This window comes from Pseudopipra pipra, chromosome 17 (assembly GCF_036250125.1).
Source record: "Pseudopipra pipra isolate bDixPip1 chromosome 17, bDixPip1.hap1, whole genome shotgun sequence".
Classification (NCBI taxonomy): domain Eukaryota; kingdom Metazoa; phylum Chordata; class Aves; order Passeriformes; family Pipridae; genus Pseudopipra; species Pseudopipra pipra.
Genome location: NC_087565.1, coordinates 1,036,433 through 1,107,832, shown reverse-complemented (window position 1 = coordinate 1,107,832; position 71,400 = coordinate 1,036,433). Strand labels below are relative to the sequence as shown.

At 47.2% G+C, this 71,400-nt stretch overlaps 1 protein-coding gene and 1 long non-coding RNA gene across 2 annotated transcripts; one reads left to right on the top strand and one right to left on the bottom strand.

Moving 5' to 3' along the window:
* Nucleotides 1-18,191: 18,191 nt before the first annotated feature.
* Nucleotides 18,192-49,521, bottom strand: LOC135423411 (uncharacterized). The gene is made up of 3 exons (XR_010434814.1): nt 47,950-49,521; nt 45,751-45,843; nt 18,192-24,456 (listed from the first exon to the last, which is right to left on the bottom strand). It is a non-coding gene; the product is annotated as an uncharacterized LOC135423411 (long non-coding RNA).
* Nucleotides 49,522-53,831: 4,310 nt separating this feature from the next.
* MAFB (MAF bZIP transcription factor B) lies at nt 53,832-57,473 on the top strand. Its single transcript, XM_064673601.1, has one exon. It carries the CDS (start codon nt 54,535-54,537, stop codon nt 55,468-55,470), a length of 936 nt encoding a protein of 311 aa, XP_064529671.1. The 5' UTR covers nt 53,832-54,534; the 3' UTR covers nt 55,471-57,473.
* Nucleotides 57,474-71,400: the final 13,927 nt, after the last annotated feature.

Here is a 71,400-nt window from a genome sequence, read left to right as displayed (position 1 = left end):
TGACATCCAGCAGGAATCCAGCCTGGGAATTTCTCATCTTGGAAGTGGGATATCAGGTCATCTTATTAGTGCTCCACCAGCTAGCTGGGAAGTGGCAGGTGTGACTCAGGGTAGGAGAGAATTACTTGAAATGTACGTCTCCAGCCCAGATAAAATTGCTAATATTTAAACTGAAAAGGGATCTGTGTTTTTTCTCGGAAGTAAAACATGTCAGGTCGTTTGTAAACATCGGTTATTTTCATCCAACAAGTAGCAACATGGATATATATAACATTGTATATGTATACAGCAATATATATATAAACTCGAAGTGGTTAATTACCATACAGAGAAATCATAGTGTACTTCAGGTTAAAAATCTGCTGTTTCAGAGGCGGACGAGTTCAGGCATCGTATTTCAAAGGCACATATTATAAAAGTTGACAAGTGTTTATAATGCAATAATCAAACTAATTGACTGAGATCCCTGATTAAAATGAGACTTTTCATGCAAAGCTCAGACTAAGATTCCCTCTGAACTGAGCTCATTTTCCAGAGCCTGGTCCTGTGAGGCTCTGGGGTCTCGGGATGTCAGGCAGCCCCGGCAGGACGAGGGACCTCACTGAACCAAAAGCTTGGGGCAATTTGTCCTTCAGATCCCTGTACATGTAGGTGGATTCATCAGACTTCTGCAACAATCCCAACTCTCAGGAAAAAAAAGAAAAAGGAAGCATTTCAAAGGTAAACAGAAGGCATTTGTGTGCTGGGGTCTGATTTATTATACACACTATATATAGCTGTCATTAAATGAGCAGGCTAACGTGCAACTATTCATCATGGGGGAAATGAACAGGCTATTCTCTGCTTGCCTGGAATTGTTCATATTTCTGGAAACTAAAAGCAATGTCTAGGAAAGGAAAGAATGCCTAAAATGCCGTAAGATATTTGATTTATTCTCTTCAGGCATCATCTCTCTCTGTTCTCTGTGTCCCAGAGTATTATTCAAGTCAATCGATCTTAGAAACTGTTTCTAGCAATCCTGGTTTCCCCCCAAACTCCCCGCTAAAGACCTTAATCTGCCTCCCTTTGTTGTTATTGTCATTAAAATAGGCTCAAGTCAGCCCGTAATTTTTGTTTCACTTTGAAGGTGAATTTTGATCCGAAGAAAGCTATTTATCTCCTCATTTGTGTTACCAGCAATTCAGTTATGAGTCTGCATACGGTAAACTGCAATATCCCTTCGAGTTCCAGCTAAAGCAATTCTCAGCTCGCTGTTTAGTTACACGAGAAACAGAAGAGGTGCTGCCTGACCGAAACAGCTCCCTGGGTGCTGATTCAGGGAGACGACTAAAAGTGTTCAGATTCTTCTGAGCAAAAAATTAATTGCTGAAGAAAATCAGGGATAATTTTAATTAATGAGTAAATAGAATTATGATGTATCTGTGGATACAAAGTAACTCACGATTTAATGACCTGGAAGAAATTACTAGCACAACCTAAAAATTGAAATCAAAATGGTTGTTTCAACAGAAAATTGGATTTCAGTTAGGTGATGCTTTTCATAACAGGACTCCCTTGCCACAGATATAGGCAACATGGATTTGGTCTTTATTTACACAGGGGAACATTAGGATTTACTCATTCTTGGTCTGGATCTGTTGTAGATCTATTTAACTGACTTAGCCAGACCAGGTTTCACAGAATCAGGGAGTATATGTGGTTTTCCTCATCAAAATATGGAATGTTCTTGTCTTAAAATCTTTTAGCTTTCAGTCAAAAAACCAGTGTTCATTACTTTAGGCTGAAAACTCAGAATTTTCCAGGACTTTTCTTAGGTGCAAGTTCCCAGCTCTGACTGTCAATTCACCTACCAGTTGTGCAATTTAAAAATCATTCTCTCTGGAAGGACCTGGGACCTGTGCAAGCACAGCCACCCACGGCAGCAGGGCAGGACCATGTGCCCACAGGAACCTCCATGGACCTCACTCTGCTCCAGCTTCTCCAGCAGATCCATGGAGCACAGCCCAGCCCAGCCCAGCTCGAGGAGTCACTCTAAGGAGAGAAATCTGCCTTTTCTGGACAGTTTCTCCCCCCAAAAGGAGACATTTCGGTGCCACCCAGCCAGTGAGGGATGGGAGACTCCCAGCACTGGCAACCCCATGAATGATGAACTGATTTTCCCTGCTGGCTCTGCTCTACACCCACCTCAGCTTTCAGGCTTTGGGCTTGTTTTTGTCTTTTCCAGCTGGGGGAAGCTGAGGGAGAGGGAGGGGGGGACAAGGAGACCTTCTGCAAAGGACAAAGCGGCCGCAGGGCCGTCCATCCCCGGGCAGGGAGATGAAAGGGCTGTTGTGTGAAGGGAGGGTGTGTGGGTGTCTCCTCAGCCCCCTGACAGCCCGTGCTGAGCAGCACAAATCCCGGGGGGTCGGCAAACATGAAAGCAGCTGTGGCCCTGAGGGCCCCCCTTGCTGCCCTGTGCCGTGTCCTGGGAATTAAAGGAAGGTGCAGCTCAGGCAGGAACACCTTCCCACACTGGGAATTAAAGGAAGGTGCAGCTCAGGCAGGAACACCTTCCCACACGGCTCCCCCGAGTCCTGCTCCTCTTCTCTTTGCCCTGTGCTCACCAGGTGAGGAAAGAAGGGTCTTGGGCACCGCTTGGCTTTGGCTCCAGATGCTCCACCCAAACCTTTCCAGCCCCCCCAGATGTGCCCTTCATAGACAAATCTCTGCTGTGCTTTCTTTAAAGCAGAGACATTTGAAATTGCTGCTCTTTGATAGCACAGACTCCTCCGTTTCACTGCGGTTTCACTGCCTGACTCAGAGCACACACCTGAACACCTCAGCCTGCACCGGCAGGGGCACAGGGATGTGGAAGAAGGCAGATTTAATTACAATTAAGGCCTTTCCTGCAGCTTCACAGACATTTCCTGGCTGTACATGCACACACACACACACACACAAACACATCCCAGGAACAGCACCAGAGGATCAGACCACAATGGAATTGCTTATCTGCAACAAAAATCCCAACCGAAAAATCAAGGTGTTTGTTCAGGGTTTGTGTGGGGAAAGAAAAGGTCAGGATGCTGACTAACAGCTATTTTAGGACAAAACTGATGCCATTAGGAGTGTGTTCCACCCTCCCCTATTCTCTTCTCTCTCCCACCCCCACCTAAATAACAAAATAACCCGCAATCCAATTAGTGCTGAGTGCGGACGAAGCAATCCCATTTAATAAACAGAGCTGGTAGGTTTTAAAAAAATGCAGCCTTGCCCATGACCTTTTCTTAATTTTGTTGGATGTAATGTGAAATTTGGCTCTATTTATTTACACTTGCAGTTTAATTAGGCCCTGTTGTTTCCCCCCCCTCCCTGCCCGTCGGGGAGCACACCCAGACACGGGGCCTGTACTCAGCTCCTCTGTTATCCCCAGGAGCTGCTGAACTTCTCTCACACACCCCCTCAGCAGATTAATGATGACAGAGTCAGTGTGTGTGTGTGTGAATAACATGCCCTGGTAACAAGGCAGGAACACAGGGAGGGATTTGTGTCTTTTAAATGGCTTTGGGACAGTAACATGTAGCTTTCTCGTTTTGGTTTTTTTTTCACTTCCAGTTCAGGTTTGCTCTTCTTCCACAGCCATCACTTCATTCCATGGAGAGGTGCCACAGAAAGCTCTTTACTCACTGTACAAAGAGGAGTGATCCCCTCTGAGCCCTCTTTTTAATTCTTTGAGGATAGACAAAGCAGAAAAGAACTGACAGAAGCAGCACGAACAATAAGCTCTGCTTTCCAGAATCAGTGGTGGAAACCTGGAAATTTTTGGTTGGGATGAGGGGTAGAGGAAGAGAGAAGTGGCTTTGGAGAGGGGCCAGAGAGAGAATTTTGCCTGGAGTCTTTAAGAGATGGAAGACAGAATTAAATATCAGCTTGTGACACTCTGGTTCCAGTGGTTAAATCCATCATGTTCCATCACAGAATCAGAGAGTCATAGAATGGTTTGAGTCAGGAGGAACCTTAAAGATCATCTCCTTCCACCCTCTGCCACGGGCAGGGACACCTTCCACCAGCCCAGGTTGCTCCAAGCCCCATCCAACCTGGCCTTGGACACTCTCAGGGATGGGGCAGCCACAGCTTCACTGGGCACCCTGCTGCTGCCTGACTGCAGGGCTGGGTTTACAGGCGAGGGGAGCACGTGGAAACAAGTTCAAAAGTTGGCAGTTTCATTTGCATACGAGAGGCCAAAATAAGCAAATAAAAACTGTCACACAAAACGAACCAGAATTGGAATTGGCTAAATACTTCCCCATGAAATGGATTTTCGAAGTGACTCTTGAACTCCTCAGTGGAAAGACAGATTCATTTTCAATGGAGTTTGATCTTGCTCTTCAGCTTCATTTGTAAGACCAATTACAGAGCATTTTGTACAACAATTACGGGCATTAAAACCACTCTGTTCCATTTGATGAATTTTAATAGTAATTGAACAGAAGAACCCATCAGCTGAAAGATTGTCCAATCAAGGATGCCCACACACTGAACTGTAATTTCCACTCCACAAACGTGTAATGCCATCCCAAACTCCCAAAATGTCCTCTCCCCAGCAACATCCAGGCAGATTCTGGAGGGTTTGTTCCAAAACAACTTTATTCCCTGAGGCTCTAAGCACACAGCAAACACATTGATGGGGTCTTGTGGTAGTTCCTGGGTACAACTTTGTCCTGCAAAGCTCCTGCAGCTCATTCTTGGATGGGGCATTCACAGAGTCCTGGTGACCACAAATGCTTGTGGGAAGCACCCTGCAAATTTCCTCCTTTGTGAAGAAAGGCATTTTTGGAGAATGCCCTCTGAGGAACTCTGTAAGAGATTGCAAGGGCTGGGTGGTGCTTTGTGTCAGTGCAGGGAATGGAGTCCATCCTCTGGACTCTGGACCCGGTATTTACACCTGAATTCTGTGCAGATTCTTCCCTTGCAAAGAAAGAATGTGCAGAATGGTGGGCATAAGAAATACAGGCCTGAAACAGATAATTTGGTTACGAAGAAAGACTCCTCAGAGCCACTAAAGAATAGATATTTGGTCTAGAAAAGTCCTGATTGTTGCCACAAGATCCAAATAGACTCTAACTTATGTTACAAGTCCAAAAGCCACAAAAGCAATGCAATGTGGCAGAGCAAAGGAGATCAAAGGCATCATCAGTGTCCTGGGTCTCTGAATGAGTGCTAATGCATTTCTTATTCTTTGTTGTGAACATTTTGTTGTTATTTTTCTCCTACTAAACCTGCCCTTTCTGTCTGGGGTTGGCCTGTGACGTACTGACAATTCCTTCAGGGAATTGTGTTCTTCGTTGGATTCGCTGTAAATCAGAAGAACAAAAGAAGTATTTTGATGAACTTGCTCTCAATGGGATTTCCAAGTTTTCTTGGGAAACAAAAAGAGATTGAGATAGTTTAGATCGGTGGGAGATAAGTGTCCAACTGTCAGAGCCTCCTTTTGAAGTGAGTTTCCCGTTGCCAGTGGTCACTACAACTGTAAGTTCAATTTAGAGACAAAAGATGAAGTCTTGGCCTTTCTGAAGTCAATAAGAGTTTTATTGCTGACAACTCAGAGGCCAGGATTTCACCCAAGATGTTTGTACAGGCACTGACTTTAGCATCTGTTGAGAGCCATATGAAATATTTATGTGGAAGAGTAAAACTGTATTGTTTTCTTACATCTCATTCTGCACACAAAAACACCCCCATCTCCCTGGGAAATCACCATCTTCTATGAAAACAGTGTAATTTCAGTTGAGAGATGCCTTATCCTGGCATGATCAAATAGCAATGTGTGGTTTTAAAGCAATTACTGTCCATCCTCTCCATGTGATATACCTGATTTTTTCCTGTTAGCTTTCATTTTGGTTTAGAACAGGTTAATAACAAGCAGTGGAGGTTTCCACCTAAACGGGAAGATCTGTTGCCTCCACAACTGAAACTTCAGTCAGAGGCTTCCTTGTATTTAAAAAATGTTTGACAAATCCTGCCTTTGAAAGCCCAGAAATGCAGCTTCTCCTGCAAGTCCTGAAGGTTCTGTATTTCTGTACTTTGGGCAAGTTGATCACTCAGTGCAAGGTTCTACAGAAGCCACTCAGCTCTCAGGATCTGCAGAGAACCTTGTCTAGTAACAAACCTTTCCAAGCTTGTGAAATGTGGGAAAACACAAACCTGGCATGAATTAAATTTTTTCAAGGCTTCTTCTCCTCTTTCCTCCCAGGTGGAGACAATACCCCAAAAAGTGAGATCTGGGGAGAGGAGAGAGGGGGTAGGGAAGGGGGGCAGATAAATGGGGAGATACTCACAGGGATTTGTTTGAAAATGAACCGTGCAAATAAAAGGCCAGAGAATTTTTCTCTGCTCATCTCTTGGTCCCCTCCCCCTTTCAAACATTGTCTCTTATCTGTTTCATTTTATGCATTTTAGTGTTTCAGTCCCCAGTTGCTGTGTTGGGTTTTTTCACCCTTCACACACCACCACATACTGACTGCCTTCCTTTGACCACACTCTGTGTTGTAATAATAATAATAAAAAACTGGGCCTGATTTTAATTTGTGTAATGTTTTTGTTAAAAAAAATAAAAACTCAACAGCCTAATTAGGAAACCCGTTAAATGGCTGCAATTCAAATATAATTCTATTAAATTCTCCCTGTAAAGTTAATGTTACAGACTTTTTAACAGATGTTTTAATTAGACATTGTTATTAAAGGGAATACTGTAGAAATTAAAAGCAGGCCCTAAATGTGTTAACAAAGACACTTTTCTTGCGTGGTGTCGATGGCGGCGGAAACATTAACAGAGAGATTTTGGCAGCAGGTCATGAAAAAAAGGGATGTGTTGAAGGGAAGATGCACTGAGAGATCTGCACTGCTCAGCTGCTGTGTGAGACGGGTTCATCTCACCCCCAGCACCACCCTGGGCCATGGCCTGAGCTGGGAAGGAGGAGGAGAAGGTTCTTGCCCAGTGCTGGTGGCACCACGGGAGGGGCACCGTGACCAGCACGGGCACTGACCAGGGAGGGGTTTGGTTGGGAGAAACCTGCAGCTCCAAGGACTGGAATGCTGAGAGGGTTAAACCTGGGCTTCTGAGCAGTTTGATGAATAATGGAAGGAACAAGTGATGGCAATACTGCCATACAAGTTTACAGTGCCAGCAAGGGCTTTAAGGCATCAAACCCTAAAGATGGAGCTTGGCATTGATGCCACCCCCAGTCCAAGGGGCTCTTTGGGGTTTTAAGAAGTAGAAATTTCTTATAGGCTGAATAGATGGATCTGATATTTTAATGGCTTCTTCCCCCCAGCCCCTTCTCCTCATTTCTGGTCCCTGACTCTGGCATTGCACCCATGAATCAGAAAATGGCAGCAGTTCCTCTCAGCCACAGCCGTGCCCTTCGGAGGGCATGGCAGTGAGAAGGCATTGAGAGGTTGGTCAGGGAGCTCTGGGAATGCACAACAGGGTCATGCTGATCTGGTAATCAGCATTAGACAGTGGGACAGGGATGCAGACAGGGAGATGAGCTGGCAAAGCTTTGTGAAACAGGATAAACAATCCAGGCTGATCTAAACCCTCTGATTTCTTCACTCAATGAGAGGAATAGCTTCTTTCTAGGAGAAAATCTGATCATCACAGCTCCCAGTGTTTTATCCCTGTCACTGAAACCTCTGTTGTTGCTCACTCTGGGAAGAAGAATACAAGCCTGGAGAGAAAGACACCTGGAAAATCACATTCAAGTGATGCTATCATTGATATGAGTGAAAAGTGTCAACTCTTGTCCCTTCTTCTATCTGCAGATTTCATTCTTTCAGCCACATTTATGCACTTACAGACTGGGGATAGGCCAGATCCAGAGAAGGACTTCCTCAGAGTGGGAGGTGTTGAACCTGGCTGGTGATCCCTACCAGTGACTCTTGTGAGCATCTCTCTGAGAATCTGCACAGCTAGGGCTCTGCACATTCACACTCTCATATGTTTTGAAGCTTTGTTTACAGTTTATTCTTCTTTTTCATCCCTTCCCTTTAGAGGCCTTTAGCTTAAAAGCAGGGTAGGAATCAAATTATTGCAGGTAGTCAAATTTTAATGATTGCCTGAGTCAAGCAAACTGGAAAATCATTCCTGTACAGTCATAATGGTAAAAGAGAGAGGTAGAAAACCCACCAAGAGAGACAACTGGCTAATTAACTGGTGCAAAACCAATGTAAAAAATGAGAAACTAGAAAATAAATAAAATCTGTACAGCAATTACTTCCAAAAAGGTAACATTTTTGCAATTAAAGCCATTCTAAGAACTTTATTTAATTATGTAGGTTTTCTTCTCTCTCTCTTCCCCCTCCCTCCTCTTCTCCCTCTCTCTCCCCTTTATTAAAGTCCATCAGGGCTCATGATATGTGGGAAAAGTGCTAACATTTGCAAATTGCTGGTTTATGATAAATGAATTGTGGAAACTCAGCCCCTTGGTTGGGGCCCGGGTAGATTGCAAAGCACCAGCATCTCCGGCTGCTGCAGCCCTGACCCTGACTTTCCACCCATTGATCACAAGTGGTGCATAGCCATGACCACCAAATGCACACACTGGAGCTGGGGGACCTGCTTTTCCCAGAGTATTTCATCATCGTTCCACACGGCGAGCGCCACAGTAACCTTTGCCACGCCGGCCCTGCAAGACTAATACCTGCAGGAGATTTCCTCCTGCCCAGCAGTCACTGCTTCAACTGCTCCATCTTTAAAAACCCTTAGTCATTAACCCAGATTTGATTTAAAAAAAAAAAACCAAACAACAACCATTGATTTCAATGGTGCTGGGAAAGGACGGGAAGGGCTCGATGTGCAGGAAAATTGAAGTAATTCTAACACATTTCCAGGTATAACTTCCTACAGCTTTCCCAGGACTTTAATTTTAGGCAGAAATTTACAGCAACTTTTCTGGATATTAATTCCAGTGGTGCTCAAGGGTGTGGCAGGAAGGAGAGAGAAGTACATCTAGGGATATCCTGGGGGTGACATGTCTCGTGTGCTGCCACGATTGCTCCTCGCTCTGGCTGCACGGCTGGAGAGCAGGAGAGCTCCGGCAGCTCCGAGCACAGTCAGCCCTGGGACTGCACAAAACAGGGAAGGGAAACCTCTGCCCCAGGTGAGGGAGGTGTGCCAAGGCAGCCAGGGATGCAGGAGATGTGGTGGGTGAGGCACAGGAGGTTCTGGGGGCTCTCTGGGCTGGAGCTCCAGAGGGGATGTCAGCTCTGGGCCACATTTCGTGGGGAGGTTTGTGTTGACTTCAGGGACTATTTATGGTTTCGGGGAAAACATCAATGAAAGGAACGCAGAGATGGGGCAGCTGCATGTCAGCTGAGATTCCTGTCCAGGGAAATTGTTTCCATTCACACTTCTGGGGCTGCAGGCAGGTCCCGATCCTGCTTTGATGAAAACAGTTCCTCGAAAGTCAAGTGTGTTTTTCTGACTGGCACATGGATGTGGTATTTTCTAGGAAGAGTGTGACAGATAATGCTGAGCACATGTCAGGAAGTGTGCACATGTGTGTCAGCTCACACACACAGGCACTCACAGGGGGAAAAGGGAGAGAGGTTTTCAGACCCAGCATCAGACAAGAAACCCACTGTCCATTAAAGAGTCTGGGCAAGAGGCAATAGTGTCCCAAAGAGACACTGAGTAATGAAGTTATGGAGAGCTGGGAAATGTTGGTATTACTTTATTATAGTGTACTGAAGAGAGCTTGTGAGCCAGTGCTCTAAGGGCTGTATTCAATAAAAAAATAATACGTCTGGTTCCCACACATGGCCACTGAAGTACCAAAAATCAATTTTAGTCATTGAATTGGGCCCTAAGGTACAGCAAAATGGGTAAGATTCACAACAGAGCAGTAAGGAAATGATGTACAGTCTCCAGATGAGGAACATTTTCCCACTTCACTTCTTGTTTTGGTTTGTGCAGCAGCAGAACTGAGGGAGTGACCCTCAGCTGCCCCATGGATTGCCCACAGACCCTGCTGACCCCCAGCCTTCTGGGGAAAGCCTTCTGCCCTCTCCCATGTGCTAAAACTCTCTCAAAACTCTTGAATCTGGCACAAAACCATCAGTGTTTGTGCCATGGGCACGCAGTGATGCTGGGGCTGTGTTCTGGGAGGCTGCAAACACAGCTTGGCACAAGCCCAGTGGTCACAGCAGGAGTTTGGACTCAGTTTGGGAAGGTGGCACCTGAAACGTGTCTGTGACCAACACAGAAAAGGATGTGTGGGGTCAGACACACCCACAGAGAGCCCAGCCCTGCACATCTGAGATGTGACCAAGGTGGGGGGATGGAAAATTGGTTTCAAAATCAAATTTGAACAGAAAGCTGAAAAGTGTCCAAAGAGGAAGGCTGGGAATGCCTGGCAGACCGGGCTGGCATTTTCCAGGCAGCTCAGCCGTGAGTTCAGTGTCTGCACCAGTTCTCCCTTGTCTTTATTAGTGCTCAGAAGCACAGTGTCTGAAGCAAAAGTTATTGAATTTTCACTAAACCCTTCCTACATGCAAAGGCTTTTTCTACTTTAATGTTCAAAAAAGTCCCAGTCGCAGCCACCGTCTCTAACATGTGCCCATATCTTTTCTCATTATAGGCTGAGGTCCAAAACCAATACGAATTAAATAAATATCCCACTGAGAGCTGTACTTTTGAAAATGGCCTTATTGCAGTGCAGATGTGTGCTATCTAAAACCAGCTTAAACATTTTATTTTTTTTTATATATATATTTAAATTAAGAAAATAAAATAAAATCTAAATATTATCCTGGAAGGAAGTGTATGCACTGGTGGATGTTTGATTTTCATTTTTCTCCCAGCATGCTCTGTCCTTTCATCCTATAATGGTTCTTCTCTATTAATCCTTCTCAAACCCCACAGGTAGAGATGCTTATTGATAGAAGGCCAACGTGTATCTCAGTTTACAAAGGCATATTAAAGGATACAAGTAACATATTTCTCTTGATGTCTTCTTATTAATGCAATTCCACTCAGAACATTTTGGCATAAGAGGCATTGCCAGATGGAAGATAAAACTTCACTTTTATGGGTATTTTAAGGAAGAAAACATTTGGTTTGCATCAGTTCTAAATGAATAATATTTATTGCCCTAATGATTTGTATTTTATAAGCTGGGTAACAAAAAGAACTGTCAATGACTTAGTATTTTAATGAGGTTTTTTTTAAAAAAAAAAGTTCTGATAACATGAAGTCATTTTAAACGATCAAATGCCTTTAAAGCTCAACTGTAATAACCCATAGTGATGGGCTGTTTACATAATAAAATAAATAAACACTGACCACAGCTTGGCTGTACTGAAGGATTCTGTCATTTGTTGCCCCAGCCCGCAGCTCCCAGCGTGTTCCCAGCACACACACATCAAACAGCCCGGCCCCCCCGGGCTGGGAGGGCTGGGCACTGTCGGGGCTGCTTCTGGGTGGGTTTGGGGAGAAGAGCAGTAAATCCTGCAGGTTTTATTTTCCCAGGCCATCAGTTGGCCTCCTGAGGCTGGTAGGGCTGATCCTGTGCTTACAAAGGGTGGTCACCCTCTGATCCTTACCCGTCAATAATTTGATTATGTTCTCTCTCCTTTCAGGAAGATAGCAAAATTCCATATTTTTTCTCATTTTTCTGGTTTGCCTTGTGCTGCTGATTATTTTTCTGTTTATTGCCTTTGCAGCCATTAGGTCTGCAAAGACTGCTCAGTGGATCCAAACACGTGGCCTTTCTCCTGCAGCAGAGCCACCTTCACCCCAAGACCAGGACCTGCCTGGAGCTCAGGGCTTCCAGAGGCACAACCTCCCAGCACCAGGCTCAGCTCACTTGGATTTGGCACAATGGTGTGTGCTCTGCAACACCAGACCTGTCCTGCAACCACTCACAGTGGAAATATTCTAAAAAATAAGGCTAAGGAAATAAAAATGTTATTAACTTTCCAAAGGAAGGGGAAACAAATTACATTGATTTCAGACCAACTCCTCCTTTAGCACCTGAGCGTGTCTGACTTTGGCTGATGCCTGAGAGGATTTGAAGTGAAGCCCTTCAGAGCTGATGCCCAGATGGACTGTGGCCCGTCCTGTGTCACACAGGACCTGCTGCAGGGTCTGCAGTGACACCAGTGACACCAGCACTGGGCAGGACTTCATTTCTGAGACTGGTTCTGCGCTGCAGAGAGTGCCAAGAGATTTTGGAAGGAAAAGGGGCTGCATTATTTTCTTTCTCCTCTTTTATTCTATAGCTTGAGTCCTCTCTAGCCCTTTGTAATCGCACCCATGGCCAGTAATAACCAGATTTATGAATTTTCAGTGCTTGAGACAGTGCTGAGAATGGTGAAAACTCTGTCCCTGGGAGGGTCTTTGTGTGCTTTGAGACACCTTGAGAGAGCTGCTTTGATTCCGAGTCAGAGCAAGACTTTGGCAGGACAACGAGGGAAAACATCCTCTTTTTCTGTCCTGTGATGACAGAAGCACTTGCAATCCTGTTCACACCGAGGACAACCCCTTGCCATCTGTAGCCTGGCTTTGTGGAATCCACATGCCCAGGGCCCAGCCTCTCCTGGCTCCTGATGTCACACCAGCAGGGCAGGTACGAGGAGGTTCCAAATCTCGGGGTATTTTTGCCTGCAAGCATAAAAAATAGTTGTTGTGCTCCTCAGGTGAGCTTTCAGAGGGGTACATGTTCTCCTGGAAGTGTTCTCTGTCTGACCAGAGAGATGGTTACTTGGCTTCCCATTGAGGTGCCTGCTTTTTCCCTTTCTCTCCTGATCCAACATCAAGGGCGAGGTGACGGTTCCCGTTTTGGAGACTGGAGGGAAAGCAAAAGGAGACCTTGAACACTGGCTGGGTTAAGGTTCTGTTGAAATAACATCAGATTTACTCTGACATATTCCGTGGGACTTAATATGGATTTTCAAATAATCCAGAATGCTGTTTTTATAAACAATTGTTGGCAAGGGGAGGTGTTGTTTTTGGAAGCTCTCGTATGTACAGTAAGGTTTTATTTCTGCTTGTTTTGAAGTGCAGCACGTCTTCTGAAAAATGCTGTTCAGGAAACATCTGCTGTCAATTAAGGAGTAACACATTAAGGCATATTAAAGTGCACTCTTATTAGTGTTTCAGCAATAAAAAGAAAGGTTTTCTATTTGAATCATATGTTCTTTAACACACATGCCAGCCATTCGAAACTTGCAAATATTTCTCAGTAAAAACATCTTCATAACTTTGTAAAAACTCAGTAACACATAGCACTCTGTTAAAAAAAAAATAAATCTGTTTATGCACTGAGTTCAGGTGGTTCTCAGTCAGGGTATTGGGCTGATGCTGATAGCTTTAGGTAAGGTGCTTGGTCCAGTCAGTCCTTTTGAACTGATGGGAAAAATAAACTTTCATTTTTTCATTTTTATAAAAAGAGAAAAGCAGAAAATTTTTCCACAGAAAAATCAGACTTTTGAAAAAAAAAAAAAAACAACAACAAAAACCAAAAAACATTTGGGTTGGAAAATAAGTATTTGATTTGGAAAGTTGTTGTTGTGTATTGGGCAAAGAGTAGTTTCTGAGCATTAAACTCCCCTGCTCTGTTCAGACTACATTTCCCATGACACACTCTGGGCTCTTGTTATTTAGCAAAGTTGATGCATCCTGTGAGACCTTGGTCAGATGTATAATGAATATACAGGTCATGAGGGATCATCCTTACTTACACTGCTGTGCTTTCCAAGTGTAAACTATCCCAAGTTCCAGAAACGTGCACGAGACTTGACAGCTGAAGCCACTTGGTAAAAATGTTTGAAAGCATTAACACACTGACAGAAAAACTTCTTTTCTACCAGTAGGACCACGGAGAAGACTCAGTTACCTGTGAGGTCAGGTGAGCATGGTATGAGATCCGTGGGGTTCAGGCACCCAGTGCTCTCTGAACCAGTTCACTGTCACAGGAGGGGGACGGGGCACACCAGGAGCTCCTTGTCCTCACCAGTCCTGCTGGATAAAAGTGTAGGCCACTCTAGGAAGCTCTAAGTATTGTTCTTGACACTGGGACACGGTGTGAGCAGTGGGGTGTGGAATCCTGCCATAAGGACAGGATGGCAATGGCGCAACAGAGGCTCTGCTGCACTCCTGGCCATGTCCTGGGAAAAGGCACCAGCAGCGAGGTTTGGCTGCAGCACAGCCTGAGCAGAAGCAGAGGTTTGGTGTTTGCAGGCAGATAATTGTCTCCTTATGCCTCTGAAGTCACTTCTGTTGCACCTCCAACAGGACTGTGTGCAGGGACCAATGAACTGGGCCCCTGAATTGTTGGAAGAGACTCCTTGTTCCATCAAATACAGTTTACACCTCATCACCTCTAAAATTCCTTGAGAAAAAGTTCATCTGACCTTAAAGAAGGTGGGAGAGAAAGAAACCCTGCCTGGCGAAAGAATCAAGACTTTTATTGCTTTTGTTTTGTTAGGGAATGCTTTAAGCACAGATCCCAAAACTGGGGAACCACTGCAGTAGCTCATTCTCAGCTACTTGATTAATTTTCTTACTGCTGCCTTGGAAGTGATCACTGCTGCACAGGTCAAAGCACCAGCCAACAAGCAAAGGAGATTTCCTATTTCTGCATTTTTAAGGAGCTGGAAGCTGTTATAACTGGATGATGCAGCATCTCATGTTCAGTGATGGATACATCTGCTTGGCTAAACAACAGAAATCTGCTTAATTAGATGCTGTTTGAGAATGACCTGCTTCTGCCACCCCAACATCCAGATCTTCTCGTTGAGGGATGATACAGTTCTTCCCTAGAAATTCAGGAATCAAAGCTTGGTCACGCTGCTTTCCAACAGCAAAGGGATTGTTTATATTTTCCAGAGCTGCAGGGGGAACTTTGCTGGAGGTTCAAACCACAGAGGGGAAAAAAGGAAATGTAACTTTCCTTCAGAGCTCACACACTAAACACCATTTGCCCACCGGGCTTGCAAACTGCCCCTCCAGCTGCTGAGCAGAAAGCAAACCTAAAGACAAGACCAAAATATCTACTGGGCTTCTGAGCAGCTGGGAACTAAATGCTTCCTCAAGCATGGGAAGAGAGTGTGCAGCTGATTTATGGCAAGGGACTTAGAGGTGGAGCAGTTCCAAAGCCTTCTGATCTTTCCAGTGGTCCCTGGTTTGGACTCCCGGGTCCTGTCCATTGCTGGATTGCTTTCAAAAGTGCTAAGGAGGAGCAGTCAGACCTGAAACTAGAGGTGATGGATTCAGAGTGGTTGGCTAAGGATCAGATTCAAAAAAACATGTAACAGTGAAACACTGAGCTTTCGTGGGAAAAAGGCCCCAAAGACATATCTTGGGTGATTATTTCTACTCTTCTGCTGAGAGAATGGGTGCTGTTTTCAGGCATGTCTGAGGGTGGGCACTTTTTCTAATGGGCTCAGAAAAACCTTCACTCTCTCGGGAGCACAGCGAAGACACCACAGTGTCAGGTTCTTACACTGGCAGCTGGGATGATGCTTTTCTTTCTCAGGGCTTGCAGCCACCACTGTCACTTAACAAACCTTGAAGTCCCTGCTTGGAAGGCTGTGCCAGGAGTCAGCAGGCACTGCAGCACTTCAGCTCTCCTTCAGCTGCCCTGCCAGTGATGAATACAGTTTAATTACAAAAGCAGAATTTCTGTCATTTCTCTCAGCATGGCTTCTATTGGGGAAGATTAAACATCAGCCAAACATTACTGAATTACCTTTTTAAACCTATTATTTCAACGTGATTAACTTCTCTTCTTTTCATTTAGCTGTAAGCAAAATCTTGTTTACAAGGCAAAAAAAATGCATTTGCTATAATATCGGCAATAATAATAAAAATGAACATCACAGGGAAATAATTTATGTGTAAACCAGCATAAAAATGTCATTGATGCATGAGTTTCCTCTTCAATTAATAAAAAGGAGGAAATATTTAAAAACAATTTATCAAGGTAATACATACAGTTCATATATCATGCACTCACAAAGACTGTACAGTATCCATTCCACAAATAGCTGTGTGACCTGGACTATTGCACAGATGCTGGATTCCTTTAGGTGACCCAATTTGGAGCATAGGACAAGACTGACTTTGTGCCAAATGAAGATCCAGGGTCAAAAATCCTGATAAAAGTATGTTCTGCTAAAGCAGAATTATTGCTGATTGGAGAACCCAAAATAAACAAAAATACAGCTGTTGATGATTCTGGCTGCACTGTTTGCCTTTCATTGAGGTTGTTGTCACCACCCACACACCCAGGTGACCTGTTCAGAAGGGATCACACATCATCTCTGCTGTGTGTGATGGAGCTTGGGTTTGAAGTGATCACAAGGATAACGTAAATCATGGAATCATGGAATGGTTTGGGTTGGAAGGGGCCTTAAAGACCGCCTAATTCTGATCCCCCTGCCATGGGCAGGGACACCTTCCACCAGCCCAGGTTGCTCCAAGCCCCGTCCAACCTGGCCTTGGACACTCCCAGGGATCCAGGGACAGCCACAGCTTCTCTGGGCAACCTGTGCCAGGGCCTCCCCCCCTCCCAGGGAAGGATTTCCTCCTGATACCTCCTCTCACCCTGCTCTCTTTCAGTTTGAGAGATCCTCATGTCCTGCTGGAGACAGACATGCAGTGACAGGAAAAGGGGAATGGTTTGGCTTCAAACTGAAACCTTGTCCTTGGTGCAGAGTTGACACTGGAAAACCAGATGGCTTTGTAGTCACATGTGGAGGCCAACTCATATTTAGAAGTTGCAATATTGAAGAAAAATAATAGAATACCCATGCTGAACAGAAATATTGGCATTGTCAACTGTGTATCGAATCCTGTCCATTTGTGGCAGTCTGAATAAACCTTTTCCATTAATTATATCCCTGAAAGAAACTGGTGCCTTTCCTACACTTGGAATTCAATAATTTACCTCTTGCATCAGTGTCTGAAATGGGTTCTCCTATTAAAGAGATGTATTCTAATTGAAAATTATTTTCCTGGGTTTTAGTGTATTTGTTGTCTGAAAAGCATCTACAATGCATTTCAAGGGAAGGCAGAAATACAATTTGTTTACTTGTCACTTTTCTTGTCTTTCAGAATTGTCCTTAGGTAAATGTGTGTGAAATTATAATTGCTAGAAAATTACAGTCTATAAAAGCTTTTGTATCCTTCCAGATGATGTGTTTGGCCCTAGGACTCAACCACAGGAAAAACTTCTCCTCTGTAGACTCTCAGGTGCTGTGCAGTGGTATCTTCCCCTCTCCCCTGTCCTGGAGGAAAAGGAGGACTTAGAGCTACTTGTTCAGGGTTTTTTTTCTTCTCCTGATGTTGTAAAAAGGAAGAAAAAAGTGTGAATAATTTGGCACAAAGCATACAGAAGTCATACAAGGTGTGATGATTCCTGCTTGCTCTCCCAGACCCAGGAACCTGCATTCCCTGGGAATTCCCAACAGCGGGTGCAGGGCTTCGGAACAGCTGAACCCTGAAAATCCGGTTGGATTAGGTTTAGCACCTGGAAGGAGCAAAGGACATTTGAGGAAAGAGGAGCACAGGGGTTACTGGCAGTGATGCTGCTCTCCTGGAGGGGGGTTGTTCCCTTGTTTTCTCCCGGGGCCTGGCAGTGCAGGTGGAAGTGCTGCTGTGCATTGCTGGGATGTCCCTGGGAGGTGTGAGAAACACGAGAGTTTCCATTTGCTGAAGCTACTTATTCACTCCCTCGTGGGGTTGACAAGTTTCCTGGGATACTTATATCCCATCCCACCACCTGGGAAGGTTTCTCATCCCACTGGGAAAAAAGCCATGCGGGAAACCAACGTGATATTGAGCAGAAGTTTGCATCTAGAGAGGATGGAGAGGAATCATGTCTGCAATTCCCCCATGTCTCTGCAGCAGCTGTTGGTTGTGCAGGCTCACCCCCCCAGAGCAATCCTGCCATCCCAGCCATGGTCTCAGCAGGGCTCACCCAGCTCTGCTCCACCAGGACATTGCTGCTGCTGCTGAGCTGTTCAGTGACAACCTCCCAGGAAGGAGAAACCCCTGGCCAGCCCTGGCCAGCCCTCAGTTCCTCTCTGGCTCACTGGGGCCAGGCAATGCCCTCAAACCACACGTTTCATATGTTGCCAACTGTGCTGCTGAAGCCCTGAGTGTGTTTAGCTGAGTCCTGTTGCAGGTGAATTGCAGGGGCAGTTAAAAGATGGTCAGATCCTTAGAACTACATATGACAGTCCTGGCTTTCAAATACACCTGAGACTTGCAGCAAATAAACCTAGATTTGTAGTCAAAAATATGAACCAATTCAGTTAAATATTAACATGGTCCTTTTTAAGTGTATGTGTGTATATATGTATATGATGACACATCGTTGCTATCCAATAACAAGTCCTGACTCTTACTTTGGAAAGCAAATAGAACTGCAAAATGTTTCCTTTGCATTCTACCACTTCAGCATCAGCTAATAACCACCACATATTAATTTTTAACAGCATAAAGAAATGAGGTTTTTGTTTTGAAGACCAAAAGTTCTGTGTGTCCATCGGCCAAGCTCGCAGAGGAAAAAGCACTTACAGGTATCATCTCAGTTGCTTGCAAACTCCTTCTTTCACATCTCTCTGTTCATTTCTTTCTTGCTTCAGTCTTCAAAAATCAAAGCTCCAGGTCTCACCCTGGCACCAGGGCTGCTGGGCTGTGGGTCTGCCCCGTGCATTTGGGTGCTGATGGGTTGGTACCTGGTTAAGGGAACATCAAGGAGCACAGCCAGAGTAAGGGATGTGGTTTTCCTTCTGCAGGAAGTCAAAATATTTTTTGTGCAGAGAGAGGGACATGGCAAAAAGCATTTGTCCTGCTCCTTCCTTGATCCTGGTTTCCACCTGCTTATCACTGAGCTGTTTTCTGGAGCCACAGACAGACTTTCATTTGCTGTACAGCAAACAACAGCATTTACAGATTAGAAATAACTCAGCCTGCCATTTCCCAACCTAAACTCTGACCAGGGTAGAAAGGCAAAGTGCTCTGAGCCACTGTTTGCTTCATGTCCAGCCAGTTTGTCCATCAATATTTCAAACAAGCAGCTTTCAATTCCTGAACTGGGAATACCAATCCTTCCCCCCTTCAAATGCTAATGAGCTTCTTCCCTTCCAAGGCTTCTGCTAGCCAGGATTTTAACATTAAATTTTGCTGGCCAGGGAAGGCACCTGTCCCAGGGCAGTTATTTTTAGAGGCAGAGCTGACATCCAATACAGTAGCCCAAGTTATAAAGTTGGCCAACATCCTCTCTCTGTGAGTTATGTTTTGCTTCAGCCTGATTAACTGTAGTTAAAAAATGAGCTTGGAGGGCATATAAACAGAAGAGCAGAAGGGTTGCTTGAAAGCATAAATCACACAAATATTAAATGGGAAAGTACATCCAAATTGGTACTTGTTTGCTCAAAGCTATTTAAATTCAGGGAAATATCATCCCTTCTCAAGAAAGACAGTTCATAATTTCCTTAAATGAGACCTAAACCAGCAAAGACCTAAAATAACATCCTATACCCCAAAGCATCACTAGCACAGTGAAAGGGCAGCAGAACACAGGCTGGATCCCACTTTGCTTCCTTCATGGGGACACGAGAAAGAATCCTGGCCCTGAGACAAATGAGCTTAGGAGGCCACCTGAGCAGAAAGGTCACAGCTGGACACCTCTGTCTCCCCAGTTCCTCCATCTCAGCCTCATGGCAGCAGCAGAAATGAGAATTTTCGTTCTTATCTTGAACACAAATTGGTCTTTTAATGCCCTTGCTGGTGCTGAAAACTAACAGCAGGGCAAGGAAGCCCATCCCTAAATGGAGATTTCTAACATTTGCAATATCCCACTGAGTTGATGAGGAAAAGGAGCTGCATTTTTCTTTTCTCAAATTCCAGTGAAAATACAGAGGAAAATTCAATAGAAATAAAAACTTTCTAAAGCCATTTTTCCTACAATCCAAGTGTCCTAGAAATGCATGTCATATGCTCATCTCCCTTTGTCCAGGAGGAAGGCACAGCTGGGGGATTCAAGACCACACATGGGCTTTTCTGTGGCAACACACGGAGGTTTCCATCCCAGAGCAGGTGCTGCACGAAGAGAACCCCTGCCCAGAGCTGTGACAGTGCAAATGTCTGGGACCAACACGGAGTTTTCTTACATTTAGCCACGGGATTTTCCCATTAGTGGTGACAGGCACCATTTTTTTCTTGTGCTGCCAGCCCAGTGCCAGCCCTGCACTCTGCAGGATGGCAGAGTCTGCTCAAGGAAATGTCTATTTATTCACCTGTGACACAAGGGAGTGTTGTCTCTGGGTTGAGGTGTGTGCTGGGAACTGCCTCTCTGCACCTCCCTGCAGGGATAGCTCATCTCCCAGCTGTAATCCAGCATTTCCCTGGGTGTGCTGGCAGCACTCAGGCTGAAAGGTGATCCCATACCAGGCTTCCCAGTCCTTCACCTGCCCGCCATTGTTCACATCCCTCTGCCACCATCAGGGTCTGGACAATGTTCTCTGCTGACTGCTCACATCATTTCTCATTAGCCACTTCTGTTGGCTTCATGTCTTTTCTGTACACACAACCCAAATGCATTAACAGATTCCAGTAGGTCCATTAGGATTTTCTCCCCAGTCTCCCTGGCAAACATGAGAGCATTATCACAGGCTCAGGTTTATTTAACCCCTCCAGATGCTGAGCATCTCTCCTCCTCCATTGCCTGCCAGGTTTCCTCTTGCTTACCCTGCTGAGTTTCCTTTTTAGTAATTATTAGTAGGGGTGATTTTTTTCTTCTTGAACACAACAAAATGAAAATGCGTAGTTTGGGCTCTTGCTTTAATTAGGCATTTTTATATAAAATCTGCTACTGCGTCTTTGTATAGAATTTCTTCAAAGAAAACAAGAAAGAATGTTGGTTTGCTTTGTTTTAGTTCTAAGTTTTTCACTGGCTTTACCCATGGGTAGATTAATTGAAACAATGCTAAACCATGCATGAACTTGGCCTGTAATATTTTTAAATATTAAAAAAGAATCAAATTATTCCAAGCAAGCAACTTGTCAAAGTCTGCCCAGGAAGACATCAGGCAGGGATAGGCAGGGTTTGTTTTTGTGGTGTTTCAGTCCATCGGGGTTTGATGCTGGTTCAGGCAGGGATTGGAGTATCCAGCACATCTGACTCACCCAGCCCAAGCTCCCCCAGGTTCTTAGATCTGTTTAAAAGAGCAGCAGTTGGGAGGAGCCTGCACTGTGCTGCTCCAGGCACCCAGCACCCAGCACCCCACGCAGGGACAGCCACACCAAAGGCTGCAGCAGGAGAACCCTTTGGGGTTTGCCTGGAAAATGCTCCCACACCTCGATCCATGCTGCCTCCTGTTCCAACTGCTGTGCCTCAGGCTTGTGAAATGCTATATGGTGAAGTTAATGTGTGTTTATTTTAACAATAACAGCTTTACATGAGGGGAACCCCTGATGGACTTGTTGAGCAGGACTGTTAGGGGCTGTAGCTGTGGAGCAAGAGAAAGGCAGAGCTGTGCCCAGGCTCAGAGCAGAGCCCAGGCTCAGAGCTGTGCCCAGGCTCAGAGCACAGCCCAGCCTTAGCTACCTACACTCATGAGGGAGGGACCAAGTCTGCCCATTTAGCACCAGTGAGACCGTGTCCTGCTTTCTGATCCTGGCCACGTCCTCTCCAGCACCTTGCCAGTGCCAGTGGCACTTGACGCCGGTGTTTCCACTCTTTAGTTCAGCTGACAAATGACAGACTTGGTCCTGGGTTCTTCCCTGCCATCAGCTGGGCTCAGCCCCAGGGTGCAGAGAGATGCTCGTGCAGCTCCACATCTCAGCCTGGGACTTCAAACTCACCCACAGCTCATGGCTGGCAGGGTTTTGATTGAGTTTGGACTCCTCTCTGTGGGGGAACACCCAAAACACTTGGACATCTCTGCAGAGTTTTTCTAGCCCAAACAAAACTGTCCTCTAACCTAGAAAGCAAGCAAGAGATCCCAAGATGCCAGCTGGATTAGGAGTAAGAATATTCTGTTGAGTGGTAGTCTTGGACTTGTAGTTTTGGTCTAAGCCAGCAGCTTAGGTACTCATTACCTAATAAAAATTTTGGTGTGGGCCAAGGCTCTGAGCAGAGCTGAGGTTCCATCATTTCCTTGAATGGAAAAAGCTGGAAGGACACAGTTGTTCCCCTGAGCTGACCTCCTGAGGGCCAGGGCAGCCTGGATCCAGCCCTGGGCACCCTGACCCTGCAGTGCTGTGGGACACAGCGGCTGTGGAGGGGGATGGCTGAGGGACTGCAAAGCTGCTGCTGAAGGAAGGGCAGAAATTCGGATTTGGGCAAGGAGGGAAGAGGAAAGGCAGTGGGGGCACAGGGTGGTGACAGCCCTGACAGCTGTCCCCTAACCTGTTAGAGGGGCCATAGGGAGGCACATCATGGTTTCTTTTCTATGACCCTCAGGAAAGAAGAAGTCCCTGCCCTAAGCCATAGCAGAGAGATACTGGGGAACTGCCACCAGCTAGGGATTTGGGATAATCTGCCTGGGGAAGCTGTGTGTGCCTCTTCAATGAGTTTTCAAATAAAGCCCTTCCAGAAAGGACACAGCTCTGTCCTGCAGCTTGGGCACTGCTGAGGTTTTTGCTCTCCAGCCCAGCACAGAAAAGATGGAAGGAAATGGGGAGATTTCTCTCTTCCAGAGGCCAAGGTGAAAACAGACCGTCATGACCATCTGGATGGGACTGAGCCCTTTCCCCCCCCATCTCATTCAATTTGTTTATTTTTTAACATGCAGACAAGGCCTTTGCCTCTCTTCTACCAGGAGATAGTGAAGAAAATACTTTTCTGAACTGAATTTGCATCTTTTACCCATCCCTTCTATTTGCATCCTTCCCTCTTTGGAAAGACTAAAGCTGGAGTGTGGGACCACCATCTGCAAATTATTTTTTTATTAACTGGGCTGTAAATATTTTTGTTGCTAGAAACCTGCAGCTCCTTACTGATCTCAGCTCACCTTGCCCCCAGCCAAGGACTGAGTGTCGCATGAATGAAACAGCACCACAAACGGGACAGGATCAGAGGCTGCAATAAGAGTGTAATCTGAGTAAAAACACTGGATCTGTCTGTTTATGGATCTCATAAATTATGTTGGAATTGTGTGGTTATAAATCCAAGCTGTCCAGTAAACCCAACAACTAATTTGTCAGTGGCTCGTCCAGCAATCTGACTCTCCCTTGCAATTGCTCACCATGCAGATAACAAGGTGCCTTACAAATCTCTTGGTTAAATGTCATTTGTTTCAGTGCCATAACATGCTATGGATCATTGCTCACACACAGTAACCCAATTATATTAACCTGTGCAGCAATACAGTGTAATGACATGACATTAATTCGAACACTTCAGAGGTTTCCAACAATTTGGTCTTTCCTCCAAAGGGGTTTTTCTCCTTGAGCATCTTTCTCCTTCTTTCCTCCCTTCCCAAAGCTTAGAGGCAGAGCAACATATCTACCCAAACACATCTGAAGTCATCATAATTTCCCAAATAGCTGAAGCTCGTTCACAGCTTGGGAAGTGGGTTTGAGCTGTATTACTTGTTGGAATCTCTCCAGATCATAAGTATGGCTGTTCCTCAGGCTCAGACCTCTCTGGCATTTTTATAAGAATACCTTTGAAATACAACCCCTTACATTTGTCAGTGTTGATCATGTGATTCTACAGAAGCAGGGGGAAAACAGCATTTTTAAAATACACACATGGAAAAAACCCAAGCCTACAGAAAGATGAAGCTGTTGTTATTTTCCAGCATCAGAGAGGAAGCTGGATAAACCCACGAGCAAGTGGCTTGGCTGGTTTGCCTTCTGTTTGCATTGCTGCAATAGGCACAACACAGAGACAAGGTAAATTTGATAAAATCGTGTTTTTCAGGCACCCTGACTTCTGGGTGAGGGCATAAAAGTAGTGAAGGAGGCTATTTTATAATAATGAGCAGAATTCTATTTGTTTTTAAGAGAAGGCAAATGAATTTCGAAGTGTGCTGAAAATTTCCTTCATTCTTATTTCTGAGAGTGAAAGCCTTCTGCCTGGTTTCCCTGGCTGTCACTGAAAAAATCTCCAGAGGGCTATAGAGAGGGTGCAAGAGGGTAACCAGCCAGTTCAGAGGGGGACACAGGTCCGATGGGAAGACGTGAAGGATTTATGGATGTGTCTCAGGGCTGTAGCTGTTTTCCATCATTGCAGTGGAAGGAGGGGGGTGGGGCATGTGGGACAGATGCTGATCCCTCGGTGATCCTTCACTCTCCAGCTGTGTCACCACAAGTGGAGTAACGTGCCCACAGCCTGGGCTCAGTGTGCCCCTGGATTTCTGTGTTTTTATGGCTTTTTCCAGCTTCTGCAGGGCAGGCGAGGAACCCCATCGGGGGAACGGGCTGGACTTGCTGAGATCAGCTAAACCAGCTTCTTCCTGTAGGAAGAGTTTTAGTAAGTAAAGAAATAGAGGCTCATCTCTGACAAATCTTACCTGACACAAACATATTCGATCAGCCCCACACAACCCCTAACAGGCGCATCTAAATATTATGAAGAAATACGTGGTGAGCAGCTCCAAACACAGGGCCTGCAATGCACCCTGGCTAAATTCTAAATTCTTTCCATTGTGCTGTTAAATGCATCCAGCTGTCCATACCTTAAAGTTAAATATACTCTACTATAAAGCTGAACTGAGAGTGGAAACTATTAAAATAAACCCAGCTATTTCCCTGTTCCCCCTCTCCCTCCCAGTCAAGTATATTTTAGTTGGGGAAGGAGGAGAGTTATAACAACAATTATTTGATGTGGTGCATGGCAATGTCAGGGGGAGAGGGGAGAGGAAGGGGCAGGGAGTGGAGCAGCCCCAGTTGGATGGGCGAGGAGAAATGGGAGTGAATATTCTGTGTGACCTCAGGGGGGCAAAGGAGCAAGAAAAACTCTGCCTGGCTGGGTTTGCCATGCATAAAAAAGATGTGTGGGAAAAGGCAGAGAGAGGGTGATGTGGTCATGGATGAAGAGGGAGGTACTGGAGAGCCATGATCATCTATCTCATAAAGGAACAAAATCTTTGCTCTTTCAAAACAGCCTTGGGGTCTATGAGAGGCAAAGTGTGTCCTAACAACTGTTTTTGTTTGGTTCCTTCTTTATCGTTATTTTATCATTAACTTCTATGGAAAAAGCAGAGATACAACAGCAAGAAAAATGTGAACAGGGATGATTCTCAGTTCACATGGGCAGTGCAGGTTCATGCTTCATGTCCTAGGATTAGAATATCAAATTGCAAACTCTCTTATCCAGGGCCTGGAGCAAGAAGAACATGGTAGAGAAACAATAGCCCACAAGAAAATAGCTTTTTTTCTGACTAACTTTCACCCAATTTTTCCAAGAAAGTGAGGCTTATCTTGTCTGTCTGACATGCAAGTGCTGTAATTTTTTCCTGTTTTGTTTTTTTCAATCAGCAAAAGACAAACACCAAACCCAGCACTCCTGCTGCAGGAAAGGCAGTTACAGCTCAGCCCATTTTGAGAGGTGCAGCCAGGTGACCTGTTGGCCACTTACCCACCCTAAGAGACAAAGGATGCAAGAGGAATGGCTGCAAGGCAGATCAGGCCAAAAACTAATATATTGCATCTCTTTTTGCCTGTGTTTTTCTTAAAGCAATGCCCCTACAGAGCAGGGAGATCTCTCCTGGTCACTCTGTCACTGTGGGGGCACAGAGGTCCCAGACTGTGGGGGTCTCTGGCAACCAGAGGATGAGTCTTGTTCCCCAAATACCAAAGCCATTCCCAAGCACTCAACAGGACACTCCACTGGACACTGTCACTTCATTTCATGGCAAGTTTGCCAGATGTTTCTGTGTGATCATGTTGGCTAACATGCTCATTTGGCAACACAGAAGAAAACAAATCTGGGGAGCAGAGAAGGGAAATGTGGCTGTGAGCAGCAGCGTGAGCTGGTGACCAAGCCCTTAGAGCATTTTCCCCCTCCTTGTATGTGAGCCCAAATTATTGCCCAGGTGAGGTGAAGGGTCAGATTTAAACACCCTGGCCAAGCAAGTCCAAATCAGTTTTATCCTCCAGTCCCTCTCAGTGAGTAGCAAATGTTAAATTAAAAAAAGACAAAAGAAAAAGGAAGTTGTTTCAACATCACCTTTCCAACACTCCAGATGCTGCCCTGTGCTGTGTTTGAGATTTATGCCACTGGAGTGCAATGCAAACACTGACTGCATCAAACCTGCAGGGAATGTTGGATGCAGGGAGGGCATCAGGACACCAGCTTGTTAAGGCTGGTAATCAGGCTTTATATGCCTCTTTTTATTGAACTTTCTGCATCAAAAAACATGAAAATCAGGGGTGGGAGTGTAGTTTTGCTCTATTCTTATGGAACCACTTGGAAACTTTCTTCGCTTCCTTTTGTTTTGGTCATAAAATTCCAGAGCTGTTCTTCTAAATATGAACTTTTGCCAAAAAAAATTCCTATCTCTAAACAAGTTTATGCATCATGAGAACATCAATTTCAACTGCTATTTTCACATCATAAACAGACCTTGGTTGAAGGCAACAGTCTTCACTTTGAAGGAGGATGAAAATAATGTCTGGGTTGGCTGTTGGTAGGACAAGAAACAGCAGGTTTAACATGCAACAAGCAAGAATTAGATGAAAGCCTAAGAGCAAGACCTGAGTGCTTCAGTTCAAATCTTCGTTGGTTATTCCTGCACAGCACACATCTGATCCTGTTTCCTGCTCTGTTGATGTCTATCAGCAACAAGGTGATTTTCCACTTAGGTGGAAAGGTGATTAGCTAATCCACTTAGTCTCCAATTATTTAGTGCTGTGCAACTATCTTGTTGCTGTTTGTCCTCCTGACAGCTCAGGCAGCAGCCCTACAACATAACTGAACCCTGAAGCATGTCTGTGTGGAGGCTCCCTGAGGTCAGGGCCTCTCAGGGTGTCAGTGACAAAGAGGGGGCTGTGGAGAAACCCTCTGGGGTGAGGAGAGGGCTGCATGAACCAGCTGCCTGTGTGGATGCCCAGACTGGCACAGAAAGCAGCCTGGCTGCTGAGATTGTGCCAAAAAGGAAGGGAAGGTGGAGGGAGATGTTTCTGGTATGAGGTGTCCAGCTTATCTCACTGGCACTTTACTCTGACATTTTTTAAAATAGATGTCCCTCTGTCACACTTGCTTGGGATGCACAGGAATAGCAAAGCCAAGTCATGTTAAAGTGTCCCAGGATCACACCAGCAGTAGTTTTCATGGCTCTGACCCTCAGCCCCTTCTCTCCTGTCATGCACTTGAGATGGGAGTGCAATGTGCTATTTGCCAAGTGTCAGCTTTCAGGAGTGGTTGGTATCAGCCTACAACTATCAAAAGGCAAATTAAAGGTGAACTGGAGTGATCTGTGCAGTGGAGAGTGTAAATGTGTGAGATAAGAGGGTTTTGATGCCAATCCAAGTTGCTTCCACTCTCTCTCCTTCCTCCCTTTTATATATATATATATATATGTATAAAAGCTTTTCAAAAGCCATTTCTATGGCTATCTTGTAACCAGCTCTACATTTTCCCCCACTCACCCACTGACTCCTCTGCGCACTTTATTCCATTCTTTCCATAAGAGAAGTCTTTGTTTCAAAACAAACGAATGCACTTTGCACTTCCACAGCTGGTTTTGATCCAATGATTTCTAACAGCTTCATGGAGGGGCTTTCAGCACCTCAGAGAGACGAGAAATGCACTCTTTTAGAGCCCAGGGCCTCTGTGTCCCAGGGGAGTCATCACAACCTTCCACACCAGGTAGCCACTTACACCTGTGAACTGAGAATTTAGGACCCTGGCTTTGAAGCTTTTTGCTCTGGCCATGCAGAGGGGCTGGGCAGTGGGCAGTGGGGGGCCAGGAGCCAGGAGCCAGGCAGCAGTGCAGACACAGTAAAGGCTGTTCCCTGGTGTTCAGCAGCTCAGAGGCAGCCTGCAGGAGTCCCCATCTCCTCCACCACTCTCTCTCCTGTCCCTGCCAGGAAACCTCTTCTTTTCATTTCCCACCCATCCATGTCAGATGTAGGAAAAGAACCAAATGGTGCCAACGCCACCCATTTTAGGCTGGGGCTTGCAGAGGTGTATGAAGAGGTTTGATGACTGATTCCCACTGAAAATAAGTGGCAAATGGACATTTAATGCTCTCTGGCTCTGCTGACAGCCTCTTGCCTTGCTGGGTTAATGGCCTTAGGTTCCTTCCCCTCCCAATCTTGATGCAATTGTTTTATAAAAGCTGCATGACCCACCCCATGACAATCTTTCACCAGCTTTAAAATCCTTTTTGGTTCAGGTCTTGCAGCCTTTGCTAGACTTAAGTAACTTGACAGAGTGAGGATTGTTGGCCTTTGCTCAGCCAGGAGGTAAATAAAAGCCTGGCTCCCTTTTCCTCTGCTGAGAGTCAAATGATGTATTGACAGAGGGCACGATGCAAATTCACCTCCATTCATCCCTCCTGTTCCTCATTTCCCTGGAAACAGGAGGATGCCCCCACTCATTCCCTGCTGAGAACACGACCTGTTGAGAGGTGTGCAGGGAAGTGCTGTGAGGAGGGGCAGGTGTCCCATGGGCCATTTGCAGCTCACTCAACAGTGGTTTAGAAAGGCACAGAAAGCAGACAGCAATGGCTTTTCACAGACCTGCTGCCCTTCAGGTGACCTTGGAACAAATACGTACCTATTCCTCCTTCTACTCCTATTCCTATTCCTATTTCTTTTCCCATTCCTGTTCCTGTTCCTATTCCCGTTCCCAAATACCTGCATGCCCTGTTTCTCTTCCTGTTCCCCCCATTGCATAATTGGTGATTTACAGGGTGAATTTCTACAGTTTAAAGAACAGTCTCAGGGCAGAGACAAAGCCCCAGGGTGATATTTGCAGATGGATGTAGTAGAGCCCTGCAGCCCTTGTGCCCTTCTGAAACCAAACACTTCCAGACTGGATTTCGGGGCAGTCCATGTGATGGCCATGAGGAGCCTGAGATATCCCACATCCACCCCGAGGAATTCCATGGCTGACAGAGACAGGCTGCTTGCAAAATGTGTTGGGTTTTTTTGCCGGTGTAGCTCCTGATGCCTTGCTGGAGGTCAACATTTGTAGGGAGATGAAATCTCTGATGTACTTAACTCTGCAGGCAGACAGCCCCTGCCCACTGACAAAGCATTTCTAGGGAAGATTAAGAGTTTGCTACTCTTTAATTAGGGAATTAGAGGCGTGACTGCATCCAGGATCTTCAAGAGAGCCCTCCCTTGCTCTAATGCAGGAACTATTTCACAAGATTTTGTCCTGAATGTGAATTCAGAAGTCCCAAAATAACAATTATAGATCTGTTCATGGCAATGGATGAACTGGGAGATAAAGAGATTTGTAAGAGCTGCTTTTACCTGCAGTGGCACTATCCAGAGAGAAATTTCTCTGTCCATGAACATTTATTTTGCAGTCCAGACTCAGAGGCCAATTTCCCAGCTGGATTCATGTCCCTGACTCCAACCCAGCTCCGCTGTCCCCAGTGCCAGGACAGGCTGTGGGCACAGCACACCCAGCAGCTGCTTGGTTCTCAGGCATTCAAATGCTCTGAGCAGCTGTCAAACCCACTGGTTTACCACTGGTTTGTGACTGAATTGCAAACCCACTTTATCCCACATAAAGTTACTCTTGTGTTTTTTAAAAGTCACCTCTACAAAGCCCCATCCTGGCTCTGTGTGAGGGCACCAAGAGAGAAGGAAGGGAGATGCTGCCACTTCAGGAAAAAAAAAAATCCTAAAATAAATCCCAAACCGGTCCAACTGGCTGGGGTGCAGATTCCTGCTGTCCACCTACACAAGCCGCACGCCCTTGATGGATTGATTTTATTTATCTATTTATTTTGTGAACGTTTTCGCAAAAATCCGAAGGGAAGCAAGGTACAAAAAGAGCTGCTGTCACTGGGAAGTTAGTCATTAACAGCCAAGTGTCTCCCAGACAATCAGGGAGGCTGCAGCCCCTCCAAAGTTTGCATGTCATTAGGGAAGGATGTTGTGATGTGACAGACACAGGGATTTAAGACAGATCTTTTCCTTGCCCGGGGTCCCCTGTGTTTCTCCGGTGTTTATATGGGATCACTGAGCTATATCAAGCGTTCAGTATGAAATGCATGAAGCACCATCCACATGCATCACCCGTCAAGAAAGATTAACTTTTCGCTGCACAGCAGCACAGCAACACTCCCAGGGCAAAGAAGGACTGCCCAGACAGAAATCTTTCTTTTTCTCCTTCGTTCCTCTCATTAAAATTGTGGATGGCTGATGGAAATGGCTTACTTAGCACAGAGGTGAATGGCTAAGAGCTAATCTGCTGCAGTTTTAGTCACAATAGTGATTTGACTACACCTTAAAAGTGCTTAAACCACTTTGCTGAATCAAGTCTGAGTCCAGAATAAGGTGAAAATCAGAACTGACCTGGAATTTAATGTCAATTATTTTATGCTGCAGTTTCCCCTGAATGGATAAGTGAAATATCCCATCTCTTTGCCCCCTAAATCCATGTCAGAGTCAGACACAACCTCATGCTTTAACCATCAAGGAGGTGAGGATTTCTCTTGGGACCTGGATTTTCAGCTGTAAGCAGGTTCACCACTGTTGTCTTAAGGATATGAGCTGGTTAGCTCCAGGTAAACAGCAGGGTTTGGTTCCATCCCTGTCTTACAGAGAGATTGGGGGCTGGACCTCTCTTTCTGTGAACACAGGGATGGACACCAAACCCTGCTGCAGACCTGGAGCTCTCCCCTGTGTCACCTGGGGGAGAACTGGACCTCTTGATCTCTCTGTGTCTCACAACACCCCTGCCATCCTCTACTGACCACACTGGGTGTGTCTAAAGGGGTGGCTCAGGCAGGGTTGGTCTGAAGAGGTTCCCACACCTCTTCTCCTGGGCCATCACCCCTGAGCAAGGCGTTGGCCCCGCTCAGCAGCAGCTTTTCCCTTGCTGTGTTTTAACCACGGGCACAGGGCAGAAGGGAGAGCATCACTGCTCTGCTCAGCAGGGCACTGGGCAGCCAGGACCCATGGAATGAAGGTGCTCAAAACAGCCTGGAACAGATGGACTTGCATGGCTGACTCCTGAGAGTGCTCCAGGACAAACCAGCAGCATCCCCTTCAGAAACACAAGCCAGGCTTGCAGCAGCAGCAAACCCAGGAGGAACAATGTTGGCTCCCACTCTGGCTGAGAACTGACCTGACTCCAGTGACTGGGTGTGCAAACAAGTGGTCACTGGGTCCACATGGCTTCAGTGGGCACAAGCAAGGGCAAATCACTCACAGCACAAAGTTGTTTTGCTGTCTCAGGGCCCACATTTCTCAGGGGAGCCCAGTAAGAGGTTTAGGGATGTTTTTCTCAGTGCAGGAGCCACAGTAATACCTCATGTGTATCTCAACTAATCATGTTAAAGAAACCAGACCTAAAAAGCATACCCAACAATCAATACCAGAATGCACCAATATTATGCACCACAGAACTCACACCCCTATTTTATATACGTGTTCCTATTTCTCAGTACCATTTCCTTATACAGAACACCCAAGCACAATGATTAACTTCACTTTAAAACTCTAGCAACATATAAAAATACCTCCCCTTTTTGGTGATATGTTAGTGCTGATTAGCTGCAAGTAGCCATTAAAACAATTTAACATGTGGCATTTTGGAGCAGAGCTAAAAGACAAGAGCCCCGAGTTCAAAGACTGAGCTGGTGCTGAGCTGCTGCTTCCACAGTTAGTGAGCATTTCCTCAAGCAGTGCAGGGTAGGAGCAACTTTCCAAAGAGACAGAAAAGCCCTTTGCACTGCCAGGAGATGCAGAGGGAGGGGAGGAGGCAGGGGAAGTTTGCTGTTTGGTGCCCTTAATCCTGTTATCTGTAGCAGCATCACAAAGCTGCAGTGCAAGAGCTCCTGGAACAGGCGTGGAAGAAAAGGCTGCATGTTCCTCATGCCCTTCCTCAAGAGTTAAACCCATGTTTTCCTGTGTTATTGTGCCAAGCCCTGCTTGCACAGGGAACACAAGTTGCTTGAATTGATGACAAGCTCAGACACCTCACTCATCTGCAGTAGAGATGGACACACAGAACTTTGCTCCCAGTCTCAGAAGAGATGATGATCCTCAGAGAGCAGGACAGCTGTCCAAAGTAGGATCATGCTTTTTCCTGCACTTTGCATCTGGAATATTTTTATTCAGTATTTTTATTCAATTTTATACTTAACACAAGGTCCAGAGTTCAGCCTGAGAAACATGGAGCATCTTGGCTCTAAATAGCAGTTTTGTACTTTATCAGAGGGAAGAGCTCTCTTTCTGCACTTTACATCAAGCAGAATAAGTTCCTCAGACAATCTGACGATACAAATCTAATGCTAAAACTTAAAATGCACTTAGAATAACAAAGACAGCCCATTTTATTACGTTTTTAATTCCATCCAACACTTCAGGTACACGCAAATCCTCCAACCTGTGGTATGAAGGCTCAGTGTAAGACACTGAACACAAATATCAATGTACTTATCTTAATCTGCCTGGTTCTGGATGCAAACATAGAAATAATGTAATAAACTTCTTTGCTTCAGCCACATAAAAACATCCCCCACCAAAAAAAAAAAAAAAAAAAAGAAAAGCTACCTCCAAACTTGTCTAATTTTTTTTAAAGAAAAAGGCAATTTTTCACATTTTAATAGCTTTCATTCCATGTCTTAATAAATGCATGTTTGTTGATTTGTGTAAGCATGATGTAGGATTCTGCAAATGAATGTAATCTGCAACAAGGGGATAGCTAACCACTAGCTAACACTTTTGAATAATGAATCCCTACTGTATCAGATGGACGCTATTCATAATAATTCCTTGCTTTTCTCATTTTGTCGTGTACAGTAGCGATTAATCAATTTGCAGTGTTATGTCACCCGCAACAAATTGCTAGCACCAAGACAAATTTATTGCTTTATGATAAAAGAACTTGTTTAGGTAGAAATAAATTAAATTTGGGGGTTGTTATTTGGGTTTGATGTTTACATGTGTGACCCACGCTGCACAGGCCAGCAGAGGGACAGGGATCCAATTATAACCCTGGTGTTGGAGGGGAGTTCAGAGGGGACCAGAAGCAAATGGTGTGTTTGTGCAGCCAACTGGCCCTTGAAGGGAGTGAGTCCTCCTGGGAACTCCATGGACGAGGCTCTTCAGAAGAATCTGGGAGGATTCCCAGAGAGCAGAGTTGTGCATTCAGTGTTCCTGCCTTGTGAAGGTGGGATTTTGGTTTTGGGGATCTAGAGGAGAAGCCCCTCCCAGGGCCCCAACAAGTGACATGTTTATGTCTTCTTCCGAAGGTGGTGTTGGTTTGTGGAAATGGACTGGGCAGGAATAGTTTTCCAGGGAATAGCCAGGGAAGTCTGGCTCCCAGCTGCCTATCCATCTCTCTCCCAGATGACAAACTCCAGCCAGGAGCAGCAGCCAGAGGTTTGGTGCTGGAAACCAAGTGCTGCGTGTCTGCTCCCACTGCTGCAGCTTCCCAAGGCACTGGGAGTTGACAGCCAACCTCGAGGTTGCAAAGGCTGATAAACTTCTAGCACTCAAAATGCCCATTTGCTGCCTTTATTTTATTGTTTTATTTCTTTTTAGCTTCCTTCAGCCTTTAACAAGCCCTAATGTCATATAAACTGCTCCTCCATAGATCGAACTTTTGCTCATCCTTTCTCCTTCCCGCTGCTGCAGAAATCGCTTTGACTCTTTCTCCCTGCATCAAATGCTGCTGTTACTTCTCTTTCTTTGCCTGTTTCTTCCACTCCTAGCTTTTTCTCATTTCTTGTATTCCTGACCAGGCATTTTCTGGAGCTCTGGATAATACCTCTCCCTTCCCTGCTGCTCCCTACTAATGTCCTTGTCACCCTTCTCCTGAATCATTGCTGCACCATCCCAAAAGATGTTTAACTGAGATTACCCTGGCTGGAACTGCAGGACTGAGAAAACCCAACGTGTCAAATGGTTCCTCCACACTCACTGCGGGCAAGGTGACCCTGAAACCTTGGGAAAACAGCTGGCCCAGCTTCAAGGGTTGAGCTGGATCTGCCCTGGAGTGAGATGAGAGCTCCACACATCTTCTGCCTTCAAGCCCTCTTTATGCTGCCTAATATTCCCTTTATCAATACAAAGTGCACGTGAGGTTCTGAATCCATTAAAAAACTTACATATTTCAAGCATTGAGACCTACATTTTAATTAGATTTCTGTTTTTAAGAAAAAGGGTAGCAATCATTTTTAGGTTGAAAAAGGAGGGTAAAAATAGTGAAGTACAGAGTTAAAAAATCTCAGATTATTCAATCAATTAATTGGCACTGTTAAATCCTATAAAATAAGTAAAAAATACGTAAAGCAGGTTTATCCTTATGCACATTAGTCCAAAGGGGGAGGGTGTTGTGTTATTCTTAAAAGTGAATCAATATTTTGACAAAGCTGATATTTACGCTCGCACATTTCAAACCCTTTGATGCCCACGTGGGACTTGGCCTCACAAACATGGGTTGCCAAATGCATATTCATTAACCTCACAATTGGCTAATCCAATAAAAGAAAGAAAAAGAAAGAAAGAGAGAAACAAAAAAAACCCCAATGCCTTGGTAACATGCTTATGGAGTCATTTATTGTAAACATGATCCAAGTGGCTCATTCCAGACGTGCTACTAAAAGCTTAAAAACCACTGGCATTGCTTACCCCCAAGTCAAATCCTGCACAAAGAAAGGGTCTTCAGGCCAAGCCAAATGGAAAAAGGGAATTAGAAGGATGTTACTCATTCATTACTGCCACTTTAATCACTTAGAGGTCCAATTAAGTATAAATCATTAGTATTAAGTTACTTTATCCGGGACTCTTTGTAACACACATGACTGGATTTGGAGGGCTCTGGGTGGTGAGATGGAGCGTGAGCTGAAACAGGCAGTGAGATGTTGGGTTCCCCCCTCCCTTTCCCCTTCCCCTGCTCTGAAGTTGATAAATGAAGGCTGCATTCTAGGTGCAGCAGTAATTTCTGTAGTGCACTCAAGTGCTAGGTCCCTTGTCTCCTCCGAGCAATGAGGGCACCGTCCCCTCTAATGCCTCGGCCTCCCCCTGGGCTGCCCGGGGGCCGGACCAGAACCAGGCACAGTTTCATTTCCATGCACAAATCCCCAGCACGGGAACCCTTTGTTCATTAACAGATCCATCCTTTCCTCAGGAAGGAGGAGGAGGGAATAGAAAAGCCAGGAGAGAAAGTGGCTTTCATCCCTTTCCTGGTCTCTGACCGCTTTTACTGCCCAAATCACTCCCGAGGAGAGAAGCGGCTCCGGGACACGTTAAAGACTCGGTGCAACAGCATCCTCTAAGGTCCCTTCCTCTTCTCTTCCTTTTTCCCCCTCTTCTTCCCAGGGATAAAATCCCCCCAGCGGCCCAGATCACTGTCTGGGAAGCATATTTCCTTCTAATCGGTTTTACAGCTCTTTTAAAGTAATATGTCAGATCATTTTCTCCATATACATAGTTAATGAAAGTAACCCTACAAATTCATTTTAAATAGATGGAAGTTGTTATAACCCTGATCTGGAATTTATTACATTCATTACAATCTTGCTGAAGTAGGTAATGTAATGGACTATTACTTTTATTATCTTTTTAATCCCTCAAAATTATTAGGAACTGACTAATATTTGGCATCACCCTGTTAATGTTTAAACAGAAATTGATATCTTCATTCATCTAATAAATGATGGGGTCTTTTTTCTGCAGAAGAACTAAAGCTGGTGACTCTTCTTTTTTAATCTGAACTAGGCCAAAAGATTTCTAAGTAAAATCATAAACTGACAATATGGTAATTTTATTAAATCAGCTCTTTTATCAGGTTATGAGAACACTTTCCAGAACATTTTCATGACTCCTGACTGCCTGGGAGCAACCTGGGCCCCGCTGTTCTCCGTGGGGAATGGATTCAGACTGTACTTCAGCAGTCAGCCCTTTAATCCAGCTTTTTGCCTCCTGACCAACAGAAGCAAAACCCTTCCCAGTCATGACAAACTTTCTTAACCACTCAGGAGCAGTGTTTTTCAAGGTTACCCTCAGGTGCTTTAAGCTGGCCTCCCAAAACCATCACTTTCTTGCACGTGTTCTTTAACAGTCCCATGTCTGATACCCAGAGGGGTGTAATTAGTGCCACTAATTCCCCACACACGTTGTCAAAAACACGAGCGCTTCCCTCGCTCGCTGGCAGGTTCACTGGGCACCTCTGGCTGGGGACTGAACCAGGAGCCATGCATTGCATGTTTTGAGGGTTAAGGAGTCTTCTGGGGGTTATTTCAGGGTGGCAGATGTGAACACAGACATGTGGCACATGTGTGCCCTCCTGTGTCCCCACACGTGTGCACATGTGTGTGCTGCTGCCTCCGGGCACCGCAGCCCATGAGACTCAGAGAGCTCCATCTGGAAAGGCTGAGGTGCAGCCTGGTGCTGTGCAGGAGGTCCCCTGGGGCCTGAACTTTTCACCAGGAGTGATCTGGACTGCGTTAGAGCCTTCCCCTGCCAGAGCAGTTGACATCTCGCCAGTGCTGTGCACGCGCCGCTTTCCCCGGCAGAGTTTCCTGCTGCCGGGGGGTTGTTGGGGGTCAGGGGCACGGGAGCAGGGCTGTGCCATCTTCCACGGGCCCCAGCAGAGTGGCACCACTGAGCATCAGCGGCAGTTGGGTCCCTGACTCTGCCAGGAGCAAAGTTCTACTGTATTTGAGCAGTGTTTTTGGTTTTCCACACAAAATCTACCACCTGGACTTCACCTCTGGCTAAAGACCTGTGATATCTCAATGGGCACATTGGACACACTTCCCAAAGACACCTGAATGACAAAATGCCATTTTTTGGAAATAACTTAGAAACGGTAACTGTGCAAACACGTTTCTGATACAATTTGCAAAAGCACCTCAATTTTATTTTCCATTGGTGATGATGAAGGTGCTTTTGAACCTGACATAAAATACCTATTTGTACTTTTGCAAAGCTTTAGACACCTTGAAAAAGTGGAGTCAAAGTCACTTCTAAAATTGCACTACCAAGTCTGGCCCTTTGGCACTGGCAGAAATGTTACCCAGCATGCAACCTTTGAAAGCATACAAGATGTGTTTTAAAACTTTTAATTTGTATCTCACCTTACAAGTGCTACTAATATTCATTATAGATTAAGGCCAAAAAGAAGATAACAAAGAGTTCTTTAGAGTTTCTTTGGAGTAAAAACTCGGTTTTGCAGCACAGTGCAAATGAAAGGCAAGAAAACTTTCTTTGGGCAGTAGCCCTAAAAAACAGCTACTGAGGTATATATATATTTATATGTATATTAAAAAGATCTTTTTGTTAGTATACAGGTGAAAAAATGCATGGAGTTGGTGGCATGATAAAAGAACTAAAAAGGTGACTCACAGCGTGGTTTATTTTTAATTGAGATGAAAAGTGAAAAATATAAAAATATAGAGACAACCCCGAAAGAGAAACATTTTCTGCAAATTGACCAGGTGCAATGAATATGAGATAATATATATAATATATTGATGAGAATGAATATGAGATAATATATATAATAACATATAATATATGTTCACAGAAATAAAGGTCCCTGAAACAAAAACAAGTTGACAAGTGGCAGATTTCAGTGACAATGATGAAAATGTTAGCAGGAAGAGCCTGCTTGGGCTGCAATTGTGGGATTTTTGGGAATCATGCAGAAAAACCAACCTAAAAACTTTTACCTGTGATGTTCATGTCTTCAAATACCACACTGCCCAGTACTGGAGAGGAGGTGGGGTCAGAGGTGCAGCTGGGCTCTCTCTACTGGCTTTGATGGCCTAATGCTGGTTAAGAATCTGTTACAAACATAATCATGTTCTGTCCTCAAATGTCCTCTCAAAGTTCAATCACCATTTTTATCCTGTAGAACTGAACCTGCAGTACATATCTGACCCAAAAAATCCCTGAACCGTTCTGGTGCCCTCAGCTCACGGCCTGACATCCACGAAAAGAGATGGCAGGGAGATGCTATTTACTACACTTTTAAAATACACTCCATTTTTGTCTCCCTGCTAATTGTAAATAAAAAAGAATCTAGGATTTGGTGGCTGGTTCACAGAAAATCAAGTCTTTCAGATGCACATTAGAGCCAATACTTCCTTGTCTTACATAAATGCTGTCGCTGCTTTATGATCTGCTGCTGAGATGGAGTAAAAGGAGCAGAGGAAAAGAATCCCTTTTTTTTTTTTTTTGTATTCCAAATACTGCTTTAATAAGACTGAAAGTCTCTCTTTTTCTCTCCTTATAGCCCTACAGCAAATAAATGGAGGTGTCAGCCCAACACCCTTGTAGGTTTAAACTGAATGGAAGTGTCCTTTTGAAAAGCTTGTTCTGTCTGACAGTCCTGAATGTGCTCCTATTGCAGTTCCTTTGAACACCCATCTTTTCTGTGTTGGTGCTCTGCTGACATGGCTTTTCGTTGAGTTAAAGATTAACAGAATGACAGGACTTTGTGATAACTTAATTGCATGAAACATAGTTGTTCCTATGCAAATCAGAGTATAATTGGTCACTAAGAAATTACTCTCCCTGTATAAAGATGGCAAAGTGGATTTTGGACACACAGGGGGAATAATAATCTATTGCCTTTTATCATACTTGAAAAACATAGTTCATGGTTTTTACAGTGAGTGTTAGACATGCATTTAATGCCATGAAACTATTTGATTATGTACATTAAATATCAAGTCTGAGAGCTCTAAAGCCTCCTTTTAAGTGTATTTTATCATCTGACATTGGAATTAACATAACAATGTGGGAGCTCTGCAATAGATTCATAAATTGTGAATCCTAATGGGCATACCTTGCAAAGGTCCCAGGGTATTTACCAGGCAGAGAGGACACAGCAGAAACTCTTTTTAATGAGAAAACACTGAAGAAGCTCCCTGAAACAGTTTCTTTATTACAATTAGGCTGAGGTAAGGGTAAGTATGGGATTATAGCACCATCTAAAAAAATATCATAAACCAGGTTAGAGAATGATATTATAATCACAGAAAGGGGACTACTCCAGGGCAGCTGCTGCAGCTCTGACTAAAGGTGTGTGCTAAGCAGCAAATGAAGAAAGAAGGTAAAGAGCTAAAGAGGTGTGTGCTGACCACACAATCTGGGATACTGTTTCCCAAACTATTTACCTCTTTGCCTTAAACAAAAGCAGGGGTTGGGGAACGGAAGTGTGTGAGCTAAGCAAGAGCACAGTTACCGTGCATCCCACCCTTCTCCCCCGGTGTTTGGCTGCAGAGGCTCCACACTTTAGGAATGCTAAAGCACAACGGAATGGAAATGGTCTCGGAGCAGAGCGAGCTCCCGAAATGAACTGCACGCAGCCCCTCGTGTTGGCATGATTGATACTGGAGCATGTAGGTGTAATGAAACTGATGCTGTCTCTTCTGCACCTGTGATTTATTGAGTACAAATTTAAGATGAGAAAAGGCCCCATACCAGGAGCTGCATCTTCCCCCTCAAAGAGGGTATGGTCATCCATCACCAGCCATTGCAAAAGGCCCAATAGTGAGCGGCTCATCAGATGAGCCAATAGTCTCTTTGTTGGGATTCCTAACAAGTGTTGGATCAGCAAAAGTCTATTTAGGCTGGTGGACCTTTCAGGACCAATTTGTAGTGGGTCACTGATTCTGCTAGTGTATTATCTTCTTTACTACTAGTACCAGTTGGGCAAGCAGCAAAGATTAATGATTTTAGCTGCCGACTATTTGTGGCAATCTACTGCTTCTGGACCAAAGATTAAGATTTTTTTGTGCTTTACTAGAAAGGACACACCTTTTATCTGGGACCTGTTTTTATTTGCTGAGTTCTGTACAAATGCTAAAAAAATAATAATAAAATAGTGGGCACCTCAGTTGCCTTTTTAATGGCAATAAATAGGATTTTTGCTGGTCCATAGCACAACAGAAGGGGGTTTTGCAAGGGAATGATAAAACTCGAAGATGAGATTAAGTTTCATTCTCATTGGGATACACAATATGGCAGAGCACAGCTTTCCTCCCTATCCCTCAATACACAGTTCTGGGAAAATACCAAGGTCTCTCTCCCTTTTAAAAAAAGGGGAATAAGGGAAATGGGACCTCTACAGCAAGAACTAATTTTCCAGGTTCATATTTAATTGTTTTTCATAGCAGAAATCCCCATTATAGTGGATTTAGCCAGGGTGCAAAATACCTCAAGATCCATCCCAGGAGCCTGAATCTGTGCTGGGCTCCCTTGGCTTCTGGGGAGCATCTGGGGTGCCAAGTGGCTTTGGCCACTTTTGGAGGAAGTTTCCCCGTAAAAGAATTCAGAAACAAGGATGATGTGACTGTATAATTGTGGCAGAACTACACGAGACACTGACTGACAACTTCCAAGAAAGCAAAGAAGATTGGGGTGAGAATATGGTTAAACAGCCTTTTCAGAGATATTACCTGTCTCTCATTAGCCCACCAGCAAACTCTGAGATCTGGACCCAAGCTCAGGGGGTGGACAGCAGGACACTGGGCAACTCTACAGAAATGCCAATGGCTCCTTAGAAAAAGATGAGAGCTGGTACTGTTCAGCTCCTTGGGAACACCACTGCTGGAGAAATTAGTAGTGGAAATATAATGACAACTAAGTAATTCTGCTGTTGGAAAGAAGAGTGGTGAAAGAGCCCTAAAGGGACAAAAGAAGCCCAAGGTGCAGCACTTCTGAAAATTCTGGTCCAGGTTTTCATGATCAGTATTATTTGCCTGTTCCAGTGAGATGTTCTAGAAGCTTCCCAGCAGCTGAGGAGGAGACAAAGGGCAGGTCAGCAGAAGGATGTGAGCAACCAGCAGTGAAAGAACAGTCCAGAAAGCAGTGCAATTCCTGCAGGAATTAATCTGCACAAAGGGCTCCAAGTGCAGATGGGCCAGGGCTCGTGGGTGAGCTCAGGACAGTCCTGTGCATCCCTGGGAAGTCAAAGACATGGCACAGCAGTGTTTCCAAAGGAAAGCCCAGGACTTTCCCTCGACTGAAAGACAGGACAAAGCATCTGAGTGCGTGAAAAATGCACTCATCGAGGATCTAATTTTTAAAAGGAAGAATTGTATAAATGACCTAATAAAAAAGTGATCTAATTGTTTCCACAACTGCTTCCGAAATTGCCAGAGCCTTTTCTTCTCGCTTGTCATTGTTCATGGAGTCATAAATCACAACCCAGGAGATCACTCAGCCCTTGACAATTTGCAGCCAAACTACCAGGTCTCGTATTCGGCCGGGCCACAATCACTGACAAGCTGTTACTTAAACAGTTGACAGGTTCAAAATAGCACAAACTACAAGGATACCATCAAGTAAAGAGCTTTTAATTTATTTTTTTTTACATGCTTATCTTCTGCTCTTGTCATGAACACTGTCAGAACACACGGGACTCCACTGTAGGTGCTGCAAAATCCCATTGTGACATCTTACATGAATATAAATTTTCCTCTGTGCTGTTTCTTGAAATATTGATGCAATTTCATAAGGCAGGTAAATTTCTCTCACTTTGATGGACTTTTATTAAAAAAAGTCTTCCCTGTGTTAGATGGTGTTTTCCTACTTCCATCAGACTTTTGCCAAAAATGAAAACCACAGAAAGCTGAAATTTTTAGAAAACCACCGATGGTGCAGGAAATCAAACAGCATCACATTGCACCTCACACCTTCTCATTTCTTGGTGCCCATCTCCCTGGGTTTGTCCCTGCTGGCATTGGGATGCTGGTGGTTCCCTGGGAGTGAGGTGCTGGAGCCAGGGCTCCTCGGGTTGGAATCAGCAGGGAAGCTGCTGGGGCAGAGCAGCAAAGCTTTGCTGCAGCAAAGCAAAGAGCATGACTGGCAACAAAGACAGGGTGATGACATATTTTAAATCCCAGCTACCCAAACAACAGGAGGTGTTCCACAGATTTGATCCCCTGGCTGACAAAGGCCCTTCTCTTTTTTGTTCCCCCAGCAAAACTGAGCTTGCTCCTTTTTGCAGCTGGATTCCATCCCCTGGTCAGCCTTGCAAACGTGTTTTGACATTGCTCTGTGAACCTGGGCCATGTTTTAAACACACAGTTATGGAAACTGGAGTGAATCTGGCCCCACAAAACACCACAGTGGAATTTTTTCTGTCATATCAAATGCAGTAAATGTCCTTCTCAAACCACTTCTCAAATAATCACACAAATCATACAGTTCAGACTCATTCCTCTTGGCACTTTCTTGGATTTTATGCCATTAAACAACAAATTTGATAGTAGACACTAAGCTCAACCCCTAACCAAACCTCCTTGTCAGTCCTTCTTTTTGGGATGGTCATGCCATGTGCTGCAGCTCCTTTCTTTGAGGAAACTCTCCCATACCCAGGGAAAGTCATAAAACCAGTTTTTTCCATGAATCATCAGGTGACCTAACCTTTGCTCAGAAGGAACAAGCATCTGACAGAAAGTTGGGGCCAAGGAAACAGCTTTCCTGACCCATGAAAGGGATCCCAAGAATGGAATTAATAACTGAGCAGTGGCAAAAGGAGAGCCAGTGTTGTGGTGAACTTCTAACTCAGCTGCATTAGAAATTAAATGGGGGGTTACCTGTGTGGGAGTAAAAGCTGGACAAATTTCTTCATAGTAGGAAAATGAAGAAAAGGAAAGGAAAAGAGAGCTTGTAATAATCTCATAGTGCAATGTTTTCAGGTTTCTTTGGGTTTTTTATTTCTCCAAGTGTGGCCACCCTGGGAGAACACAGCCTTTTTACATGTCTTTTATTCAATTTTAGCCTGGTTTCATGAAGCCTTGGCACACAGGCAGAGGACACTGGTGGCCAATGTGCTTGGTAGGGTTCAGCCACTGAGCTTGAACTTTTCCCAGACCTTGGCTGGAGAGCAAAGCCAAGTAACTCCTCATGGCCAGGAGTGGGGAGGATATGCTCATGGGAGAGCTACGTGCTGCAGGACACTTTCCTGTGCCCTGCCAGCTCAGGGACAGGAGAGGAAAATATTACTTGCATTTGCAAATAAACCCATTAAAAGTCAAGTCCTCTGGCTTAGTGCAGGTTTTGCAAAAAAACCCCAAAACACAAACACCAAGCCAAAACAAAAGAAAACCCCAAATGAAAAGACTCTTTGCAAACACAGCACTGCAGTAACTACTGGAGACTTTGCTTCCTTTTCACTTTAAGCAGAGCATTATCATGTCCAAGTTCAGACTTGGATACAGTTTTTTCCCTACTGAATTCAAAGGCAAAGTGCACAGCTGGCCTGGACTCCAGTCTGCTGAATCCAGAATCGACCTGCCTAAAAGGAAGATCAGATCTCTGCTGCTGATGCTCCACAGTCAGGGGAAAACATCAGGGAGCTGCTCAGGAGCTGCTCAGCAAAGAGCAAAGCCCCCGAGCAGAGCCCAGCTCTGGGTTCCTCCCGGGCACACTCGGGGGAGCATTTGGGGCAACCTGGCCCCAAGCAGTGTGTCATCCTTGTTCCTAAACAGAGAGTGAGCCCCTGGTCAAGGGGAGTGCAGGGAAAAGGCTGGATGCACACGGAGCATCAGCTCCAAAGAGCTGCTTTCAGAATTCCCCTTCCTGCAAAAGAACAAGGTGCTGGAGGACAACCAGCACCCCTGCATACCTTGATTTAGGAACAGTAATATCCCAGCTCTTCCACAGGAGATTTTTAGCCAGTTAAAGAGGCCAAGTGACACGACAAAGGCCAGAGAGGACATTAGTGGCAGAGCAAAAAAAACCTGATTCTTCTCCCACACACCCCCAGTTCCATCAGTTGCTCAAACTTGTGCAGGACTGGTCTTATAGAAACCAACAGGAGTTTCAGTGGTTTGAAGGTCAGGCCTAAGCACAGCAAAACCCTGGGGCAACACTGTGTTTGTGCTCTCCCTTCCCTGCAGCAGGTGTGTGTTCCAACCCCCTGAGCAGGAGGTTCCTCCTTCACTGGAGTCCCTGGAATAAAGAGACGCTTCTGGGAGCACACTGAGCAAATGGGTTATTTTGAAAGGACAAGTTAGCTCTGTAATTTGCCTCCACAATGTGTTCTGCACTCTAATTATAAATGCAAACACAGTAATTGAGAACAGCATCATAAAACTCTTAAGGAAGCCATAAGTGATATAATACATGGACATGTTTACTATTTGGTGCAGCAGGATGCCTCTGTGATGTTTTCCCCATGTTTAAACAGGGTGGAGATTTGCTTTCTTTCATGAAGTTCATTCCATGACAGCAATTCTTCCCTCAGCCTCCCGATCCTAAGCCTGGGTCAATTAAAATACAGCTTTCAGGAAAAATTTCTTCACTTTTCTCAAGTGAGAAAACCCTCTTTTTCATTTGAAAGATATAAAATTATTAATTCAAGTTCCAAAGGGAAGAAAAAAGGGAAGGTATTGGTGTGTTCTCTGCCTGTGATGCCTGAAACAGCAAATAACTCCTCAGGGTGAAGTGTGGAAAGGACTGGGGGGCTGCATTGCTACTCCCCTTCCTAAACTGTCCTGGGGAGACTGCAGCCCTTCCAGGGGTTCACGGGAGAGGGGGATCCCTGCACAGCTTCCCTTCAGGTACCCATAGTGCAGGCAAGCAGTGGCTCTTGGTGATCTCCCCCCACTGAATGCCACATGCTGGGGTGTGGAGAAGAGTTCAGAGCCCCAGTGTTTCCCAGCACAGGAAGAGTGAGTAGCTTGGGCCAGTGAATGGCAAATGAAGTCAGGTAGGGGCTGCTCACAGGCTCCTGAGAGCTTCCTGCATGGGTGGAAGGCAGAAGGTGATACAACATCCTGCACACTGTGCAGTCCCACATTCCTGTCTTCATCCACTTTGTGCCTTTTTACCCTTCTAACCCTCTTTCCCTGTCATCACCCTCCCCATGTCAAACCGGTGTCCTGCTCCAACCAAGACTTGAATCGAGGCAAAGCCTATGGACATCAAAAGTCTTCCCAGGCACAACACAGAGAACAGAAGTGGAAAACTGAACAGAACATCAGCCCTCTCATCTGGAAAACCCCTTTGGGATGCTGGGTGGTGGGGAGGAATGGCCAGGAGGACGCTCAGCCCTCCAGGGAGCAGGGCAAGAGGAGCAGTGGGACCGACCCTTTCCCAGAGGAGCCGGGGAGCAGCAGGGACCAACACACTGAGAGAGGATTAGGCCTGAGTGTGCATCGACAGGATCCTACAGGCTCACCTAAGCTTAACAGCTGCCAAATAACACGACAAATCATGTGATTCAAAGCAGAACAGCTCAAGCTGCCCTGGAGATGAAGGAGGACACGTGTCCTGTGCGGGGCTCGCACGCGCGCACACCCCGTCTCCTCACATTTGCTGAAAGCTGCTCTGGCCTGATTTTCAGAGGTGCTGAGTGCCTGCAACTCATCATGACAGGCTATACATCAAATCCATCACCTCTTGGGAAACTTGATTACCCTAGTGGAAACCCTCGTTTCGAGCATTTAACTGGTTCCTACTGGTTTCAGCCGGTCAGCTGGGTTTTGGACCGGATCACTCAGTTTGGGCTGCACTCATCCTTCAGGAGAAATAAATCCAAGTCCATGAAGATCACTGTAGGAATCCACTGAAATGTCTAGACAGGTATCAATTAAAATAAGAATTAAAGAATCTATTTTTAAAACATTGAACCAATAAAAATAACTCACACTTGGCTGGCTAGAGCTGTTCATCAGGTGACTTGCTGCTGAACAGATGTCTCCAGCTGGGAATTCTTGGATGAAATTCTCTATCTTCTCCTTCTTTTTAGAAATCAGTTATTAAAGAAGTACATTAGAGGTTTGAAACATGTGCTAATCCAAGCCAGAAAAACAACACAAAACAGAAACCACGCATACATTGCCAAGAGAGAGGTTGCTGAGGTGCAATCACAGCTTTGAGGGGTGAAGCTCTTTATCTGGATGTGTGAAGGATGAAATACATTGATTAAAACCCCTGCAAGTACAGAGTTAATGTTGAAGATAAATAGGGCACTCACACTGAAAGCCTGGAGAATCTTAGAGAAAACTGTCCAGGAGACTCAAACGTGCTTTTATCACAATGCTCAGAAAATGTATAAAGTGGTGGTTAATTGTGTGCATGGACATTAGTTCACAGCACTTGGAGATTTTTGTTCCTAAATTTTCAGCCACGGTGGGTATTAATATATGTATTTTAAAAACATAACGAATACCTGTGTTACAGTTTAGCCAAAGGGAGATAACAGAAACTGCTGAGGCACGGGCATTTACTGATTGCTGCAGGAGCTGTTTCTTTTATACCTTACAGAGTGTAGGCTGCAAATTCTGGTGTGTGTTTCTGCCTCCACTAACATATGAGGAATTGATCCCAGCAGAGGAAAATGATCTTCCTTGGTACAGCACACCTGAAGTGCCCAGAGCATTTCCATTAGAATAGGCACAAAGATGGAAGGTGCTTCCCTGAGCACCTTCCATCCCCACAGCAGCCTCTGCTCAACTCACACTGCCCCTCTCCTTGATTTTCCTGAGATCCCTCCCCCCAGCCGAGGAGACACAGTCACTGTTGATGGGATCTCAGAATGATCCCACAGAACTGGCTGATCTGCCTGGAAAACATTCAGCCTGGGAGACAGGGGGTGAGAGCTTGGAGCACCACTGTGCTGTCAGCTCTCCCACACAAACTAATCCAACCGTTCTGCAGAGAAGCTCTGGAAGCAAAGGAATAGTTACAGAGCAACTGCAGCTTGTCCCAGGGACAGAAATCAGCTCTGGGAGCCTTCCCTGTGTCCTGGCCCAGCCATGTCAGACCTGCTTCCCTCGGACTCTCTGCAGGATCCTGGTGGTGGCCAGTGATGGGAACCATCTCCAGCTTTCCTAGGGACTGGAGGGCTACTGAGGTTTAAGCTGGTAGGTGTTCAGGATATGCAGCAGCCACACAGGCACAGATGCTAAAACACAGTTTTATTTCCTAAAGATAAAATGACAAGTTGCACTATGAGCCAAATATCTTGTTTGGGTAAACGAAGTGTAATTTACACTCTGAGTCTGATTTTAAATCATCTGGTCTGGGGCTATTTGAGGCTGTGGATCTGTTTACATGTAAAAGAAATAAAGATCAGGAACCTTTTTTTTTTTCCCTGTCTGGGTAACAGCTGAATAACTGTTCCTCAGACTAATGGAGAGAGCAAAGAGAAGCATTTCACCAGAATTATTCCCTTTCTTTGTCTGTTTTGTTTTCCCTTCTCATGTTTAGGACTTAAAAATATTTGGGGAGGAAGGTGGAGGCTTGTAGAAGCCTCCTCATTTCCAGTTTGGCTCATCTTTACTTCTCAGAAATGCACAAAAGGACTTTAATTGCACTGCATAACGGGCTCCTATGAAATATTTCCTCACTTGTCTTCTGCACCTGGATCTCTATGGAGGGGCTGGCGAAGGCAGAGAGCTGAATTCCTCAGGTGAACAGAGAGCTTCATTCCCAAAGGGCACAATAAACCTGATCCTTCCTCTTCTGATCAACACGAGCACAGAAGCTGCAGACCTGACCAGTACATCAAAAAGGAGCTTGAAAAATACTTTGAGCAAAAAATGCTAACGGTGCATCCTTCTCCTGTAACCACACTGATATTAAATCAGGAAACAGTATGGAACAACCACAAACACATATATACAGGGGCTGTCAAAACAGCAACAGAACCAAATCCCTAATGGGGACTAAAGGTGGAAAGAGCAAGAAGAATATATAGTACAGGCTTTATGATTATATTTAAATCCTTATGCAGCAAATGCTGGAAAGGGAATTCCAAACATTTTCTCTATATAAGCAGTTTTTTTGATCCAGGACTTTGTGCAATGAAAAGGAATTACAAATCAGTCTGAATGAAAGGATACAGGTCCCAGTGGGCGTTGGAGCGTGTCTGTGGACTCCTGGGCTGTAACAACAACCCCTGGATCCTGCAAGGGCCCAGGGATGTGCCCAGCCCTGCTGGGAGCAGCCCTTCTGCTGTCACGGGCACTGACAACAACGTTGTCTTCCTGAAAAGATGCCTCCATGGTCCTGGGTTTCCTCAAGCACAGCTGAGACCAGACTTTCCTTCTCTCCTTCCTGACCACTGAAGATCTGATCACTGAGAAAGTCTCCCGCTGAACCCCTTGGAAAGACAAGCAATGGACTATGGCCAGAAAGGGCTGCTGACCTTCCCTGGGACATCTCCTGGCTGCTCATGACTGTGTGACATTAGGTAGAGCTCCAGGACACCTTCCCTGCCTCCCTGACACATCCCTTTTCTATAGCCCTTCCAAGGAAACTAAAAACCCTTGGGAAGATCACCTTTCACACCCAGACATCTTCACAGTACCTTTGAATTCATAGGAGAAGCTGATAAACAGGAGAGATTTTTTCCTGTGGTAAGATGTGGTCCTAGTTCTGAAGAGTTTGAAAAGCCTTTGAAGGACACGAAATGGCATTGCAAGATCTGGCTGCAGCAATCACAGTCCTTCAGCTCCTGCTGGCTGCTTCAGTCCCCAAAAGCTACTCCTGATCACTCAGGAAGGTTTTGGTGCTGTTTATTAGCTACAAGCTCCTAAAAGGGCTCAGATAATAAATTCAACATGCCACGGTTCAAGTGGGAAGCAGGACTGAGCCAAGCATGGGAGGAAAGCTGACCCTAGAAAGGCTCCAAGGGGGGATTTTGTGCTTCTGGATCAGGTGTTTCTGCTACAGATAAGTTTTACCGTGATGGCAAGGGGAATAATAGCAAGAGTATGTATCGGAGAGGGAGGCTATGACTGAGACTGCAGAGTTTGGAAATGGTGAGAAAGGGGCAAATTCTCATGAAAACAAGTTTGGATCCATGCATTCATGGTACCATGGGGCAAAAGCTGAAAGAAATAACTAGAAGGAGAATGTTTCTGCTCTTTGTTTGCTTCCCTGCCAAAGACACCGTTGTGGGACATTGTAGAAGGGAGCGAAATGATGCCATTTGGTCTCGAAGTCACCCTCTTCCCCTCCCCGGAGCGCAGCGAGACCCCGAGCCAACTGCAGAGGGTGCCGTAGAGGGGCTGTGCTTCTTTTTTCCTGCACAAGAAGGCAGGAGCCAGGCTCGGCAGCAACCCCCTTCCAGCCCCCGGGCCCGCGCAGCTGTCCCGGGCTAACCCTGGGCAGCGGGGGGCACTGGGGGCCGCTCCCGCCTCCAGAAAGAAAATAATATCCACGGGACCCAGGGGTCCTGCATCCTCCGAACCTCGCACGGACGCGGAGCCTCGCCGGCGCATGGCCCCGACGTGCGCTGGTGGGACTCCCCCGATCAGGAGTCATCGCTCCCCCTTCCGTCTGCATCGCCCCCCCAAAGTCGCGCTGCAGCGTTTAAAGGGGGGATACCAGGGCCGACGGGGGGGTGCGGAGCTGGGCATCGCTCGGGGGGAACCCGGCGGGCAGTGACACCTCCCCAGTGTCACAGCGGGGCTCACGGTGCCTTCACCTGTCCCGCACAGCTACACCCGCCCGGCTGCGCTCCCTCCCCAAGGGCCCCCCGCCACCCAGCGAACCCCAAACCCGCCGCCCGCACACTCCGATCCCCGCCCCTCCTCAGCGGGGATTTAATGCTGCACACTGCAAAACCTCGGCAAAGAAAAATACCCCCCAAAAAACCTACCATTCTGAAGTGTGGCTCCTCTCCCTTCTCCCAGATCCACCTGTGAAAACGTGTCTAAAGTTAGTTACTGGGATTTGCCCCCCTCTTAACTGGTTCGGGCTAAAACCTGAAGAGGTCCCAGTTAACCCAGAAGGGTCCAATAGCTGATTTTATACTGCAAAGCTGCTGTGCAGACTTTGTCCGAAGAATGTTGCCCGCTTTACTTTGACAATCCCCGCAGAAAAGGGAGAGCGAGGGGAAACAAAGCCTTATGATTACCAGTAGTAATTTAATCCTAAATTCGTGGGCCATTCCCATCAGCCCGAGCAAGCAAACATCAACACTTTTCTTTCTCATGCACATGTATCTGCGATAGATGATTAACCAGGTCCCTCGCTGCTTACACAGGGGAAAAAATCCTGACAACCAGCACGGTGTCTGCTTGCGGTTTGGGAAATCAAAAATCAAGTGAGAGGACGTAGGAATTAGGGAAGTGATGCCCTTTTCCTCCGTCAGTGCCTGCTGCCAGCACCGGGTGATTTCGGTTTGGGTGTACGTTGGTTCATAAAACTCCCTTTTCAGTCGACATCTCCCGCTGATGTTATGAGGTAAAAAAAAACTAATTTGGAGAGGAAAGTAACAGTCAGCTCCCAAACCCGGGGAGTTCTTCTCAGAGAACCGAACATGAAAACCACATATTTGGCAGTCTTCTTAATTTTTATCAGTTACCTAGACCTGCTGTTTCTAAGAATTGGCGATTGGGATGCCAGCGTAACAGAATTCCTTTTCTAAATGTCACTTAGAGATTCAGGCAGAGCCCTACCCGACTGAACACGGATAGGTATCTATATGTTCCAGTTTTAAGGGAGAGATTTCAAATTTCAGTGGCTCCAGGACCCCCACTGCCCTGCCCCGGGCGGACACTCCGGCTGGAGTTGGTCTGAAATGACATTAACATTTTCTCTGAACTCGCCCCGGTTTTGGTCGGGAGTTTACGAAAGGCGGGGGGGAGATGAGGGAGAGCGGGAAGAAGTCATTCTTTCCTCGAAACTAACCTTCAAACCCCGCATCTTAAAATATAGAAAATAAAACAAAAATTTAAACCCGCTCGGTTATCGGCTTTCGGGTGCGGGGAGAAGGTCGCAATTAAAAAACTGCCCGGAGGGCTCGGCAGGGAGGAAAGAGAGCTGCGCCCCGCGCTGCGGGGCCGGGCAGGTGGGCGCCTCTTCTTCCTCCTCCGCGGGCGCGGAGGGGACGGGGAATCCTCCCCGCAGGAGCCCTCAGCCGCCGCTTTGCCCCGCGGAGGATTTTAGGGTGCGGGCCGGGATGCGCGGAGCTCCCTCCCCCTGCGCGCAGCACCGCGGCTTAGTCCCGCGGATGGGGAACTCTTCTGAGCTGCCTCGCTGGGCTCTTCAGCCCAGGAATCCTCTTCTTCTGCTCCAACGACATCATTTCTTCCCCAATCCTTGTTAAAAAAAAAATAAAATATATATATACATAATTTAAAATTCACGAAGGAGCAGCCCCCCTAACACATAAATCGCATGGAGAATAACCTTTGGTGGCTGAATTTAAAGCAAAACTGGCCTTTAAATGGGGATTCGGGGCACGAAGCGTTTCCGATTTTAGTCAGCCGCTTAACGCCGCAAGTTTTGTGGGATGTATTTTGGAAGCGGGAGCGACGGACGGAAGAGCAAAGAAACGGACCCAGAAAGTGTCCCGAAATTTTATGAGGATGAGGATGGACGCTCAAAACCAATCTGTAATTCACAGCTTAAAAGATTAGGGAAAGGGACAGAGTGTGTATGGACAGGGAGATAATCAGATCAATGCTTCCTCCGCCTTTCAGTAGCTCCACCTTGTGAATATACCTCAGTAATTATGAGAGGAAAAAGTATTATCCATCTAATGGCACATTTTGCAGGGCTGCATCCAGGCTTCCCAAGCTCTCGCCAGGGTCCCCTTTCTCTCACTGGCAACGAGAACGTTTAACGTGCAGGTAAAAATAAAGCGCTCCCCAAGCAGCTTCCAGGACCTCCGAAATAACAACCCCAGCGGACCCGCACGGGGGTCTCGACAGCCCCCAGGCCCGGGGAGGCGGCAGCTGCCGAGCGGGGACGGCCGAGCTCCTGCCCCGCTCCGCTCTGCCCGGCTGGCCGGTCCCCCCGCCCGGCCCCGGGGCTCCCCGCCTCGCTGTGCCTCCGAGCCGCTCGTGACAACGAACAGACGGCGGTTTCCCAAATCTGGGGCTGCCGGGAAAGCAGCAGCGCGGTGGCCGCGCGGCCCCGGAGCCCCGCGCACGGCCGGGCTGCGATGCCCGTGGGGGATGCGGAGTGCGGGGGGCGCGCAGGGGCTGCGTGTGCCTTCCACTCGTGTCCTCCCGCACACGCGTTCGGAGCAGGGCGACCTGCGGAGACAGGTCTGAGTGCTCCCGGCAGCGCTGTCCCGCTCCGGCCGGGGCCGGGGTGAGGGGACAGCGCTCACCGCCGGGACCGCAGGGCGCGGGGAGCGGCACAGCCGCTGCCGACTGCGAGCTCTGTCCCCTCCGAATGCCGTGGGGAAACACTCAGACGAGGCACCGCCACACGACATTAAGTCCCGGCGCGTCTGTACCGCAAAGGAGGATTGGGATGATATCCCCCTTCCTGCTTGCTACCCCCTCCCTCCAGCCCGCAGCCAGAGGGACCCGCTGGAACTTCTTTTTTTGGGGAAGGGGGGACTTCGCGCGACTTCTGCCTCCCTGGTCCCCTGCTCGGCTGCTGCCGGCTCCGAGGAGATGCGGATGAGAGGAACAAGCGGGTCTGGGCTGCGGGTATCGCCGCGGGGCTGGCGGAGCGTCCCGCGGGGACGGACCCACACCGGGGGTCTCCGCAGTGTTGGGACGGGGAGGGGGGGACTCCGCAGCGTTGTCCCATCTCCAGAAAGGCAGTTTCCTCCTCACAAATTTCGGGAAAGCAGGTACATCCTGAACTTTCTGGGTGCTTTTGGCTAAATAAATGCTGGTGATGGGAATACGGGGGATGCCGAGGTGCCGGGGCGGAGGCGCAGCTCCGGAGCGGCGCGGGCGGGCCGGGACCGCGGCAGCCCCGCTCCAGCATCGCTCCGGTCCCGCACGCCCGGCCCCTTTTTCCGTGTGGTTTTTTTCCCCGTGAAAAGTAGTTGTTATTCTCTAAAAGGCCACTTGGGGTCACACTTTCTGTCTGTTTGAGCGTAAAAACTGTAAAAAGAAGCCCTAATCTCCCTTAATCGTTACAAAATGTTAAAAAAAAAAATCCTGTTACGGGACCAAAAAAAAAAAAAAGAAGAAACTAAAAAACCTTACAAGGCGAGTACTCCTTTGCATGCAGTCACTCACTCAGGGAACAGCAGAAGAAAGCAAACACGGTCCCGAAATGTAATTATATTTTCTCCCTTCTCTCCCTAATATTTGCAATTGTCTGTGTCAATGCCGCTGCTTTACTTTAGGGAGAGATTTGCTTCCTGTAACCGGGAGGGTTTCCCCGGTTGTACACGGAGCGCTGACAGCCCTGCCGAGCCGGTGCTTCCCTCGCTCCCGGCTCCCCGCGCATCCCCCTCGGCACCTCCCCAGCCCAGCGCTCGCTCCCGCCCGGACCCGCCGCGCCTTCGCGGCCGGTTCTCCCGCGGTGCCTTCGCGTCGGGGACGCTTATATAAAGTTGGAGAGGGCGATGCTTGTGCGTGGCGTGGGGGGAAGCTGGCTGCCTTGACATTTGCTGTGGGACGGCAGCGGGCGAAAAGGGGACTTTTGTTATATTTAGAACAAAGGGACGGGCAGGATATCCCCGAGCCCTCATCCTTTTGTGGGCTGCAGAGGCCGAAAATGATGGGAGGGGGGGGAGGGGGAGACAAACAAATAAATAAATAAATAGCGAAACAGATAAAGAGGAGGCGGCGGTGCGGGCGGGGGGAGCCGGGGAGCGCCCGGAGGTGCGGGGCTGGGAGCGGTGCGGCCGCTCAGCTGGCGCTGCGGAGCTGTCACGGCCCGTCCCCGCCCCGCCCCGCCCGGCCCGGCCCGGCCCGGCCCGGCCCCGCCGCGCTGCCATTGGCGCGGCCGCCGCCGGCCCCGGCCCCCGCCGCGCTCTCGGCGGGCACGGCCGTATAAGAAGCCAAAGGGGGCTGCGCTGCGATCACAGCTGCACAACGAGCGCTGGCGGCGGCAGCTACAGCAGAGACCTCTCAGCTCGTCCCCCCTCTCTCCTCCTTTTTTTTTTTCTTTTTTTTTTTTTTCCCTCCTCCTTCCTCCCCCTCTTCCCTCCCCTTCCCCTGCGCTGCCAGAGCCAGCGAAACTCCCGTGCAGAGCCCCGCCGCCGCCGGTAGCCCGAGCGCTGCCCCGGCGCCCGCTCGGGCTGGAAAGTTGCGGCAGGCTCCGGGCTCGGCTGCCGCGGGGAGCGGGCTCCGGACTTACAAAACCCGGCCGGGGGCGCGGGCTGGGCGTTTGCACCGACCTTCTTCCTGCACAGACACGAAGGCAGCATCTTTGTTTTGTTTTGCTTTTGCCCTTCCTGCTACCGCTCCTTTCTCCTCGCGACCGGGCGCCGGGAGCTGCCGCAGCCCGCGGTGCGGGGCGAACGCTGACACCGAGAGCCAGGAGCCAGCCAGGCGGCCCCGGGGGCCGGCTCGTCCTTGGCTTTGTTGCTCCGGACCGAAGAAGCCCCAGAAGCCGGGAGAAGGAGGCGGCGGTGGAGGGGGAGCTGAGGAAAGGAAGCGAGAGCTGAAAGCCAAAGTTGCTTTGGAATAGGGGAGAGCAGCCAGCCCTGTGCCAGGCTGCGCGCTGGGGTGAGGTCTCCAGCCCCCTCCGCCGGGAGAGGTGCCCGCAAGACAGCGATGGCAGGAGAGCTCAGCATCGGAGCCGAGCTGCCTACTAGTCCGCTGGCCATGGAGTACGTCAACGACTTCGACCTGATGAAGTTTGACGTGAAGAAGGAGCCCCTGGGCAGGAACGACCGCTCGGGCAGGCACTGCACCCGCCTGCAGCCGGCCGGCTCCGTCTCCTCCACCCCCATCAGCACCCCCTGCAGCTCCGTGCCCTCCTCGCCCAGCTTCAGCCCCACCGAGCAGAAGACCCACTTGGAGGACCTGTACTGGATGGCCAACAGCTACCAGCAGATGAACCCCGAGGCGCTGAACCTCACTCCAGAGGACGCGGTCGAAGCCCTCATCGGGTCCCACCAGGTGTCCCAGCAGCTTCAAGGCTTCGAGAGCTTCCGGGCCCACCACCACCACCACCACCACCATCACCAACACCACCACCAGTACCCCGCAGTCACTCACGAAGACCTGGCCGGCAGCGGGCACCCTCACCATCACCACCATCATCATCACCAGGCCTCTCCCACTCCCTCCACCTCCTCCAGCTCCTCCCAGCAGCTCCAGAACTCGCACCAGCAGCATCCCCCCTCCAGCAGCGTGGAGGACCGGTTCTCAGATGACCAGCTGGTCTCCATGTCTGTGAGGGAGCTCAACAGGCACCTCCGAGGCTTCACCAAAGACGAGGTGATCCGCCTCAAGCAGAAGAGGAGGACCTTGAAGAACAGGGGCTATGCCCAGTCCTGCCGGTATAAACGTGTCCAGCAGAAACACCACCTGGAGAACGAAAAGACCCAGCTCATTCAGCAGGTGGAACAGCTCAAGCAAGAAGTGACCCGGCTGGCCAGAGAGAGAGACGCCTACAAGCTCAAGTGTGAGAAACTTGCCAGCAATGGCTTCAGAGAGGCCGGCTCCACCAGTGACAACCCATCCTCCCCCGAGTTCTTCATGTGAGTGCTTAACAAAAATAATTAAAAAACAAACAACCCCCCCACCCCCAAACCTGACCCCTGTCACCTTCCCCTGCTCCCATCCTCCTCCGACATCTCCATCCATCCGTCTGCGTGACTAGAGAGAAAGAAGGAGAGAAAAATAGAGACTTGATTTTTTTTTTTTTTTTTGCAGCATCCAGTCTTCTAGAGTAGCTGTGGGAAAAGTAGGCTGGGGGTGGGGATGGGAGAGGTAAAGTGCAACTTTTTGACTTTCGTGTGCGAGTTAGAGACAGAGACAGAGGCAGAGGCAAAGGAGAAAAGGACAAGTGAAGCGTTTTATAGATCGCTTGCTTGCAGAGCGAGATGGACTTTAAAAGAATAACAATAAAAAAGGACAATGAACAAGCCATCTATAACGTACTGCCTGCTTGGAAAGAGAGAGGACATATACAGCACCATCTCATGCACAATTTACCTGCTTGGAAAAAGAGAATAAATAAAAAGGACAATATATGCAAACTCTTCATATATTGCCTGCTTTGAGAAATAAGTTACAGGACTCAGATGGGACATTCAATCTAAGAAAAAGAAAGAATGAAAGAAAAAAAACTCATCAGTTTTATTGCCTGCTTGATTATATAGAAAAATACGAAAATCTGCATTAAAAATATTAATCCTGCATGCTGGACATGTATGGTAATAATTTCTATTTTGTACCATTTTCTTGTTTAACTATAGCATGTTGATCATTGATCATAGATTTCTGTTGTTTTGTTTCATCAATAAGAAAAGCATCACAAGTTATCAAACTTTTTACTGCTTGTGCAGTTTTGTTCGTTGGTTTTACTCTTGTTTTCTTTTATGGTTGTTAGCTTGTAAATATCTGCTACTTCAAACCGCACAGGAAAAAAAATACACAAAAAGCAAAATAACATTTCAGCAGGCTGGTTATACGGTTTGTTTGGTGTTAAAGAGATACTTAAGGAAAAAAAGTTATGGGCATTTTGCATTAGAAAAAAAACAACTTTGTATATCTGGTGCACTTTTAAGTTGTATTTTTTTTGTTGTTGTTGTTAGTTTTCATTTTGGTTTTTGTTTGTTGGGGCAGAAGCAAAAACGCCTGAATGGTATTGACAAACCTAAACTTAACAGGGAAAACCCCTCATCGGTCACTAGAACCTACTCCATGCCTTAAAGTGGCAGCGAAGCTCTTTCCTTCAGGACAATTCCCAGCCTGGAGTGGTTAGGCTTGGCCATAGTTTCCCTTCTGATTGTACACTCAGGAAGCGAAGGACGGACGAGATACCAGTTCCTTTTCTAAAACAACTGCCCCTTGATTTTCGGTAAATAAAGAGGAAAAATAACCCCAAGCCCTCCTCGTTAGGAGTCAAGTTGTGACAGCAGCGAGGGCTCCGTGTGGCCACTGAAGTTGGGTTTCTCAATGGCAGCAGTGGATGAGTGGGCTGGGAAAGTGCATAAAACTAAAACTTTTTTTAAAGAAGGCATACTGCAACTTTTGAGTGTATTCTTTTGCAATGATTTGTAATCTGCTTTTCTGCTTCCCTATGCAGCGAGTGAAAGTTTTAGCCAAAATTTATTTGCAGTTCTATAGTAGTAGTAGTTTGGAGTCTTATGGGTGTTTTTATTACTTTTTTTTTTCCTCCTGCAGGTCAGTAAAAGGATTTACGTTGCACTGACAAAAATACCAAAATGAAAACTTATTTTTTAGTTTCCTTTTAGGATAGCTGGCACTGCTGGCCGGATGCATTTTAAGTTTGTATTAGTTTATAAATTAACAGTAATAACAAGATTGTAATGAACAGCATGGTGCTTGCAGTTTTAAATATTGTGGATATTAGTCATGCATCAGAAAACGATCTTTGGTTTTTACTGATTCAACTGTGTTGAAATCAAAACATTGCAGCAGCGGAAAAAAAATTGTTTTTATTTCATGTAAAGTTCTGAAGGGATCAATTTCAAATCCTGCTTATGATATGAAAAATATTAAAAACCTGGTCTATTGTAGTTTTATTCAGACTGGTTTCTGTTTTTGGTTATTAAAATTGTTTCCTATTTTGCTTATTAAAATCATTGAAATGGCATTTCTTGGAGGGACCTGCTTCTCTGACGTCTCGTGTTCCGGGGGAAAAAGAAAAAAAAAAAAAAAAAGGAAAGAAAGGAAAAGTTGTGGCCCCCTCCCCGTCCTCTCCCTGCTGCCGGCGCGGGGCTTGCGGGGGGCGCGGGGCCGCTTTGCCCACTCGGGAACGCTGCTGCCGGCGGGCAAGGAGCGCTCAGCCCCGCACCCTCCTCTGCTCGGCTCGGAGCTCGCCCGTGGCAGGGGGAGCATCCCCCCAGCCCCTCCGGGGGACCCCCGCGCTGGCCCTGGCGGGGTGTCCCCCCCGGGCTCCGCTTCCCCCGCCGGGAGCGGGAGTGTCCGGCCTCAGCCTCCCCGGGCTGAGGGAGCGGGGAAGCGCTAAGGGCAGCCACCCCTCTTTTGAATTTTTTCTTTCCCTCTTTTTTTTTTTTTTTCCTTTTTACATTAGAAAAGGAGAGAACTTGGACAAGTCTGTCCTTTCCCCGGCTCCTTTGGGATCCGTGCTGGCCATTCACTTTCCTCCCGTCCATCCTCCTCTCTGTCCTCACACTTTATTTATTCCGGCTGCTTTTTTTTTTTTTTTTTTTAGCATGAGCAACGGGCAGCTTCGAAGACTCTTTAGGTGCGTGTGGAGAAGGGGACGTATCTCCCTCCACCACCCTCCAGGGCTCAGCACCTCGTAGCCCCAGCACCATGCACCAGCTGCTCCCAAGGCAGAATAGCTGCACAGCTCCCTAAAGTGAAGCAGGAGGAGGTTAAAAATACCACCCGCTCCTTGCCTGGGTGCGGGAAAGGGACTCCCAGAGCCGGGTCGAGGCGTGTCTGGACGCTGCTGCTCTCCGAAGTGTGAAAACGGTGTTGAATTTTAAATCCCTCTTAAAACCAAAATCCAAGGTACCACAGAAACAGAAAAAATAGGTTCTCTCTGCCCTGCTGCCCTTCCCAGCAGCAGTGAGCTGTCCTTGCAGGGACAGCGTAAGGCGTGTTTGGAGAACAAACCGGTTAAGGACAGAGTGTGGAAAAATAATTTAAAAGCAAATACAGCAACTTAAAACAAAATCCCCTCTTAAATCCCATCCCTGCCTTGTCAGAGCCAGCTGGGCCAGCCACTGGGCTGAGGGAGTTTGGAAGGGGCCAGGGCCCGTCCCTGCCCCCCGGCTGCATGAGTCAGGCCCGGAGAACAAGCTCGTACCCTGCTGCCCTGCCAAGGGGGGACAGGAGTTTGCAAAGGAAAAGGCTGGGAGAGCCTGGCTTTCCCTGTATAGCCTCCCCCCTCGCCAGCAAATGCTATGGCTGCAGAAAGTCTGAGAGGAATATTGTTTGTGGGAACTGCCACCGCATATTAATGTCCCCTCATGCATGCATTGAATAAATCACTAGGCCTAATTGAACAACAACAACAACAACAACAACAACAAAAGTAGGAAAAGCAGGCCTTAGAAAAGCCCTCCAGATTCCCACCGCAGAACGGTGTCAGCGGCGGGGCAGCCCCGCGGCACGGCCCGGGCAGTCGGGGCTCTGCTGGCCCGGCCCCGTCCCGGCCTTTCATCTGTTCCTTTTAAAAGGAAAGAAAAACGCAACCCCGTCCCACCGGGGGACTCGGGGCCGGTGGGATCGGGACCGGCAGGGCTCGGCGGGCGCTGCGAGGAGCAGGGGCCGGGCCGCGGGGTCGGGCTGGCTCCTCTGCCCGCGCAGGCGGCTCCTGGAGGGGCTTCAACGCACCGAGAGAGGCAAAACCCACCCGCACTTGTGCTCGGCACGGCCTGCGGCTGGGCAGCATCGGCACCGGGGCCAGGCAGCCCCGCGGGGACCGGGGCGGGCAGCGCTGCCTGTCCCCCGCTGCCTGTCCCCCCGGGGGAGCCCCCTCAGCGAGGGGTGACCCCCTTCCCTTCGCTCGCCTATTGCATCCACGGGATCGACTTTGATCTCTCGCCGTTCATCACCGGGCTGACAGAGGGGCAACCACGGAGAGCAGCTACTTGAAGCGAAGGGAAAACTCCTCTTTCCCCTCTTTTTCCTCCCGGGAGCGGCCTGCCCGCGGGGTGCTGCGCGGGTCAGCTCGGGGGCGCCCGCCCGGGGCTCCCCGCTCCCCTCGGAGAGAAGCTGCGTGTCAGCTGCGGGGAAAGAGCATCATCCCTTCCCAAGCCCTCTTCTCCCCCGTCTCCGGACGTGCCGCTTTGCCCGCGGGTGCTCTGCCCGTCCTGCGGTGCCGCAGCCCCAGCCGGCCTAGCCCTCCCGGGGCTCGGAGGGGTCGGGGGAGCTGCTGCCGCACTCCGGGGCTCACGAAGGCCACGGCTCGGAGGGGCCGGGCACTGACCAACCCTCGCTCCCGAAATCGCCCAGGCGACCCGTCGCTCGCCCTCGGGGCTCTCCGGAGCGGAGATGCTGCAAAGAGCCTCCAAAACAGCCGGGCGCAGCGGCCCCCATCCCGAGTCGCTCCCTGCAGCCCCGGGAAGGATGGGGTCGGGGTGCCAGGGAGACAGGACCGGCCCCGGGCCCAGGACTCGGCCCGGGCCGAGCACCCCCGGCCGGAGCGGAGCCCCAAGCGCTGGGGATGCGCGGGGAGCAGAAGTGGCGGTGCCTTTGCCGGCGGTGGGAGCCCCCAGGGCGGCCCGGCGGGGCGGGCGGCTGCCCTTCACCCCGGGGATGGATGGGGCGTGTGACGGGGAAGGACCCCAGGTTTGCCCCGCTAAATTTGTCTGCCAGACGATGGTTCACTACGTGATCTCGTGTAGCGCAGGAGGACGATTCCCTCAAGTGAAAATCACGATCTCGCAGTTTTGCAAGAGCTGTTGTTAACAGCCGGAGCCAGCTCCGCACCCCCCGCCGGGACAGAGGTGGCGACCGGCTACGGCTGCTCCCAAACTGAACGAGACACTCAGACAGGAAACACAATTGGCAACAGCCCCCCCCTTCCCCCATTTACTGACACAGAGCTCACAGACTATCGCTGCCAAGCGCTTAATAGACTCTTCTCAATATTCCCTTCCCTCCTCCCCTCCAGGAGGGTGTATAAAGCTGATTGTCTTTAATTCCAAAACAGAGACATCTAAGACTAAAAGGACTTTTTGAACTAAAGATAGACACATCTCTCTAAGACTTCCCAGGGATGCTGAGCGCTGCTGCCGGCCGGCAGATGAGTCGCTCGGTATCGAGGTGGGCAGGCGAGATGTGTTATAATGACGAGCCAGGGGGTTGCGAGATAACTGTTCCCAGCTGGTTTAGGGTTTAATTTTTTTTTTTTTCTTTCCCTCTTTTTTTCCTTCCCCCTTTCCCCCTCGGGCTGGCGTCGTGCCCGCCTGGCTCTAGCAGGCTGCTCAGTGCGGGTGATTGACAGAGCAAGGTCAGGGAAGCTCTTCGGGGCTGGGGGTGTCGCGTTTCGGGGAGGGCAGATAAAACACCTCCAGCGCTCGGCAGAGCCCTCTCCTGCTCCGCGGCCGCGCAGCTCCGTGCTCAGGTTCCGCGGGGTCGGGGAGCTGCCGGGCTCCGGCCCCGCGCCTCCCGCTGCCCGCATCCTGCCCTGCCCCGCTCCCGGGGGTCCCTCTTCTCTATCTTATTTTTTTTTTTTTTTTTTAAATCTTTATTCGGGCCAGTTTCACTTTACTTTTTTCTTCTCCCCCCTTGCCCCCCCTTTAAAATCCTTACGTTTCACTCCATCAGGGTTACATTAAATCGGAAGGTCCGTGCACACACACACACACGCACTCTAAATAGCTTATTGCATAATCCCGTGTAGCGTGTTCAGTAATGTCTCACGCAGCGGTCTGGTAGGATCCCACGCTGGACTTTTGTTTCATGCAAGGAGAACAAGAAGGGGGGAGTTAAAAGACGCTTTCAAGCTCTGCCTTTTCTTGATTTTTAAATGGTGATTTCAGTACTGAATTCTGAATGCAGCATGAAGTGCTGCAAAATGTTTTCTTGCTGTTGCATCGAGAACAGGGAAGACACAATTTATATTTTAGCTGGTCCCACACATCACGGTGTGGAAGTGTTAGGAAATGGACTCGAGACCTCAGGTGCTGCAGATCCTTTGCCTTAAACAGAATCTCTCCAATGGGGGCTTATCGTGTGTGCAGTTTTGTCACAGTACAGCAGAAATAAACACTGCAGTAAAGAGGGAAAAAAATAATTCCACATAGAGAAAGAGACATGTTTTCCTGTCCCATGGAGACTGCTGGTGGGTTTTAGAGATAGTTGTCCTCTGCCATGTTTTATTTCCCCTTTCAAAGTTTCACTGTTTGTCTTAAGGCACAGATTCAAAACACTGCATTTCCACTTTATACATGTATTCTCTTAAAAGATTTGTTTAGACAAGGAAACCAATGCTAAGTGTTCTCACTTGAAAGAAATTAAATATATAGAATGATAAGCTGCTGCTAAAATATATAAAAAACACTTAAATTAATAATAAGAACTTGTTCTGAGGCAAAATTCAATTTTACTTCCTATTATGCAATCTTTGCATGTAAAGTTGCTTTAATGCAAAATAGCAGCTCATCAAAAATTCTGTTTTATTGGTATCAAAAATTTATGATATCCTGAGGCATGAGGGGCAGAGAGCAAGGTAGCAAAGCTGTGTCCTTTTACCAAGTTTAGTGCTTTCTTTAAAGAAACATCTCAAACTTATTTCTTCTCCCTTCTTCCTCGTTGTTGGAGGCAGTGAGTGAAGGTTTATAGCAGAGAAAACTCCACTGCCAATGTCACTGTGCTGCTCTAATGCACCATTTTAACTGTACCCTCTCTGCAGACTCTTGCTTTTACTGCAACACTAGGAGATAGGAGGACATGTCCACACAAATACAGAGCTGAGATTATTTCTAAACTGTGATGTTTTCATCCAATATTGCAATAATGCATATGTATTGCAAATATATGGGCATTGCTCGTGCCTGCATTTGATTATCGAAGCCTGAAACCTCCCTCTGATAAAATGTAAAGATCTGATTCTGCTTTAGCCTCGACTTCCCACTAATGAGACTTCATTTGTTTCCAGAAAGGTGCTCCTGGCTTTATAAAGGATATTAAACACTCGGTGACAAGGGCATTGTGGTCAGCACGATTTTCTTCTGAAATAAGTGTGGCAAGAAATCGGTGTCAAGTACCTGAAATCTGCATTTATAAAAATAAACAGTACTCCTTCTACAGTAGAACTGCAGGTAATTTATTAAAGCAGGCCATTGCCCTTTCCCAGGGGCGTGGTGACCTGGCCAAGGTGAGCTGCAGACTGACAGCAGGGCTCAGCCTGATGAGTTGCTCTGGGCCTGTCCCCCCCTCACAGAGCTGGAAGCTCAGGGCGGGATCCCTGAACACCAGGAATGGTGAGGCAGGAAGGCAGCACGAGCCTCTCTGATCCTGTTGGTCCATGGATCCTGTTTTGTTTACTACTGAATGGAGCTGAAACTTTCCTGCTGCTTCAGGGGGCCAATTCACAGAAGAAATTACAGAGGGTAATAAACCTGCACCTTGGACTTCTGGTAACTGCTTCTTCCTTACTCTTATACTGTGGTGCACTTATTACCTAAAGCTTCTACAAACACGAGAAAAGGAACATATAATTATAAACAGGTCTCTGAGCTAGCACTGGCCCTCACAGCTCTCCAAATCTGCATTTTCCCCTTATTTAAGGCAGCCAACGATTACAGGAAAAAAGGGGTTTGAGCCTGAAATCTCTGCTCATGCAATCCTGAAGGAAAGCTTTTACATTTCTCCTCAGTCTGGTCCCCGTCTTGCTCGTTTTCCAACGACACCCAGCTCCCCGTGTTTGTCAGTGCTCTTGCAGTGCTACCATCAGCTCCAGCCCTGAGCCATCCCGTGCAGCTGCTCAGGCTGACAGACAGTGCATTCAGGACAGCAGAAATACAGGACTGCTGAACTCCTTCTGACACAGCCCCTCCTCATTTCCCTGTCAGCCTTGACCCCGGCTCGGGCGCTTTACTCGGGTGTTGCTGTGGTGATGCCACACTGGCTCTGAGAGCACACGAGGATCCCGAGGGCTGAGGAGCACAAATTCATCAGGGCCAGCACTGGTTTTGTGGAGTGACAGGTTAACCCACTCCACAGGGGTAGCAAGGATGTTTGCCAGCAGAAAATGGTTTTGAAAGGGTATTTCCAGGTCCTCACTTATCTCAAGTCAGACCCAAAAGAACAGTGTTAAGTAAATACCTGTGAGCCTCTGGGGCTACGTAACAAATGAGTCATGCACGAGTCAGACAGACAGACAGGAATCATCATAATAACATTAATAATGAAGAAAAGTCTACGGCTTTCTGATTTGCAGTATTACCAGAACTCCCTCGTGCAGTGATTTCTGTCCTGCTGCATGGAGACAAAACCCATGAACTGACACAAAGGAAAAGCATCCTTAAACAGCAGGTAAGTTTAAATTGGAAATAAACAGATCTTACAGTCACGTTACTCAGCTCAATAATTAATGAAATGGCTTGGATAAAATTTAAAACAAAGCAGAAGTATCAGCTGATGTCTGCTCCAGAATCTAAACCCAATGTTCCTACTAAAAAGTCATGTATCTTTTAAAAGAAACCCTTCTCCATAATCTGTTTTCAATTGAAGTCTACAGTAAATATATCAAGATTACTGAATCACATTGTTTACAGATGAAACAGTTTAAAGGTGAAGTTATTTTTGGTTTAAATCTTCTACGTTTTAAAATGAAAGGCATTTTTGGAGTAGCTGCTGAAAAACAAAAAACCAGAAAAAAAGAAAAAAGGAAGAAGATGAAACGTGGCACTGTGAGGGTTAAGCAAGGTCCTAGAATCCAAGTAAATATTTATATGAGTGCTCAAAGAGGGGGGAAAAAATCTCAATATAACCAAAATATAAATCATGGTGCTTTATGTTAGCTGTCAAATTATTCTAGCCCCTGCATTCCAGTACTTGCTCTACTGGTAATGTCACATACAAGATGTGGGCTTATGCCCTGGTGCAGGTTTGGCAGGTAATTAAAGGCAGTTGCATGGAGGTTTACACAGACTCCCCAATCCCCTGAAAGACAAACAACCTGTAAACTGTGAGAGCTGCAAGTGTGCAGATCTGGATGGGAACAGGGATTCTCACAAGCAGGGGGAAAGCCTGGCTCTAGGATGCTGCTCTGCTCCTCATCTCCAGCCTGAATTAACTCTTTGGGGCCTCTCTGGCTGTTGCTCTTTGCACAGACAGTGAAAGCTGGATAGCAGTGGAATCAGCAGCCAGGTGTCTGTCAGAGGGACAAAAATAATAATAAAAGCAAGCCCTGAGGGCAGCAAGCCCTCGGGTCAGGTTTGCCTGCATTCTTGACCTGGGGGAGACTATTCTTGCTAGAAGTCATCTGGGTGATTTAGTCTTTCTGCTTTGTCCAGACTGTCAGTTGGAGACTCCATTCTCAACAGGGTGAATTATTCCCCCCAGGTTCCTGATGCAGCCTGTTCTCCACCCTGAGATGGTCCTGGGAGGAGACTGCAAATGATGCCCAGAGTGAGTCTCATGGCCTTGGATGAAACCCTCTCCCAAAAGAGAACCAGAATCCAACTCTGGGGCTCAGCCCCCTGGGAACTCTCATCCTCTCATTTGACTCTCTCACGTGGATGGGGGGACACAGATACACCTTTCACTTTGCTCTTCCTGCCATGGGTGTTCCCACTTCGGGGGGTGGATCTTTGCCCTGGGAGGCACCCGCCTGTCTCCTGCTCCAGGTAGGAAAGGGGCTCAGGGCTGCAGGTTCTGCTCTGGGAACTGGAGCCCTGTGCAGCCACACCTGTGTGGATGCAACCTCGGTGTGCTGGAGCTGTGCCAGCACTGACACCCTCTCATTGAGCCGCGGGATTAGCATGGCACCAGGGTGACGGGTTCCTGCCCCGCGGCTCCCTCCCCACGCCGTGTGTCATCCCCACCTCAGCCTGCAAGGGCAGGGGCTGGGGGCAAAGAGCAAATCCTCGGGATTTCACTGCCTTTCCACGGAGGTTTGCAGAAGAGGAGTCAAGCTGTAAGGGGGTCACCCTTCTGCAGGGATAACCCCACCACCAGCACCATTCCACGGGGGCTGGTGAGCAGCCACCACTGTTTGGCTGCCAGAGGACCATTCATATTCATTATGCTAATTTCTACCTACATCCTTTCTTACCTTCTAGTCATGTACAAAATCAGAGAGCAAGGCCCTTCCTGAATTAGTCCAGATCCCTGCTACTCAGCTTGGGAAATGCCAGGTTGAATCCTGACAGTAAGGTGAAAAAACCTCCAAAACCCCAAAGAGAGCAGAGATCAACTTTTGGAATTGCATATGACCCTTTATGTGCCCTAATCAAATCGTGATTTGTCTGTCTGATAGGAGTTTAGATAAAGTTTTCAGCAATTTGCAGTAATTAAATGTGAAAGGGGAAGAAGTACAGGGTTTCCAGGCAACATGCTGCAGAAGGGGAGTTTTGGAGGAAGGCACAGAACCCCTGGTTAAACATCTGCCAGTCTGTATGGAAGGTAGTGGTGATTTCTCTGCTCTTACGGGGTTCCCCCCTCCTTTTCACTCCCTGCAAAGATGTTCTCCTTCTGCTGTTAAAATCAACCAGGGGAGAGGGAAAATCCCTGGAGAGCAGGGAAATATCCTTCAAAACAAGTTATTGCCTTTGATTACAAGTATCAGATATTAAAAAAAAAAGTCCCAAGGAAAGACACTCACCTCCTCCATAAGGACTTTGCTCCCATGTCAGAATTATGCAAGCTAGAGCACAGTGCAGTGCTCAGGATATTCGAGATAGCTGTCAAGAGCAAAGTATAAACATTTCCAGCCAATGCACTTAATAGAAGTGTGTTTGCCAAGTGCTGCAGCCTCCTTACTTGGTTATGGCAAGGAAAAGACCTTTTTTATAAAGTAGAAGAAAAAATCCTCCCCCAATTAAAAAGTACTCCAACCAAATGTTTGAATGTCAACCTTTTCCTGGTGTTTTGCTTTGTTACCCAGCAGGTCTAGCAGCAGTGTATCCAAAGTCTACTCAGGTCCTCCCATCATGTGTCCCTTCCCACAAATGTTATCTGTGAGAGAACAGCCCCACTCACAGATGGGCCTGAGCTGACCAGCAGGTGGATGTGGTGAGTGAACCCACCACTGTGATCCAAAAGGGATGCAGAAGAAATGGAGCCCCTGTTTTGCATAAACCACAGCAACATTCCTGGGAGAGCAGAGTCTGTGGGAATTTGGACATTGGACTTTGCTGGGACCAAAGGTTGACCCCATCCCCAAGAGGGGTGAGGTGGCTCTGGCAGGAGGCCACTGAACTCAGGGAAGAGAGGCACTGCAGTGGCAATTAAGCTGTAACCAGCATCTGCCTTTGCTTGAATCACTTTGCTCCACCCTGAACATGCAGTACAGCAGGGCTGGAAGCTCCTCCAGCCAAGAACTTGGGACTCCAGGGAAGGGGTGTGTTTGTTCCTCCTCTGAACTAACAACTTCATTCCAAAAGCAACCACAGTTGTCTCGAGCTACTGTCACCAGTTCCATATGCCTTTAGCTAGAAACAGAAGCTTTCTGTGAATGAAAAAGGCCTGAAGATGATGCTTCTGTTTTAATTAACTAATATACCCAAGAGATTCCTGCCTTTTCCTTGAAATCTCAAATGGCTTCTTTAATTGCTGTTCTCAGTGACAGTTTAATCCCCACTCCCTGGCCTGCACTTGCCTTTTCCCAGGGCACTCTCCCTGGGTGAGAGCAGAGCCCTCTCTTGTAGCCAGAGTGCAGGAGGGGCTGTTTTCCATTAGGGAACCTTCTGATGACTCCAAGATGACTATGGAAAACCCTCCCTGAGTTTGTCCCTCCATGCCACATGATAGAAGTGTTGACAGGAGGTCTCTCATCCAGCCTCCCACTCAAAGCAGGACTGTTGCCAACACCAGATCAGGTCAGCCGTGGCTTTGCCTCAGTAAATCTCCAGCAGTGAAGATCCCACCACCTCTCTGGGTGTCTCTTCCACCCACATTCTGCTAATTCTGTTTCTAGGAACTTACCCATCTCCAAAGTAACTCTTTTCTACCAGCAGGACAATAATTTGAGGACACTTTGCAATGTACCCCACCCGCTGTCCTTCAAGGATCTGGCAACCCAGAAACACAAGAAGTTGAACACCTATTATGGAAACCAGGAAAATTAAGTCTTGTGTTTAGATACATAAAATCCCCAGCAGGCTGTCCCTCAGCCTTACAGGCTGGAGCCACCATCAGCATCAGCAGTGAAGTTCTCCAGGCCCCTGGAGTTGTGCTCCTGGGATAGCCAGGAGCAGCTTGCTGCCTCTCTCAAGCTTATGTCTAATTCCCATACATGAAAATCAGATATTATTCTGCCTCTCCTGGCTTAAGACTCAATTTGCTGAGGTGTTCTCAAAGCATTCCCATCAGATCCTCCAGGTGTGGCAGCAGGATTTGTGTTCTGAGTGCATGATGTCCTGTATGTTCACCTATACGTGTGTGTTTGCAGCCTCTGGCTCAGGTTATTCTGTACAAAGCAGAACAGCTCTGACAGAGCACAGCAGGAAATAACAGTGCCAGGGCACCTCTGGGGATGGGTGTTTGCACCTTTGGGTGCTGCAGCAAACCCAGGCCTTGCCTTCTGCCCCCCAGGCAGCCAGAGCTGGGGCCTCTGATGGAAAGGAGAGCTCTGGGTACCCACCCCTGGGTACCCACCCTGGGAGAAAATCTTGCACGTGACAGGGAGGCAGATGCCAACACAGGACTGGACAGGGTGGATAATCCCCATGAGAGCAGGATTTAAATCATGGCTTTATCTCCTATGCCAGTATGGGTGGTGTGGTGGTTCAGCTGGTGACAGGGCTCATGGAAAAGTCCTGAGGATTCCAGGGAAAACGTCAGTGCCGTGGTATTTTCACCATCAGTGAGAAGCTTCAGGGGTGATTTGGTTGTTCATCAAGCCCACACAGAGGATCCAACAGCTACCAATTAGAGGAAGATGAAATTTCAGCCTCAAAACAGATTGAACTTCTTTGTCATGATAAAGCTGAAATAATGGGTGATTTGAACAACTCAGGAGGGGTTGCAAAGGTCTAATCCATTGCTTGGAAATTGTAGGGAAAAGATGGGATATTTTTCCAAGAGTTGTTTTAATCAAATTAGGAATTAATCCAGACATGTCCTATGGTCTATTATACAGGTGAAATCAGATTAAGTGGTAGCAGTGGTTTCTTCTGCTCTTACAATCAATGAAAAAAAATGTAATTGTGGTGCTACTGAAACAATGAAGAAATATACTGCTGAACTAGCGGGGAGGCTAAAGGACAGATGAAAATATTATGAATTCTAGAACTTATACAATAGATTGCATTCACTTCAGCAAGAATTCCACCATTGTTATTTTTTTCCACATTTAATTTAAAGAGGCAATATCCTTTTAAGCTTTCATTCGGCAGCAGGGTAGATTAAATTTAAAATAGAAAAGTGCTGCAGAATAGATCTAGGGATGTTCAAGGCTGGAGGACAACTTAATGAAGCAGAAACTGAAATACCATACGTCTCCAATAGCTTTAATTTATACAAATATTATCTTTGTGTCTTTCATAACATGATGCAGAGGAGCTCAGAGTACAGTGTAATTCCTTTGCTTTTCAAGATAATTTTATCCATTTTAGTACCTGGGTTTGAAACCAGCCCAATTCAAACCAGAAGAGCTATAAAGGATTTTTCCTTTAATTGCTGAAACAGGCTTGCACATATAAAATCAGTTTAATGGCTGGAAAAGGCTGCGTGGTGGATAAATAGGGATAAGTGCCAGACCACCTAGAGTCCAGTCCTACCACAGCTATTCAGACTGGTCAGGGCTGGGCACAAAGTGCTCCAGGTCAGGGGCAGAGCTGGCAGTGGGAACTGGGAGCCCTCCTACCTCAGGGCCATTGCAGATCCTGCATGTCCTGCTGCAAACAGCTGGGCTTTGTGGGACTGGGCTGCACCTTTGCTGGGGTTTGACCTTTTTCCACCCCAATCCCAGAAGCAGGTCAGTGGGACTGTGGCCCCAAACCCTTGATGTGACAAAGACAAGAGCAGGAGGAGCAGCAGGAGGGAGCTGAGGGTGACATGCACTGGAGCTGGGATTTATTCCCTGCTGGGGAGGGATTCCAGGCTGGCTCAGGCTCAGAGGGAGATCTGGGGGCAGTTTGGTTCATAACCCTGGCAGGGGACAGTCACAGGCTCCCAGAGTCCCTCTGGGGTGGCTCCTCTTGCCCAGGGAGGAGGGACAGTGTCACCAAAGCTGGTGACCTGCTCTGTGCTGTGGTCCCTGGAGCTCCCCCTGTCCTGCACAGCCCTTCTGGCTGAAAGCAAAAGCTCTCAACACTTTGAGCTTAGAGGCGGCAGCTTTTGGTGTACTTGACCTCCCAGATATTTTGGGATGTCATTGTACCCCTTCATATCCTGTATAGGATACCAGATCTTCTAACTCACTGCATGATCTTTGTTAAAAGCAGCCTCATGTGACTTAATTTTCATTTCTGTCAGGTGAAATAATATCTTTTACTAACATCTGAAAAGGGCTTTGAAACTTAAAGAGCAGGTATCTAATATCCAGCACCTTATTTATTCACAGATGTTTGAATCTGCTCAAGACATGTAAAACTGGGCTTTTTTCTTTTCACTCAGTGTGTTAGAAGTGGGGAGAAAGAGAGAGAAAGAGAAAACATGTTGCTGGAAGACATCTTCATTCTGAATAAAAGTAGAGTTCATTAGTGAAGAAGGTTCATCTTTTCTTTATTCTTCACAACATGCATTTTCATGGTTGGTTACAAGTCTGGCATTGCTGCTTCCTTCATATGCTGCCAATAGTTTTCTGTGATCTTAATTTCCCCCCCTCTATGAAAACCTCAGGAAAAAAATTCCATATATTAGCCTGCAAGCATATGATTGACACACAGATTAATGTTACACAATTAAGGAATGTTATCAGGTGAGTGCTTCAAAAATCACAATATTTCACAGCCAGGCAGGCTTCCTGACACCAGGGTAAGTAGAAATACTTTATAAAAATTATTTAGAATCACCATCTATCATCATGAGAAACCTTGTGTTGTGCTAAAATAATTGACAGCTTGATAGCTGTGAAATGTTCCCAATCCAATAAAATACACAGGATTTCCAATAACAACACTGATAGGCAAGGATTTACAGTATTTACCAATTTATTATGAAAAATGATGGAGTTCTAATTTGTGAGCAACTTGAGTGTGTTTCAACTGCACAGTGAATGTCCTTCAAACCATCTCTAATCCAGTCATTTCTTTAAGGAGTAAACGAGCCATGAATATGCATATCAGGTGCAGCACAGCATGGGCTGCTCTGCCACCTCACACCCAGAAGGTCACTGGCACGAATCTCCTTCGGTGCTGAATATTCCCTCCACCTCAGGAGGGTGTGGAGCAGCTCCCCAGCTTCCTACACCACTAAAGAGAGGTGTAATTGGGTACAAACCCTCACCTATTCACTCCCCCATGGCTCACCTGGATGAAAGAGAAGCTGGAATGAAAAGGCTGGAGCTGGAAATGAGCCCTGCAGGTGCTGGCAGGTGGTTCCTCAGAGCCTTGGTGTGACCCTGCTGGCTCTGCCTCCTCCAGGAGCACTTCGGCTGCACTCACCTCCCTGATCCATTGGAGGTGGGATGGAGATGGATCATCTCCTCACAGCCCATGCAGGAAGCACTTTGGGGGATCATGAAGTAAATGTCCCAATTGCTGCATCCTCCAGGCCCCTTGGTGCGGGTGGATGAGGCAACCCAGCAGTGGGCTGGGGGTCCCAGGCCAGCCTGGAGCTCCATCCAGCTCCTCTGCCCTGCCCTCTCTTCTTCCCACTCCCATCTTTCCTGCTCTTTCCTTCCATCCTGAG

Excerpts from the sequence above, each read along its gene's own strand:
- MAFB (XM_064673601.1), top strand. The coding sequence starts at position 54,535 with ATGGCAGGAGAGCTCAGCATCGGAGCCGAGCTGCCTACTAGTCCGCTG.